Source organism: Abramis brama, assembly GCF_963993115.1.
Source record: "Abramis brama genome assembly, chromosome: 15".
NCBI lineage: Eukaryota > Metazoa > Chordata > Actinopteri > Cypriniformes > Leuciscidae > Abramis > Abramis brama.
The window spans coordinates 37,336,781-37,408,869 of NC_139977.1; the positions used below are offsets into that span (position 1 = coordinate 37,336,781).

General features: G+C 37.4%; 2 protein-coding genes and 3 long non-coding RNA genes across 6 annotated transcripts in view; 4 read left to right on the forward strand and 1 right to left on the reverse strand.

Moving 5' to 3' along the window:
* LOC311097324 overlaps window positions 1–2,671 on the forward strand; it is a 3,253-nt gene extending 582 nt beyond the window's left edge. Inside the window, exons 2-5 of the long non-coding RNA XR_014609244.1 lie at window positions 1–438; window positions 659–793; window positions 1,288–1,337; window positions 2,326–2,671. The exon at window positions 1–438 is cut by the window's left edge and continues 190 nt beyond it. This is a non-coding gene — a long non-coding RNA (uncharacterized lncRNA). The remainder of the gene's footprint in view (window positions 439–658; window positions 794–1,287; window positions 1,338–2,325) is intronic.
* Window positions 2,672–8,746: 6,075 nt separating this feature from the next.
* Window positions 8,747–9,953, forward strand: LOC311097757. Its single transcript, XR_014609316.1, has 4 exons — window positions 8,747–8,885; window positions 9,043–9,232; window positions 9,367–9,392; window positions 9,477–9,953. It is a non-coding gene; the product is annotated as an uncharacterized lncRNA (long non-coding RNA).
* Window positions 9,954–31,307: 21,354 nt separating this feature from the next.
* LOC311096831 lies at window positions 31,308–42,121 on the forward strand. The gene is made up of 4 exons (XR_014609129.1): window positions 31,308–31,397; window positions 39,264–39,387; window positions 40,798–40,852; window positions 40,948–42,121. It is a non-coding gene; the product is annotated as an uncharacterized lncRNA (long non-coding RNA).
* A 6,181-nt stretch (window positions 42,122–48,302) lies between these two features.
* On the forward strand, window positions 48,303–51,375 carry LOC311097123 (uncharacterized protein). The gene is made up of 4 exons (XM_084136617.1): window positions 48,303–48,519; window positions 49,726–49,920; window positions 50,077–50,153; window positions 50,249–51,375. The coding sequence occupies exons 1-4, from the start codon at window positions 48,490–48,492 to the stop codon at window positions 51,213–51,215; spliced, it is 1,269 nt and encodes a 422-aa protein (XP_083992743.1). The 5' UTR covers window positions 48,303–48,489; the 3' UTR covers window positions 51,216–51,375.
* Window positions 51,376–51,408: 33 nt separating this feature from the next.
* Window positions 51,409–55,229, reverse strand: LOC311097121 (uncharacterized protein). 2 transcript variants are annotated; one of them, XM_084136615.1, is made up of 5 exons: window positions 54,797–55,229; window positions 54,413–54,577; window positions 53,167–54,232; window positions 52,945–53,080; window positions 51,409–52,344 (listed from the first exon to the last, which is right to left on the reverse strand). In XM_084136615.1, exons 3-5 carry the CDS (start codon window positions 53,760–53,762, stop codon window positions 51,592–51,594), a joined length of 1,485 nt encoding a protein of 494 aa, XP_083992741.1. In that variant the 5' UTR covers window positions 53,763–54,232; window positions 54,413–54,577; window positions 54,797–55,229; the 3' UTR covers window positions 51,409–51,591. The 2 variants fall into 2 exon arrangements, with proteins under 2 accessions (XP_083992741.1, XP_083992740.1); XM_084136614.1 differs by having other exon boundaries at window positions 51,508–52,344; window positions 54,413–55,229.
* Between the last annotated feature and the right edge of the window lie 16,860 nt (window positions 55,230–72,089).

Genomic DNA, 72,089 nt, shown 5'->3' on the forward strand with positions numbered 1-72,089 from the left:
AAGTTTCCTGTTGCCAGTACAGAGTGAAAGGCTGGTGTCTTTTCTTTTTATTTTATTTCACCAGCAGTTTTGTTCATGTGTCATTGTTCACCTCATCCTTAGAGGATTATTTCACTCTCGATGAAACTGTAAATATCAGTATCCACACAGACACAGAATCTGGTGAAAACAGATGAATGCACCAGTTGTGGGTGTGGCCATGTGATCATGTGATCATGAAACACCACTGACAGGGTCTGGTTTCTGACCTAGTAACGCCCATCATGTCCTGCCCATAAAACCAAGCAATCCCAAAGTTTCACTGAATGAACACACAAGTCCAGAGTCTGAAGGAAACTTCTCCTCAAACATTCACTGCGGATCCTCATGTGTGACTTTATCATATTCAGTGATTATGAACATGAACGCTGGATAATCCTGTATTTCCTCTCATCACAGGTGATATATTTGAACATCATTTTAAAATATTAATATGTGTTTTTAGGGCAGAAATTTCTTTAATTTTAAGTACTTTACTGAAGTACTTTACTATTTTAAGGAACTTTGTAATCAAACATTTTCATATGGATTATGGATTTGATCACTGGATTATTTGATCTTTTAATGAAATACTTTAATTGATGTCATTTGTGATTTATTATTTGCTGTTCTGCTACAGTGTCACTCCAGAGATTAATGAATGAATAATAAATGGGTAAACGCATGAAGACAGGAGAGAGAGAGATGAAAACACACACCAGTGATAATGTAAACCTCGTCAGATGGAGCAGCTTGAATGATTTAAGACCGAACTGTGAGTAAAACAATATCAGCCGGTCACAATCCAAACAGCGGATCTTCTGATCATCAACAATAATCAACACTAATACTCTAATGAGAGTCAGCTGACATGTAGTTGCAAAGTTATAGTAGAATGTCTAAAGTAGACTATCAAAATAAAGTGTTACCGTAAATTGCTTAAGGTTGTGATTAACCCTTTCATTCCTGGTGTCCTTCTGTGAGGACACAGATCCACTACACTCGTTCAACATCATTCATGATATTCTGAATAATTAAACCCATCTAAAACCAATATTGATCTTTTATTATTAGCTTATGAAAGGCTTTATCAACTGCACAGTAAAAACAGTAGCATATCTCCTGGAAAGACATCAGACTTGTTCTTACTGTGCATTACACAGTTATTTCCTTGTTCTAATGTTGGCTGTGGATGTGCTGGATTTGTAGAATGAATTAATCTTCTGTATTTAACTATGAAGATAACCAGATGTGTGTGTTTATCCTCAGTCTCCACTGTAAAGTGTCCTTCTGGTGTGTCAGAGAAGACCAAATATCAGGTGAGATATTGATACATCATAAGCAGAGAGGAAACAAAGTTACATTGCTGCAAAAAATGATAATCTTTCTTTAGTATTTTTGTCTTGTTTTATAAAACAAGATTATTCTTAAATCAAGATACATTTACTAGAGAAGCAAAATTACTGAAAATGTTAAGTCTTGTTTCTAATGGATTAAAACAAGAACAAATATATGCCAATGGGGTCAGAAATATAATCCTGTTTTCCCTTCTTTTTTTCTTTTCTTTTTTTCTGCCCACTTTGGCAGATATTTGTTCTTGTTTTAATCATAAACTCACTTCATTTGAATGAATGTTTAGATATTTGTACTGGAAAACAAGTCAAAAATACTGAGCAAGAACATAGTTTTTGTAGTGGAAATCATTAATTGTAGTAATATATCAAAAGTAATATTTATTTGATCATGTATGAACATTTTTTCTGGACAAAGAAAAACGACATATTTCGGTAACACTTTACAATATTCATTAGTTAACATTAGTTTATGTATTAACTAACATGAACTAACAATGAGCGACACATTTGTTACAGTATTTATTCATCTTTGTTAATGTTAGTTACAGCTTTTCATTGTTTGTTCATGTTAGTTTACAGTGCATTAACTAATGTTAACAAATTCAACCTTTGATTTTAATAACGTATTAGTAAACGTTGAAATTAATATTAACCAAGATTCAATCTTAAGATTAAGAAACAAGTGCTATATAAATAAAGGAGACTTGACTAATAAATGCTGTAGAAGTATTGTTCATTTTTAGTTTTTGTTAACTAATGAACCTTATTGTAAAGTGTTACCCATAATTTTAACATGTAGTAGGCTAATATTTAAAAATGATTCAATAATATTTAAGATGATGAATGTGATTTGAGTATTAAGCATAATTTCATACGGGCATCTATGATGCTTCAGTTGCTACAGTTTTTCAGTTATGACTTTATTATTAATGGATCTTGTTATTATTTTCAGAAACAGCCACTAAAGTCTCGTCTGGACTCTCAGGCTCCTGACGGCATCTTCACTCGTGATGTCAAAGGATAAAAACAGGGACTCATCCTTTGCTTTTCCGTTCTTTCCACGTTTACTGAGCCTTCGTGGCCCCATTGCTGCTTGCATATTGTTGTTGTATTATATTTTTCTTCTAAATCTAAAGTGTTATTTAAATTCATATTTTGCATTACATTACTTCCATTCATTTCAAATTGTTACAAAAAGCAATCTGCCTTTTTCATGTTAAAAAAAGTATTTTTCATGATGAACTGAGAAGCATGTTGTTGCTGCTGTTTTCTGTAATTAAAAAAAAATGTTTTCTATAATGATTTTATGTGTTTTTCGCATGTGTATGATATGCACTTTATTGTGTATAATACACCCTCACCCCACACCACTGCTAAACCCACACATGCGTATCATATGCACGTAAAAACTCATTTTCGCGTATAAATTGCACAATAAACACAATGCGTGCTGTAGAGACGCATTTAGTGTGACCGGTTCAGAATTATACACACCATATAGACCCTTTTTGTTACACTTCCAGGTTTCTCAGAGGCATAAGTCGTCATAGTTGGGTAAACTTCTGTAAATACTATTTAATTTATATTTTTGTGTTCCGATTTGCTCCAATAGCAAAAAAAAAAAAATCCACAATAGTGTTTTCACAACTGTCAGAAATAGAATTAAAATAAAAAGAGAGAGATTGATAAAGCCAGTCAGTAGAAAGAAATACCCTCCCAACGTTAACTATAATTTGATGCAAATTTAATATAATACAAAGTATAGTAATATACTAAATGTACATACATGTTTTAAAAATGAAAAGGATTTATGATTCTGATGACCGTTAAACTGTTTAAATGTTCTGTTTCCTCACAGTTTCCATTAAAACTGCATCCTGGAGAAGCAGAAACAAATAAATAAAATCATTATTCAAATAAGTTATTCAAATAAAATCTATGAAACAATTCTCAGATGTGTCTCTGTGTTGATGTGCAACTAAACACACTCTCACACTCAACACAGCAGAGGCTTTAGAGTGAAAATGAAAATGAGTTGAAAGGTCGATACACTGATGTTGATCAGAAGAACTACAGGAATCTGAGCCGCTGCACATATATAAAATCATGATATACATGTAATTATGAATGATCATATCTCTGATCCTAGAGCTGAATGCAGACTCTCTTATAGCGGATCAATGGTGTGTGAGGACTGATCTGTGATCAGTGTTCGTCTGAATCTTTATCCATCTAATCCTTTTCACTAAAATACATAACAGAAATATATCTTCAACAGTCAATGATCAGCAACAATAACAACAAAAAACACTGATTTTTATTAGAAAGCCTGCAATTTTGATATGACACACACACACACACACACACACACACACATATCATTGATAAAGTAAAAGAAGAAAAGATAAAGAGACAGGGAAGAAAAGAATCACAGGTTAAACAAGTAACTTCAGTAGAGCAACAGCTGAAGCGGACACACACACACTTTGAGGTGTAAGTTACTGTAAAGGAATGAACTGTTAACTTGTATATCCTTGTAAACAGAGAGTGTAACTGAACACTCACTTGAGTCATATTATTATTATCAGTTTGGAAGAGAAACAGGTTTATGACGGTATAAAGTACCTTGACGAAAGCTGCTTATCTGCCAAAACTGGTAATGAAACTATGAAACGGCTGGAATTCATGCACGGTTTCTCATAAGTACAGTATTTCTGTTCTAAAATCAATACAATTTTATATTTTAATTTTTTTTTCTACAAAATCATTTATGTTTGTATTATTGATCTTTAATACAAACATTGAAGTTTGGATCATAATGAAACTATTGAAAATCTGTATTGCACAACATCCATTAATAATTCTCAAAGAGAAATTCTTGCAAGGCAGAATGACATACCACACTTAAAATATATTTAAATAAATAAATATAATTATAAATAAATATATAAATATAAATATAAATATAAATACACACACACACACACATACACACACACACTTAAACACTTAAATACTTGTTTGAGTTTATTTTCATGTTGCATTTCAGAGACAGGTCAGAGTGACATCAGGGCTAAATTTCAGCAGCACATAACACACACACACACTCCTATATGAATCTGTTATGACTGACATGAGCTCTCTGATGATATTGAGAGAGATTATAGAAGACATTTTACTGGGTTTTTCTGAAAAGTCACAGTCACTAAAGATTAGCGTTTCATTACCATATTCACTTACTGTCTCTACATCTGAAAACATGACTCTTCTGGCAGAAAACAATGAAAAAAATGTCTGACATTTAAAAGACAATCTTTGACATTTTAATGAAATATGTGTTTATTTATGGAAAAATTAGAAAATTTCTCTCTGAAACTCCCAAGCATTTGCACTAAAGTCCAGCGTGTCTCTATAGTCTTTAAACTGTGAAAAATCTCAGACAAACTCTCTTCCACAAATGTCCTGTACGGAAGAAGAGGATGATATCTGAGATATTATGAGAGATGACGCATCTGAGCTCTGACTGAACACATGAAGACAGGAGAAGTGGAGCTTTAGAGGTTCAGTGGATCAGTGTCTCTCTCTACTGGAGATATTCAGTATTACAGCAACATATGATCTTCATATCACACTTTACAGTTTACTTCACTGCAACTTTTACATATAGCGAGTTCCCGGACTAACTTTACATTCTGATCAGCCTCAATATTGTGATGAAATTAAAACATTACTAAAAATGTCCTTAGATTAAATATTAGCGCTAATAAAGAGATGAAGAGATGTGGTTTAATTATCAGAGAAATTAATTTCACATATTATTAACTAAAGCATAGACATATGTTGCTTTTTTTCATATAGATAGTCAATGACTCCGTATACTGGTTAATATTAATGTAGCATCATATGTGTATCAAATATAGTTATGTTATGAAAAACAAGAAATGTAAGTTTGCAACTGAAACAATGACTAGTTTGTGAGTGAATTTCAAAAAAACTCCCAAGAACATGTCCAAGTTATAATTTACCCCAAAACTAAAGAAATAATAAAAGATCAATATTTTGCATTATAAAATGAAGCCTGTAAAGATAAAGGGTTTTTCTTGCATTTACTTTTTTTTTTGAACACATAAAAATATATAAAACATAATTTATTTTTACATTTTAAAACATTTTTACAATATACTGATATTTATTGTACTATCTTTATTTAGAAAAAAACATGCATTATTTTTTTTGTTCACTGTGAAAATGTATTTCAATGAGACTCAAATAAAAATCACCAATTGAAAAAAAAAAAAAAAACTAACAAATAAAATATCCAGACACATTAGAGTAATATGAATATGCACATACACTTTAATTATCATAGGAATATTAATAAAATAACAATGGTACCAAAAATATGCTTAATTTTCATGCAGAGGAAACTTCTTAACATTTCTGACATTGAATCATAAGTGATGTTTTAAGCTGCTTACATTGAAGTATACAAATTATTTCTGAGTTTCCTCTGTTGTGCAGATGGTGATGAACTGAAATATGATTATCTGTGTAAGTTTCATTATTGTTTTGAAAGTATTTGATTTTTTAGATTCAGAATATCTTTCATTACAATATTACTGTAAAAAACATGGCAAATTTCTGTCTTATGCATTATGTTATTAAGAATGTAATTTGAATGATTTTGTGCCAAAGCAAAGATAAATGATCCTCAGTTTAGCTTACAGAGACTGACGACCAAAGTACTGAGAAATGTGTTCAAGCAATTGTAAAAAATAACTAAAAACTGTAATTCGAGACATGGAAGATTAAAGTGTGTTACCGTGTTTGACCACTGGATGCTGCAACTAGATTTTCACTGCAAACTCAAAAGCTTCAGTTCAGATCAGAGACAGAGGAGAAATATAGATAAGATATGAAGATGAGGAATCTAGTGAATGTAGGAGGCCGGGGAAACACCTTGAACTCTTCATCATGTTGCTGATCCGTGTGTGTTGTGTGTGTGTGTGTGTGTGTGTGTGTGTGTGTGTGTGTGTGTGTGTGTGTGGCGCTTTATCTTGCTATAAGATCCACTTCACCTGTGAACACGATGCTGTTGCTCCGGCCTCTGAATACCTCAGATCACAGTCTAACTGAGCTTCTGTAAGAAGTGCTGGACATCATGATCCACAGCTCCACCTCACGACCTGAAGCTCTGAGGATCTGGAGGATCTGAGGATCTGAGGATCTGCTGCTCACGTCACGGTGACGTCAGTAACCGAATATTCTCCACTGGGAAAATGATTTTTAATGATAACTTATAAACCTTTAAACACAGTCCTACTGTGAGCTACGAGCTTGTTAATCGTCGACAGTATTTGCTTCTGTTGAAGCTGTTAGCCTGCATTATTTCAATTTAGTTTTTAAATAATTGATGCAGAAACCGCCTGTTCATTGACCCTGATTTATGAAATACTGTCCAAAGAATGAAAACATCCTTCTCATAATGTTTCTATTTAATTTGTTTTAGGGTTTCAAAAGTTTTTCAATTAAGTTTCTAAAGCAAGACAATTATGAAAGCGTGAAAAACATAACAGATCAAAACATTTCTGACCTTTCAACAATTGTTTGGCTGAGATTGATATTAATAATTCTATATTATGACAAAAATATATAAGCTCATGATCCATAACATTATCTGAGTGTTTCATAGAAATCATCCAAAAATATTTTGCTATTATTTTTTAGAAAGCATTATGAAAGTCAAGTCCTGCTGCTTCAGCCCAGCAGCTGCTTTCATATTTATTAAAGATTTTAATATTTTATGAAAGGTTTGAACATCCTAACATATAGTTTTGGTTTTGTGTACTCATGGGTGTGTAGCTTTTATTGCAAGTCAATTCAACTTTGTAAACCCTGCTTTTTTCTAATGCATTTCATTGTGTTTGATACATTTAGAAACGAAACAGTGTAAAATTTGAAGTGCATAAGTTCTTACCAGAGGCCCAGAAATCTGTCATGTTTCTTCAGTTAGCTGATGTCTCATATGAAGCAAATCTCCACGATCTCCTAAGAAAATAGATACTTGCATTTATGACTTTATGTTCCATGAATCGTGTTTTCCTTACCATGAAATATGCAGCATGTCATGGCCTGTTCTCTGCATCTGTTCATTGTTCGTGGAAAATGTTGTGAATTTGGCCCTTTTCTTTAATTTTATTTCTTTTTTCCCCCCATATATATATGTACTACATATCCCACAATTCCAAGTAAACTACACAACTAAATCTAGTGCCCTACATTACCCATACACCCCCTGGTTAAGGTCACTTCCTTCCTTTGTTTCTTTTGCATTGGTGAGGTGTGGGTGTTGGAATGGAGAGCCAACCATGTCCTTTGAGTCCTTTCCTTAAGATGCGTTAATGACTTAAAACCATCTTGTACATCCAATCCATCCTGTCCATCTGTTAACATCTGTGCATTTACAACGTGTGAATCTGCTCCATGTGAATCCATGAACTTCATGTGAATTACCCAAGACTTAATCATCTTGAACTGAAAATAAAAGAGAGCAAAGGACTGGTATTTGTCTCGTGTTTTAATCAGACACGCCATCAAGTTTCTACAACTCCGATGAACTTTGGATATATTTAACATCTGATATCCAACAGACAGTGTTGATTTTATTCTGCATTTTATATCTCAAACACATCCATCCATGAACAATTAAATGAAAACTTTCTAAAGAGCAATAATGATGGTTAGCAGTGGTGTAGTCTACGTGATACGCAGGTATGCTGTTTAGTAAAGTGTATACCCACTAGGAAAGGCCAAGGATTTCCGCATACCCACTTAAAAAAGCGTGCGGATACATAACAACTAGGGATGCACCGATACCAATACTGAGCTCATGTACTCGTACTCATACTCGTAAAAATGCTCTGATACCAACAACTGATACCAGGGAGCGTTTACACTTGTGTCCAGACAAAGAAACATGGAGAATTATACAGAAAGTATAATTTGAATAAAAAAGAAGGCTGTCTATGAAGTAAATGTATCTTATTAGTGGAATATTAAATGAAATATAGAAACAGCTGTGGTGGTGCGCGAGCTGATAAGAGAAAAACGAGCAGTGGATTGAGGGCGCATGAATCAAAATAATAAAATACTGACAATATAAAAACGAGATTGTAGTGTAAAAAGTGACTGTTTATGAAACAATTAATGAAATTTGGCCATTCACAATATAGACAATGTCAGTATGTACTTAGGGAACAATACACATTTTTGTGAATTTTTAATTTTTTATAAAAGCATTGTGCAAACAGGCACCAGTCTGTCCAGACCTCAAACTCCGTGACAAAAGAGGCGTGAGCTTCTGCACGTCACGGTTTGTTTAAAATGTTATGAATGTAAAGCATGTTGGTCATATTCAGCACCAACAGTGAAGTGTGGACTATAAATATCACACATCTCAACCTCCAGAGTCACAGTAAGCAGTGGAGATTCTCTCTTTCAGCTCATCTCAAGGTAATTACACACGTCTATCTAATTTTGAGCTGTGATGTTAGTGACTGTATACAGTATTAAGAATTATAGTGAAACTGAAAGATAAATCTGTATTGTATAAGAATGATCACCAAGAAATGTAACATTTCACTCAGATTATCTATATTGTTTTCAATAGATATTTGGAAAAACAAACACATTTAATGCATGGCAGGAATATATCCAGACCATCACAAACTGCAAAAGAAGGACAAAACAAGAAAAAAAGTGAAAAATGTTAAGCAAAGAGAATATGATACAACCGAATCAACCAAAGATTAAAGAGACACTAGTGAGACGGAAAAGCATTAATAGTGGGATACCCAATTGTGAGTATATATGATGTTCAATATAAAATATGTATTTCATCATCATCAGTTTCATATTCTGTGTGAATGTCTAAAGTTAATTTAAAACTCATTTTATATGACTTCAATCAGATATTCGTGTTTGTCTTTCTCAGTTTCTAATGATGAGGGCAGATTTGAGGTAAGAGATGGTCTATAAAGAGATTAAATAGAAACTGTGTAGAAATGATGCACAAATCTCATGTTTTTTCTTTTTCTTTTTTAGAACGCAGCAGTTCATTTCATCAAACTAGCAACATATTATTTATCACTTTTAGCCACTGATTATACAATGAATGTATTATATCTCTTAACTATATCTTCTATGTATATATTTATAATATTACTAAATTATCTAAGAATTTAAAAAATATCATGGTAGTGTTACAGTAAATCAAGAACTGAATCACCAAATTTAAATATTACAACAACAAAAATTCCATTTCAAAAATTTAATTTCTCTTCTGTATAACTTTGAACAATTGTTTTGTGTGTGTGTGTGTGTGTGTGTGTGTGTGTGTGTTTTAAGAGATATAAATTATAAAATAAGATCAATGACTTTGTTTACAGTTATACAGTAATCACTGTGTAATCATTGTTTTACTGATATACTGCTGTAATGTTAGTATGATTGTATAGAATCATTATATAATTATGTAATATATCCTTGTATGTTTGTACAATGACAATAAAGAATCTAATCAAATTATTTCTGAACTAATATATATATCCTATTTTCCTCTTCATAAATGTTCTATATTTTTGATATTTTCCTCCTATTTACACAAGATTAACAGCTGTATCCATATTTGACACCAGAAGACAAAACTAGATTTTCTCAAACTCAAAAGCCTTTAGTTTCAGGATCAGAGACAGTGAAGCTCTGAAGCTCAATGAGGATGATTATGCATATCATGAAGCATAAACACATTTGATGTGACTGAATCTGCGGTTCTATATGACCAGTGTTGCTTTACTTTTACAATCTTGTGTCTCATGAGGAAAACATTTCAGAGGAAAAATGCAAATTTGTGCTTTTTTTTGGTCATGCAAACTAGGATGACACACATGCCAACACTATACCCCTAAAGGTACAATTATGTACTTTATTTTCTGTGAGTGTATTTGGCCTATACTTATACTCAATCTTTTGATCAAGATACTTAAAAGTGTAATTTAGTACTATACTTGGCTTGTAGTTGGTACTTTGTAATAGTGTTTGGACTGCCTTTTATAGAAATTCGCAGAATCGCAGAAAAAACCCCCCGAGAAATGTCTGGATGCTGCTGTGCATTGACTGCTTTTACTGTCAGCTTGCTTTCTGACTGGGTATTGTTTTGTGATAAGTTTTAAGTAATTAATTTAGTTACTGGGAATAAGTCATTTCAAATTATTTCACAGCAACATAGAATCATCATTTAAAGAGTTTGAAAATGTATAAAAATATTAGTTCAACTGGGAGAAGAGCACTTTAATAAATACTAAATTATAGGGTCTCAAGTGATTATAGTTCATTGAACAGCTTTAATCCACTCATCAACATATTACCTATAAACGAGTATATACAGTCCTAATTTTATCTTATTAAGGTGGTTGAGGTTGGAAAAAGAAACATAATCAGAATATCAGCTTGCCTAATAATTCTTCATGTGTTGTATGACAACTCAAGTCTTAGGGCCTTATCATACACCTGGTGCTGATGTGTTTTACTAGTTTCAGTCCGACAGTTTCATCACGTTGTTTAAATAGCAATGCATTTTCGCCATCTGTTCTCCATGGGCTGCTGGTCTGAGACACCAGGTGTGTGTTCAGCCTCGTTGGAGCGTTGCTATTTTGAGGCAACAGAAATAGACTGAGCCACTGACCAACTCAAACCTGGTCTAAAGTCAATGGCGCAATATTTGTTTTGTTATTTAAAGAGCGCGTTAGTAATGTGCGCCTATAGGTCGGGTCCACAACGTGTGTCCACTCTGCTTATTACACACACTCTGCTTATTACACACACTCTGCTTATTACACACACAGGCACACGCCAAAACACACCCATTACTCATTAAGAGAATAGAGACAAAACACACCTATTACTCATTAAGAGACACAACACTTTTAGACCAGCGCTGGGAGCGCCGACCATTGTCCCGCTGTTAAACTAACAAAAGTGGATTCTGGCACGACCTGAGTGCACTTGCGCTTTAGACCATGAGCTTAGATCGTTAAAATAGGGCCCAGAATGCATTACCTTTAATGAACAATGCAGGAGAAAGGAGTCACCCATTCGTTATCCACATATTTGCATGAAAATAAAAAACAAACAAATTCTATTTGTTTAAAGTATGATGTTTATAGTTAATTGAACACAGCTGTATGAATGGAAGCTTGTTTCTGCCATTGAATTAAAAAACAAAGGTATACTGACTTTTATCTAAAAATTCTGATTTATCACAATTGTGAGCTTATATCTAACAATTCAAACTTTTTTGTTGGGATTCTGAGTTTACATCTCACAGTTCTGTTTTGTTTCCTTTTCCACCACAGATTTAGAAAAATGGAAAAGGTAATTGTGTCTATTTACATCACAACTGTTTACATTACAATGTTTATTTCTCACAATTTCAAGTTTATATCTCACAATTCAAACTATTCTTCTCAGAAGTTCATATCTTTAGTTTATAAAGTGTCACAATTACCTCTTTAACTTATTATTCTGTGTCAGAAATTAGATTCAATATGCATGTTTTTATGTCACATTGTCATAGCATTTCATAGCTTTTGACTTTTGTGCCCCTTTCTTTTTTCAGCTCATTTTACCTGTAGAAGTAAACCCATAATGCCTAATAATTATGCACATCTAAATATAAGGCTTTTTTTCTTTTTCTTTTTTACTTTAATCTACCCATCAACGCTTACATATTACCTATAAATGAGTATATACAGTCCTAATTGTATAAAGATGGGTGAGTTTGAAAAAAAAAACATGATCACATATGATTGACTATTAAAGTGCACATTAACACCTGGCCACTCTTGTGGGTTTGCTGCTGTTACAAATTAAAACCGTAGAAGGGTAAAACATGCCAGCTACAACTAATAAAATTGATAATTGGTGTGTTTCGTAGTCTGCGACTAATCAAGCATTGACAATAGTCAATCCTATTGGCGGCACCATGGGCCCCCACATACAATTCTGCTCAGGGCCCCGTAAAGGCTTGGGCCGGCCCTGGTTGACATGAGGCTAGTTTAAAACATTTCTAACATGAAGCTAGGTTAAAACTTGTAAAGATTGCTCCACTTAGGAATTAATAACCGGACCACACAACATGTGCAGAGATGTGGAATAAAAGATCATTTTACTCATCTTAGATGTTGATTCCAGATGTATTCTGAAAGCACGTTTCAAACTGTTAGCAAACAATGTGTAACACAGGTTAAATAAAGTTAATATTTAATTTACACAATTTAGTTATATGATTTTCCCTTAATAAAAGTCGATAAGAGATTATTAAGATTAAGAATATTAAGTAAAATATGTGAATATATTCTAAAATAAATTCTCAGCGATCAACCAATGAGAGCTCTCTTGTCATTAACGTCATGAGTGTCGACGAGCATGCGCGATGACAGAAGAGACGAGCTTGATTGAGAAGAGCAGACGTAATCCCATCGTTGCAATCCATTTTATGTATCTGAGGTTAAAAATCTTCGAAAAAAGTATTGAGAAGTTGAGATATAGTTAATTTGATGCATTCTGAACAAGAAGCCGACTGAATAGAGGAATAAATTATTATTGGCGAGTCAGTATCACATAATTAATGATAATACAAGACTAATACTTCATAATAGGATAGAATTACTGCTACTAAACATTAAATTAGTTGCTGTGGACTGATTATTTTCTTTAAAAATTGTATTTTGATCCGAGTGGTAACAAATGTCTAAAGTGAACCGCATGGTCATTGTACATTGCAGTTCACTGACGCCATTTAACGATCACGCACGAGGTGCACCTGAGTGAGAGCGCATGGCCATTGCACATTGCAGTTCATCGACGCCATTTTACGATCACACACGAGGTGCGCCCGAGTGAGAGCAAAAAGAATAAAATCGATCATAAAGGTACATTATGTGGCAAAGTGGGCGTGGTTTGACTCAAATTGATGTAATTTCCGACTACGCCACCTGGGGAATTTCACCCCAAGAATTTAATATAATCTCTAAGCTAAGGCACGCACAGGTCCCAATCACCGTTGGAGTCAGAGACATAAGTAATCGTACAAAAGTATTTTATTTAAGCAACAGTCATCATTTAAAAGAGGCATTGACCAGCAATCACACTCATCTCAATTGTAAGTTCAATCATTAGTGGCAAAGGAACCCAGGCTTACCAACGGGGGCAGTCTCAGAATATCACCCTTAATGGAAATCACTCAAATCACAGTGCCCACACACACACACACTAGCACACACACAGCGACCAAGGTCAGAGAAGACCACGACAAACAGTGAAGGATGCCACCACCAAAAGGTCACTCGTCTGCCCCCGGGTGCCCAGGTCCTGGCAACAACCAGAAAGAAAAAAAACGTTAAGAGAGTAGAGATATGCATAAACAAAATAACAAAGTACTCAATGCAGTTCCGGGAAGGAACCAACTTCTCAGTTCCAATCGGATCGTCACAAATTAAGATCAAAAATAACAAAAGGAAACATACTCAATTTAAATAAATTATTAAATAAATTGGCAATATAGGTCAACTGTAAAAAATGGTTAGATACAACCAATATTCAATAATCACAATAAATGAATTGAAACCAAAATACAAATTCAAAAATACCCAACCATTAAAATCAAAGTAGTAAACAAAAATAAAGAAAACAAAAACAACTCAAAACATATGACTTAGACACAGCTTAGGAAGCACAAAAGAGATGAAAATCCGTTAAGAACATCTCAGTCTCGTGAAAATCTCTATGATGTGAGACGGAGCGTCGAAGCGAACAGCAACTCTATGATGAAGCACGGAACATTGGAGTGAACAGCAACTCTATGATGAAGCACGGAGCGTCGGAGCGACCAGCATCTCTGTGATGAGGCACAGAGCTTATAACAATTAACCAGAACGCCACCATTGCTCTTGTCCCGCGCCTATAAGCAAAACAGAAAGTGTTACACTGCCATTCATTCTCCCTATGGCTTCCGGCTCGAGCAAACATACTCACAATAACAGATGCTGCACTGGGATTAATATCCCGAATTCCTAGCGATGCATGGAGCCAGATCTCATCGGCAGAAAGCGCGGATGAACTTTAGACTACATAAAGCATACAGATTAGTACCCACTCGATTAAAACCCACAGGAATCTCGTTACACAAATGTCATCATACATGTTTTCCTTACCGCATCAAATGTTTACATTTGATCCTCCAGCACAAGCAGCAGGGCGCGTAGGTGACGTCACGGCCCCGAAAAGTGACGCACGCCTACGACTGGCAGCCCGTGGTCTTATACACCCATGGTCCCAGCCCATTGGCCGAACCTCAAATTAAAAAATTAGGAGGGGTAACAACCCATCCTGCCACAATCAGTTAAGCAGTTCTGTGAAGAAAAAAATATTTGTATGTACTAGTCAGTAATTACTTAAGTTTGAGCGGTCATAGTGAACCGCATGGTTATTATTTGTTCATTTCAGAGTTCAGCGTCACCATTGTTGGCTACGTGTCTGTATGAAAGAGAACTAGTGATTTAGAGGTAAACGAATGTGATTATATTAGTTCATGAAGAAATTTTAATTGTGTATTAGATGTTATTCTAGATCTTAGATGTGGAACTTATTTTGAAATGTACTTAATGAATGTTCTGGTCTGTGATCAGGCCAGGTTTTTTTTCTCTCCTTTGTTTTTTTCTTTTTTTTCTTTTCTTTCTTCCTTCTTGATTCGTGAAGATCTGCACGACCTCCTGTAACATCCTGTAGACTGCGAGTTTGATGGCGAGCCAATCCAGTTTGTAGAAAAGGAGACATCGCGTGGTGGAGAGGAGGCTCGATATCCTTTCCTTGAGTTTCCACTGAAACTCATTGAAGCACGACAAATTCGACTTAAAGAACTGTTTCTTTTTTCTTTTTCTTTTCTTCTTGAGGGTGTATGGTCAACTATCACCCAGAATTGAGAGACATTTAACTTTTCATGAGAGACACTTGAAATCCCTTTGAGAGAGAGATTATACTCTTTTGTGATATCTTTCTATTTTATTTATTTATTTTTCCTGAATGTTGAACTGACTATGTGGGTACATATTTGAAAACACCGACAAGAGTGCACTCGAGGTGGAAATCTGCACAGTCAGTTTTATTGTTTATTGTGTTTCTGTAATTTCTTTTATTTTATTGACTTTCTACTTTTCTTCCAAATCAAATTGAAACAATTATATTTCTAAATTAATCTTGTTTCTGTCTGTTACTTCTTATGCTAACCCGCCGTCTCCATAGCGATCCCTAGTTCTTCTGACAGGATTCAAATATTATTCGTATTATAATAATAAAGTAAAAAGCTACTTTATTACTGCTGATAATCCAAACGAGTGCTACAAATGCTAATTGTTTTAATGTTTGAGCAGCGAGCTCATTGGCCACTGATGCAACAGCAACCAATCAGCTGTGCTAAGAAGATAACAACAGGGCTGCGTTCAGCCCCGACAAAACATTGCACAGCGTTTTTTAAACAGAAACGGTGATGCGTTGAACACACTGTTCTGATGACGCAAGAGTTGCCACTATGGCAGCTGAGAAGGCCATTCTTTGTGTTCTTTGTGAAGAATTTTCAGAGCCTGATGAAATCGGTATAAATATGTGTTTAATACTACAAAATATGCCCGATGTTACAGTTACTGCACTTGCCGCCCAGAACAAAAGAGAACATCCCAATCGAGTGAAGGGATTGCTGAAACTGAAATGGAAGCACACATCTTACCTAATTCAGACTAAAACACATCTATTTAGCCTCACATACTGACTTTATTTGTAGTTCATACTGTTTTAATACCCTGTATTTTCTTTCTCATTTTTAGGAAAAGCACTTAATTACCATTGTTTATTTCTATACCAAATGTCATACACTTGCAATGAAGCTAAAAATATAAACAACTACATCATCATTATGTTGATATCCTATATTTTTACAATAAAACTTACGACAAACATGTCTTCTAATATCCTCAGTTGTTGCGTATACCGAGCTGCATCGAACACATTTGTAAATGACTTGGTAACACTTTAGAATACTGTATCTTACTTACTGCATAACTTATAAGGAATTATTGAAGTACTAATAGGTAATTCTTCATTAACTACTTCTTCACTATTGTTAACTACTAAGGAAGTTGTGTTAACTAATCAGTATGTAATATAATTTTATTGTTGTGTTAAGTAACAGTTAGTTAATCAATAACTAATGAATTCTGTCATACCTCCCTATGAGCTATTATTAATTATCTACTAATTAAGGTTCAAGAAAAATAACTAAGTAACTAACATACAATGCCGATATAGTGCATTTCTTCAGCGAAATAAAGTTTTGTGTACGTTTTAATGAATCTATAAAATCATTACTGTGCTGTAAATCATGTTATTTTATGCAAGGCAACATACAAGGACACAATGTCAGTTAGCTAGCTAACGAGTCTGTCTTTTTTGCGTGATGGAAACGCCTGATTTCTAAAGATCCTAAAACATCAGATGTTAAAATATGTTCTTATAGCTGTGCACTGTTTGTTTATGGGCAGGTTATGGAGTCAGTAACAGCATATTTTGGCTATGAGTGAAACGTAGGGCGGCGGTCTGGTAATTCTTTATTAATTACTAATGAGTTCCCTATATTTTCACTTTAGAATACGGCTTCAGGTTAAAAGTAGCCTAATTCCTGGATAATTATTTGATAGTTCTTTATTAATTACTAATCAGGTTATAAGTAATTCCTGCAGAATTATTTGACAATTATTTATGAATTACTAATAAGCTCCCTTTCAGTTTCCCTCAGTCGTTGCCTCAAATACATGAATTTACTCAATGGCATATGCTGAGGAAAACAGACACACACAGTACTTTACAGGTATATTAAATATAAAAAACTAATCTGAGGTAAGTTGAGTGGGGTTCCTTTCTGAAGTTGATTTTTTACAGAACACACTCAAAAAACCAGACGGGTAAAACCCTCTTTAACATTGTATGCATTTGTTAAAATTGTATTTTCATAATACTACTTCTATTAATAACATTAGTAAATAAGGAAGGTCACAACTCAATGTAGTTTGTATGTTCATTAGTTACTTCTTAATTATTCTTCTTGAACCTTAATTAGTAGATAATTAATAGTAGTTCTTCAGGCGGTATGACAGAATTAATTAGTTATTGATTAACTAACTGTTACTTAACACAATCATAAAATTATTTTACATACTGATTAGTTAACACTTCTTCCTTAGTAGTTAACAGTAGTGAATAACTAGTTAATGAAGAATTACCTATTAGTTCTTCAATAATTCCTTATAAGTTATGCAGTAAGTAAGATACAGTATTCTAAAGTGTTACCAATGACTTTCCTTGAAGCCATTGTGCGAGTTCACTTTAATACCGCGTGCTTTATATACATGTTGCTGCTGATTGGACTGCAGTTCTGACACACCCACCAAACAAGAGAAAACGTATCTCAAACCCCGTTGCACACCGTTTCCAGGAAACATGACGTTCAACCCGGAAACCGTAGCAAAACGTTGCGCACCGTTTTGAACTTGAACGTGCCCCTGGATTGCTAATAAGCTAAAGACCAATCAGCCTGCACCATTCAGAGTTTCATGCCAGAACTGTGTAATAGTCTAATCAGCCGCTGATCATTACAATAATAACACACGTGTGATTCAGTGTGTTCAGAAGAGCTTTGGTGGATTTGAGAATGTTGGGATTTAAAGCAGAGAAATATGAAGAATATGAGAGCAAATCTGTTCAGCTTGAATCAGTTATTTTAGCAGAACACACCCCCCATAATCACTGGTTTAGAGTTGAGAGAGGTCAAGGAACTGTTGACGGACCATTTATTTGGCGACACACAGTGAACTTCCTGTTTCTTGTTTCCTGCATGGCAATTGGTCAACAGATAAGAGACTGTTTGTCTGAAAAGCATCATGTGATTCAAAGAGATAATCTGAAAAACACAGTTTCACACAGAGAGCCAGTTTTTGTCCAAAAGTGAGAACATATTTTATAACTTTTATTAAAATGATTTTGATGGTACTATTATGAATGCCATTTAAAACAATTCTTGATCTTCTTTGAACTATGAATATGAGCAGATGTGTGTTTATCTGCAGTCTCTCTTCATCAAAATAAGCAAGGCCGCATTAATGCACGGGCTTATGGGCTGAAGCCCAGGGGCCACCCAAGTTCAGGTTCATGATGAGCTGAAAAGTTTATTGTTTTGTAACTTTTCAGATTGTGTCGCTGTATGCCGCTAGTCTCTATACTGTGAAGTCGCTTGTGGGCGTTGGTAGTGCTGTCGCTCTAATGTTATTGGTAGACTGCTCGTCTGGCCACATCTATACAAAACACCATCACAAGTGATACAACTATATATTATTGGTAATAACAATATTAAAATGAAAAACAATAATAAAATACTCACTGTTGTAGGTCTCGAAAGAAACTAATGCATTTTGTGATGTAGATTACTTAGATATTACTTTTTTTTAAATGAGACTCTATAAATGTAGGGCCTACAAAACCTCTCAGCCCCGGGGCCTAACATTAGGTTAAGTAAGTCTTGAAAATAAGTCTCTGAAAATAAGTCTGACTTCTTCCCACTCCGTTTCGAGCAGTTGATTGATTTATGTTGTTAAAGTGAGGTGAATTTACCTTGTTGTATAGATCGAATCAAATGCTTCTTTATTGCCTTTGTTATATGTCACTATATTGCTCGAAATAAAATACAATTTCACTTTCAAAATTTCAGTTTCAATAACAAACAGGCAGATTTGTGATCCTGATCAGAAGATATGTTAGTGTGTTAGTAAATAATAAAAACACTAATTAAACACTATATGGTTTGACATTCTTGATCTAAACTTTATACAATATTTCAGAACTCTTTGAACTTGATCTAAATATTATTTTTACAACTTATATAACACCTTCTTGACTCTGGTTGTTTGATCAGAATGCAGAATTCTATAAACAAAATCAGATTAAAAATGCAAAATATTTTTATATTTCGGGCGGGGGGGGCGAGCAGCGGGGGGCAGAATATGTTTTATCGCCTCAGTCTGCCAGTCCTCGACCGCGCCGGCCTGGGATATGGGAGTGTTGAGGAAACGGGTTCGCTCGGCATCTCTCATATCAGCCAGGTTTAGCCAGAGGTGTCTCTCCTGGACCACGGCATCACCTGGCCCAGGGAGCGTGCGGTCACCTTCGTCGCCCAGAGAGCGAGGTCAGTGACGGCACGCAGCTCATCGAAGAGCCCTGGGTCAGTCCTGCACTCGTGCATGACCCTGAGCATCTGGACCTGGTAGATCTGCAAGATGGCCATTCTGTGCATGTAACGAGAGGCTGCTGGTGATTGGAGGAAGAGATCCAGACCATAAATGTCCCAGAATTCCTTCAGCTCTCTGACTCTTTGATTGCTCTTGATTGTTGTTGTTGTGCTGCTGTGTGTTAGACAGTGATTTCTCAGAGTGCTGTTAGTCACTTTTGCTACAGTTTGATCTTTATATGATAACATCAGTGCCCTATAGGGGTGTAGGCCTAAAAATTAATCGTTTCTACGATGACGAGGACGAGGACGATTCGGTATCGGTTCAGTAACAGACCATAACTGATTATAATGTACTGACGCTTTTCTGACGTCATTTGTCGCGTACGTGCTTTGTCGCGGCAGCATACAATGGCAGAGGGAGGCGAGACGCGAGTGCGAGAAAATTAAAAATGCTCCAACTACTTTTAAAGCCGACATCTAGGCACATTTCGGCTTTGATGAACAACCTGGTAAGCACGACCTGCAGAAGACACGCGCTGTGTGCGCTCATGTCACGCACAAGGAGGTAATAATAAACCACTAACTTGATAAACCACGTTAGCCGTTTTCACCCCGAGCTGTTAACGCCTGCAGAGTCTGACTGCTTTAGAGATGCGTGATTGAGCTCCAACGCCGAATCCGCAGCCAAAAATAAATCATCCACCCGCCCCAATAGTTTTCTCTGATTTAAGTATCTGCACCCGATGGTCAAATTACAATTATTCTGTGTTGTTACGCGTGATTATAAGTGGATGATCGTAACCTTCAACAGCAGATTCGGAGACGGTTGATGCGTGCACTGTTTCTGTCACTGCGACTTCCTGAACAGGCGAGCACACACACACATGCGCGCACACATCACTTTTGAAGTAAAATTTTAAATTGAGGATGCGGTGCATCGTGATATCGAATTGAACTGAATCGATGACATGATAATCGTAATCGAACTGAACCGTGAGACTGGTTCACACCCCTAGTGCCCTATTCATCCTGTCATCACTTCTTCATTATTTGAGAAGAGTGCTTTGTTCCTTTTTGTAGGCCAAAAGGCCACTGCTTTTTTTGTTTTGGTTCTCTTTTTGTTTATTCACGGGGAAGTTTCATCATCAACAGTGTTTCATCTTCTCCAGTGTCTGAATGTGCAAAATTAATTCTATTATAGGAAAAGCATCATTTACACTTGCAGTTATGGTCATAAGTTTAGATATAACCTAGTTATTTTGTCTGGTGAACTATATGTAAACATCTGTTATTATGCGAAATTCAGTTCAAGTCTGTTGTGCTTATTCTTATTCTTATTTGTTAAAATATGCTCATTTTGCAGATTCTGTGTGTGTAGATTTATATCCACGACTGGACAGATGCTTTCATTCAAAGATTCATGAATTGATTCATTCAAATGAATCCATTATACTTTCTGCTGTTTGAGCTACATGAATGCTATAATCAGATGTTTATGTTTTTTATTCCCAGTTTCTCATGTTGCTGATTTTAATTCTGGTGTTTCAGCGAGTCGGAGAAGAGGAGAGACACTCACACATCAAATACAGAGACTTAAAACTGTGTAGAACAAACACGATCTAATGAAAGTGTGTATCTACAGACACGGCCTTACATATGTTTCACCCGTTTCAATTGAAACAGGCCCCGTCCCAACAGACCAGCAAAATCCCATTCATTTTCTCCGTAGGATATTGATTTTCAGCCATAATGTCTAAACCATCCAAGGTAGATTGACCACGAGCTACGAGGTTGTGAAACGAAAGCTTCTGCTCCTATAAAAGCCACAAGGTATAAAAATCAACCTTGTTATTTGAGATCTTCTGGATAAATACTACACTACCCACAATTCTAAGCAAAACACTGACGTCTCTGATTGGTCGAACTCGCGCCGTGGTTACCATGGCGACGTTTACTGCCCCCCGAATGGCTTAAGCGATCTGAAGTATAATATCGATAGTTTATGACACATTGTGTTTATACCTTTGCCTTTTTTGCCGTTAGGTTAAAATGTTACTTTGAGCAGGAAAATAATTTTAAGAGGAAATGAAACGTACATATGCCAGTGGTGCTGAAAAACGAAAGATATCGGACAACAAAAGAAAAGCTTTATTCCGTCTACCAAAAGTGACCTCTTTCTTTGGTCCAGCTTCTGTAACCCTAACCCTACCGGCGACAGCAGCGGCCGAACCCGACTCAGGATGCTAGCCAAAATACAGATTATCCGTCTTCAACTCAAACTGCTGGCAATAATGATGACCAAGCATTGTTAGTAGAACAAGAACATGATGATGAAGTTCCTACCGCTGAGACAGGAGAGGGAGATGCCAGGGAGAAAGCCCCTTTACTCAGTTAAGCAGTGAAGTTGCCCTGTGTGAAAGGGCGAGGCTTATTCCAATGTAAAACACTGTATAATTGTATATAGTTTTAATCAAATAAGGTTGGATTATTTCTATGTTGAGCTGCGTGTTCATGAAGCTGAAAGTGCACGTAATCAAATAAAATACCATTGATGCAAACCAACAGGAATCCTTGCTTTTTCTGCTCTATTATGTGTATGTTTATGTGGGTAGGGCCCCATATTAGTTATTGAAACGGGCCCCCAGATGCTTAAGGCCGCCCCTGCATATCTATACCACAATTTTTTTTCTTTCTTTTATTTCTTATTTCTTTTATTCCATTTATACGGCAAAAATGTTTTTAGAAGATGGATGTGTATGAATGGCTTTTATAGTCAAGTCGTCACCTTTATTTCTACAGCACTTTTTACAATAGTTTTTTTTTTACATCAGCTTTACAGTGATAAAGTTTGTTTCTGCTGTACAGCAGATCTAGAAGAAAATAGTGTCATAGTCCAGCTGAAGTAAGTTCAGTGATGATTCATTTAATTACTTATTAATTTAGTTCATTTATATATACAGCCGCTCTAGAGTAAACCGTGAAGTCATCGTCAGCTCAGTTCAGTTCTCATATAATGCTGTTAATGCAGGAGATCAATAATATTGCTGAATATTAAATTAAATGTCCCTCACTAAGCAAGACAAAAGCCAAAGGCGACAGGAAACGAAACTCCATCAGTGACAGAATGGAGAAATAAACCTTGTGAGAAACCAGACTCAGTCGCCCAGTTCTCTTCTGGCCAACGAACAAACAGTGTATGATTATGATTATGATTATGATTGTGATTCAGGCATTACAGGTCAGAAATCAGATTCAGAACATCCAAATTATTTAATTCAGTTCCATCTGGTTGAAAATCGGATTCATCACGATTTCATGAATACAGTGAATTCTGAATCTGTGTTTTACAGTAATCAATGACGTAATCATGTGTTTTTGCTTTATATACAGTATAGCTACTTAATAAAATGTTTTGGAATGAAAAAACTTTACTGTAACAAATCTGTACAACTGAATAAACCTATTCTAAACTTCTTGTTTAAATTTTTTTTTAAAAACTTTTTATTGTACCTTATTGTACTTTTTCTGACTGAACAATACTGTGTGTATCTGTCATGACTCAGGAAATTACCTGGCCAGTTTTATGATCTTTATTTCCATAAGATTTCTAGGGATTTCCTTCTTTCATAGAAGAGCCATTTTTAAATAAAATAAGAGTAACAAGACAGAAGATTTGAGCCTTTCTCAGTCCCAGCACCTCATACACAAAGTAAAAGAAACATGTTTACAATAAGCAAGAGATGATGTGTTCAGTGAAAAAATGACTATACATAAATTGTGTTTGGTAGCAGGTAAGGTCAAAACAACACAAAAGATCTCTACCTGTGTTAGGAAGTCTAATTAACCTGGCAGAAAGGAATGAATAAACAACAGAACTCTTAATTCCTAACTAGCAAACAGTGGATAAAAAATATAGTTGTAAGCAGCAATTAAGAGGCCAAACACAAAAAAAAGTAATTATGAGTTAAGCATGACTGTGAATATCAGACCAACTGCAACAATGAGTAAAAACATTCAGATTATTTTAGTCTAGCCTTCTGGTGCTCTTCGTTTCGGAGTCACACGTGCTATCTTCCCGGTCAGAAGTGACCGGACACCTAAAAATGAAACTTCCTCCACCCCAGTAAAACCAATGCAATTTTTTTTCTTTTTAATTTTGTATTTTGAGATAATTTGATGTTACTTATTAATATTTATGCAATATTTATGGTCCATTTTTGCCATAGAAATTAATATATATTTTTTTCAATTTAAAAAAAAAAAATCTTCAATTATTGCAGTATTTCTGATTAATATAGAGACTAGACCTTTTAAATTCATTAGCGCCATCTGTTGATAAAAAAATGTTATTGCATGGATTTACCACTAGATACCTGTATAGCTCTCTGTGGAGAGGCTTGTGAATTCTCTAGTTGTTTTTGGACCAAATTACTTACTTTTAAGATGTGGATTTGAATGTATTTTTTTTTAGAAATTTTCAAATAAAACTTTTTGCCAAGGTTTATAATTTTTTTTAAATAAATTCGATGTGAAGTGTACACATTTTTGCATTATTACTAGTCAAACCTGAATACAGAGAAAGCATTTTGTTACAGGTAACATTACAAAAATTTTTTTTACAAAAATAAACAGTAATGCTTTATCACAGCTTATTATTATTTATATTATTATTATTATTTTTAAACATTATATTAATTATTTTAAAACATTATATTAATTATTTTAATATTTTTACTTTTTTACTAAGCGATCTGAACTTTTTACTACAAGTGCCGATTTGTAGAGATTTTTTGTGTTTTTGTCAATTTTCCATTCATCTCCTATGGTCAGTCACTTTTGACCAAAGAGCAGTTTCGTAACATTCAGATAAAGCTGTGATTTTTAAAAATTCAAAACAGATTTATTTTTAATCAAAATTCATTGGTGTGTATGTGTATAAAAGTGTGCTTTTATGTGTGTGTGTGTGTGTGTGTGGGTGGGTGGTTGTGTCTGTTTTGCACTATTGATGTTTTAGAGTGTCACCCCTTCATTGTTCAGCACTTTTTACTGCATCGTGGCCGATTTGTAGATTGTACACACACAAATTCTCAGAATTTTTGTGTTTTTGTGAATTTCCCATTCATTTCCTATGGTCATTTTTGACCGAAGAGCACAAGTGTGACTATTTTTTTTTTACAACCACTTAGCATGCTTGGATCATGACCTAATTTTTTTGTGTGTGTTCATAGGCCATAAAAGTTACCAAGTCTGGAACATTCTGATGAAGCTGTGATTTTTAATAATTCAAAACAGAAAATTTTTCGGTCAAGAATGACCGAAGAGCACCTGAAGAATCTGAAAAATCACAAATAGCCTACAATAATCTGTAATATGATTTAATTGTTTATCACTTTTGACCAATAGGTGGCGCTGTTACCAAATTGATGTAGTGCGGTCAGTGTGAGACACTAGCCACGTTTCCATTACAGATTTGTGCAAAACTTTTGCGATATTTTCTAAATGTCCCTAAAAAAAAAAATTCTGAAATGACAACGTTTCCATTAACCGATTAACCTTCTCATGCACATTAATAAACAAATCTTGCAAAGTTATTTCATATTTTTATTTTTGTTTTCGTTGCACTTTGTTTTATTCTGCCAAATGGTAAAAGTATAAAACCAGAATGGAATAAAACGCCCCTTTCCACTGATTGGTCAACCGAAGATCAAGCCGTGCTGTCATCAAATCTTATTCTTATTCTTATTATAACAGAGTTTATTACAACTACATTAAATCTATTTCTCATCAAACAGCCAGACTAATAAATGTCTCGACACAAACCGTACCAGGACACAGCCTAGACAGAGCTTTCTTCTGTGTACACAGAAACGCGTGCCATGAAATACTAATTCATCATAATAAATAATAATTAACATGGCATCTGCTCTCACAACTTCCCCTATTCTACATATTTGGCACACCGCCTGTTTATTGATCTGACCAACTCTCAGAATATGAGTGCCGAAGCTTCGCGATGCACTGGACAGCGTGGAGAGAATGAGCAAATGGTGTAATGAAAAATCACATAGGCCTAATTTACTGGAGTATTGAACATTATATTTAGAAGGTGAAAAGACAAGTTTGATACGAGTAATAGTGAAAAACAGAAAGTCTTTATTGTCATTGATTGTATTGTGTGATTTCTCTGCACACACACACACACACACCATTTTGCTAATGACATATATGCTTATTAAATACACAAATAAACCTTACAATGAACAATACATGTGAATGGCACAGTTGGTGTAGGAACATTATTGAGCACCAGATGGCGAAGTAGAGCACTGGGTCAAAAGCTTTGAATCACCAACACAGTTTGTGTTGTAAAAGCATCAGACTGTTTGAGAAACCTCGTTCAGCTCATCCCTAACTTGACCAAGGCAAACATGAGGGCTTAAATATACAAGGACTACTAATGACAAGACAAGGGACACCTGTGCACAATAATCAAGACCCAACGACAACAGAGGACACATGACAAGGGGAGCACATGGCAGGATTGCATGACTTAAGGGGGTCGCACACCGGACGCGCAGCTCAGCGCCGCGCCGCGCCACGTCTAACTCTCACCTTAAAATCCGATAACATCAGCAATTTTCTGATTTCTGTAAATAAATATAAAACTAAATGTATATTTTAGCACAGGGTGAAGTCCGTATATAGGCTACATTAACTACGATTTGAGACACATAAATGTAAATTTAATATACAACTATGTAAATGGCGCTCTGTGGCGCGGCAGGATTTTGAACACGGTCCTGAGCCGTTGCTGGGCGCCGCGGACAGACGCCGCCGGTGTGTGTACTCTCATAGAGAATAATGTGTTCGAATTTAAAAGACGTGGCGCTGCGCATCCGGTGTGCGACCCCCTTTACAAGACATGAACATGACACAAAACCACAACGACATCTGCAGTGTGAAGAAACTTTTTTACACCTGCATGAGAGAACCACAGCGGAACAGGAAAACATATGACATGTGTTGATGGACAAGATAAACCAAAGTAGGCTACTGCAAAACATGAAACACACAGCATCTCACTCACACATCACATGTACATAAGCAAAACAAGATATAGGGGAGCGCGGGGCACAACCTAACGCGGGGTTAGTTGTAACACGCTTGTTTTAAATACTTCCGCACATGCTTGGATGACGAAACTTTGTTTATTTACTAGTTGCCATATCAACACTATATAGAAAAAAAAAAATCCGCCAAATTTTTTTTATTTTTTTTTGGAAGATATCCATAGACATTTATTAAACCATAGCAAAAGTAAATTTCTTACTTAAGTTAATTTTTCATCTCTATTTTTTGTGTTTATTTAAAATAAGACAAATCTGATATTATTTTAATCTCCAAGATGTTATTTAACAGTTGAGATAGTTATTTAATGCTTCGCTAACTAGCAGAAGACACTAGCAGTGCAAGCGGGGGCATGTTGTCACACTGCGTTACAATGTGCCCCTATTAGAAATATGCTATTATATTCTATACTTTTATTAATTTTATTGAGAAAACGTGAGAAAAAGGTGAATAAAGACTGAGAGTCAATGTTCAGAAATTACTAATTATTTATTTGTTTTGAACTATGTTGTATAGCTGTGTTTTCATGTGTTTGTAGTCAAAACTCAAAAATTAGTTTATATTTAATTATTAAAAATTGCCATTATTTTATATGAAAAAGTTTTTTAATTGTATTTTATTTAGTAAATATTTTAGTTTGTTTTGTATATTTTTTTTATTAGATCAGATAACATTTTAAAATGTCATATGGTCATGTTACAATGTGCCCCTGCACATGTTACAATGTACCCCACCTATGGGGCATGTTGTCACATTTCACTTCCATTCTTTCGGAGTATGTCAAGAAAAAAGTATATACTGTATTAATAAAACAAAACCACATAATTGTAGTAGACATGTGGGAAATTAATGTGGGAAAAAATAAATACTCTGAACTAGAACTAGATTTACACAAACTGAGAAAGTCAAAAAGCATTACTTTGTGCCCCGCTCTCCCCTACGTCCCAGGAGATGCAACAGATTATTAAATGCTGTAGAAGTATTGATAGTTCATGTTAATGAATGGAACCATAGAGTGTTACCCATTATTCTTATTTAAAAATCTACTGAAAGATGTTAAAATATAATCATCTCTGTGCAGAAGATATGTTAATGTTAATGTTGAATGTTCAATCTTAGAAAAACATTTTCTGTCTGTGATCTTGATCTGAATCAGGGCCGTTTCCTCAGAAGAGGCAAGAGAGGCAATGCCTCCTCAAAAAACTGGAGAAAATACAAAAATAAAAAAGCTCAAATATTTCAAAATATATTTTGAAGTTTTTTCTGAAGGAACACTGTCCAGGTAAAGTTACAGCGGGAGTCTTGCCTCCTCTGAGCACATTGACTTTAACAGAACCCTAAAGTGTGCGGAGGGTTTAGTGATTATTTATTTATGTCATTATTCTTTTACAGTCATTTTTATGATTAATCATTTCAAATATTATTCTTGTATTGATCCATTTATGCTTTTTGTCTATTGTATATTTTATTATCATATAATCATAGTTATACTCATATTATTGTGTTATATTCAGACCAGACATTTAGTTTATTTCTACACTGAGAATGTACGTCTATTTTGGGCTAGGCATGCTGTTAGTTTCTTCCGTTTTCTGTTGAGTGTGGTATCCTGTCTAATATGTGTGGTATCTTGTTAATAATTTCACATGAGATGGTTATCTTGCCTGGAGCTAAGGCTATATTTAAATAAGGTTTAGACATGATGGAAACACGTATTCGGCCATTTCGGCTTATTAAAGGGTTAGTTTCAGTAAAAATAACAATTCTGTCATTAATTACTGATCATCATGTTGTTCCAAACCCGTAAGACCTTCGTTCATCTTCGAAACACAAATGAAGATCTTTTTGATGAAATCAGATGGCCGTTCCGTTGACAGCTATTTAAAGGAGTAATTCACTTTAAAATGAAAATTAGCCCATGATTTACTCACCCTCAAGCCATCCTAGGTGTATATGACATTCTTCTGTCAGACGCTTCCAAGCTTTATAATGGCAGTGGATTGCAACATCAGACTGAAGCTCATAAAAGTGCATCCTTCCATTATATAAGTGCTCCACACTGCTCTGGGGGGTTATTAAAGGCCTGCTGAAGCAAAGTGGTGAGTCTGTGTAAGAAAAATATTCATATTTAATATGCTACAAAGTAAAATTATAGCTTCCGGCCAAACGAACATACGCAGCTTACTTGCGTATAAAGTGCAACTTACGCAACTTCTGACGTCAGAAGTAGCGAAGTGCATCATGGCGTAGCCTAAATATCAGCAGTACGTCGCATTACTCGCATAAGTTGCGCCGTGGAATCCCTATGTTCGTTTGGAAACAAATTCTGTCAGGACAACTATCGTCAAATACAAATGACAATTAGCATACAGTTTGGATTGGCGGTAAGGTTCTGTTCTGGGCGAGAACTCCCTGCGCATAGCAGCAATAACCCCCCAAAACATAACCATATGCCAATATCCCCCAAACATTTTTTTTTTAATGCAGTGACCTGAGTGAGCTAAGGCAACAGCATGTACCTGAAAAGCTTGAGCAACAACATGTTGCCAATACCTGAAAAGCTTGAGCAACAACATGTTGCAAACAATATCAGAAAGCCTTAAGCAACAAGCATGTTGCCCTTACCCAGATGGCCTAAACGAGTATGTTGCCAATACCGAATGCTTAAGCAGTATACATGCATATTTTAATGTGATTAATGTATCCTGATATTAGCGGCAAATGTTGAGCACTATAGATCCAAGCTGGAGCAAGCAAGGACATGTTTGCAACAAGTGTGTAGCCAATTTAACAATCATATGGGATGTATTTGGGGAAGCTTACACCCCTAGCGGCAACAAAATCTGATACAACTAGCATGTTGCATTATCACACAACTAGTGCTAATTTAGTACTACTAAAACTAGTGTAGTTTAGCAGGGGAAGCATACACCCTACAGCAATAGCTCTGACTAGTGGCAACAAAAATGATACAACAAGCATGTTTGTATAACCATAGGACTCAGCGCCGCCGCTCCCACCACGCGCATCACGCGCTGTGCGTAGGGCACCGAGTGCTGAGGGGGCACCAAAATAGCCTAATGAAAAAAAAAAAGATAATGCCGATATTATTTCATTAGCCTATAGAAATATTATTAGGCACATTTTAGCCATGTATATGTAACAACAAAGGGGGAACAAGATAATTTAATTGCTCTAGTCGGTTGTTCGCGCGGGCGCCTGACGAAGTTTGACAGACAGACAGTAGGCAGCTTTTTTGGAAATGGCCCCGAAAAGACATCAGAAGTCAGGATCTGAGAAAAGAAAGAAGAAGAAACTGCGAGATGATGCCCGTGCATCACTTGCAGGTAAGTCCATGTTTAATCATTCTTAAATACGGGAAATGTGCTGCATGTGCTGCTGCTAATCGTAACACGCCTCGAACTTGCTGACGTTAATGTTAGCAAACTATGTTATTATAACTTATAACTTCGGTGCAAGCTAAATTGAGATTTTACTGTTAAACATTACCTATTTTACAAATAACTGACGCCAGCTAGCTGTTACTTTCTTTACTATCTTTCTTTAGATATTGAGCAGTAGTTTATGGTTTATTTTGACGTGACGGTGGTTAATACTTTCTCAGTAACAGTTAACGTTAGCAGTCAGTGCAGTGCACATGGTAGGCTAACAATTCCTGTTAAATATATATATAAAAAATATAAAATGTCATTATGAATGATATAAAGCAAACATTACTGTTGAATTGTGTGCATTATTGCACCTCATTCTATTATGCTTTTGTATTATGTTAGATTAGATTTATCAAATAGTTGATAAATAAGGAATAAAGGGGGAGAACTCCTTGGCTGCCATGCTTTCAGTTTTAAATGTTTATAATTTTTTCCGGTATGAGATTCTTTGTTTGAATATTTTGTCTAATAAATGTAATTTATTCAAAGTGACATTGAATTTGGGAAAAATATGTCTGGATTATTTTGATATTTTTTTTAGTTTGCACTTTCAAATGTGTAGTGTGTGTTGGCTATTCTACATATGTTTACAAAGTCAGCAAAGCACAGATATGAATAAATTAAATGACGAAATACTAAATAAAAATACAGCACAAAATACTGCAAATATACTGTACTGTACATTTATTAATTTTTGCAAATGCTTTTATCCACTTACAAATAAGGAATATCATAAGCAATTTGCCACAAAGCCACAATATTTATAGAATATAATATCAGGTTTATTAGAAAGCTAGATTAGGAGACAAACAAGAGCAGAGGAGAAATATAGAGATTTATTTGTTGATGTTTAAGTGCTTTTTTGGTTTAATGTTGTGTTGTTCAGTAACGAGCGTTAGCTTGAATAACTGTGACTGTGTGAGTTTAGTGATCCTGCATCGGCCTATAGCAGCGACAGAGGAGGAGTTTAACCTTCACACTGTATGAAAGCTGATCTTGAGCGGTCTGATCTCTCAGCGCTGCGCTGGATGTGTCCTCTCTTCTGCTCAGCACCAGGTGACTAAAACACTTCATCTCTAATGCTTTTGTTAAGAGATTTTTTTAAATTATTTAAATCAAGACATTAGACAAATGATGATTTATGAATTGTGATTTGATTATCAATCCTAATTTTATAGTTTTCTGTTTTCTTTTCTGTTTTGTACGATATCTATAGAGTTTTTCCATAACAGTTTACAGTGATGTAGTGGGAATAAAACTGTTGACTTTTCATTTTTTCTGTCGATTTCTATAACATATGAATATTATTTTCCAAATATCAATGAAGGTGAATCAGAAACTGCTGATTTTCCATAAGGCTTATGGATTGATAATATCTATAGAGTAGTATTTTCCAGTATTTTAATAAATTCTGGTTATGGAATTCTTTGACAAAGTATCATATATATATATATATATATATATATATATATATATATAATATGTACACACACACGCGCGCGTACACACACATATACACTGGTCAAACATTTGGACACAATACTATTTTTTGATATTTTAGAAAAAAGTCTCTTGGGCTCATCAAGCCTGCATTTATTTAATCAAAAATAAAGAAAAAACTGTAATATTGTGAAATATTATTACAATGTAAAGCCGCTGTTTTCTATGTGAAACCTTAGAAACATTGCTAAGCTACGTAATATGCTATCAGTTTCTGATGCAAAAAAGTTAGTTCATGCATTCATGACCTCGAGACTAGATTACTGTAATGCTTTATTAGCCGGTTGTCCTGCATCCTCAATAAACAAGCTACAGTTAGTCCAAAATGCCGCTGCTAGAGTTCTTACTAGATCAAGAAAATATGATCATATAACACCGATTTTATCATCACTTCATTGGCTACCTATAAAGTTCCGTATTAATTATAAGGTATTGCTACTGACTTATAAAGCCCTAAACGGCTTAGCTCCAGTCTATTTAACGGATCTTCTATCGCCCTATAATCCATCGCGCTCTTTAAGATCAATAAATTCGAGGCTTTTGGTCATACCTAGGATATCCAGATCCACCAAAGGAGGGAGAGCATTTTCACATTTGGCTCCGAAACTCTGGAATAGTCTTCCTGATACTGTTCGTTACTCGGACTCACTCTCCCAGTTTAAAACTAGATTAAAGACGCATCTTTTCAGCCAGGCATTCATATAATATTGTTAATCTCACAGTTTCAAACTACAATCCGGCCTCTAGTTCATAAATGCCAGAGGAGAACTGGCCCCCGACTGAGCCTGGGTTCTCCCAAGGTTTTTTTTTCTCCATTAGGTCACCTGATGGAGTTTTAGGACACCATTAGGTCACTTGATGGAGTTTTTCGGTTCCTTGCCACTGTTGCCTTTGGCTTGCTCAGTTGGGGATATTTTGGGGATATTTAATTTTATTCTATCAATCAATAAATTCCACTAGAAACAAACTTTGTTGTATTATTTTATTTTAATACTGTGAAGCTGCTTTGATACAATCTGTATTGTGAAAAGCGCTATACAAATATACTTGATTTGATTTGATTTGAATATATAGTAAAGTGTAATTTATTCCTGTGATCAAAGCTGAATTTTCAGCATCATTACTCCAGTCTTCAGTGTCACATGATCCTTCAGAAATCATTATAATATGATGATTTATTATCAATGTAGAAACAGTTGTGCTGCTTAATTTTTTATTATTTTTTTGGAACCTGTGATGCTTTTTTCAGGATTTATTGATGAATAAAATGTTTAAAAAAGAACTGCATTTATTCAAAATAGTAATAATAATAATAATAATAATATAAATCTTTATTATCACTTATTTGTATTAGCAATTGTAGACCCCAAACCTTTGAACGGTAGTGTATATTGTTGCATAAGATCTTAATCTTCTAATTGAAGAAGAAAAAAAAAATGAGTCTTACCTCTGTTTAATGTAATGTTACTTTAGTGTACGTGGGAAACAATGGCATGACCAAACTAAAGCTACTATATCAGAGAAGTATACTGGTCGGCTTATATCTGTAATAGTGGCCATGACCTCTGTCTAAAGAAATGCAGTGAAAAGACGTGCATACAACCAAGGGGGCTATACAAAAATATCCTAGAAAAACTGATGAGTTTGTGATCGTGGGCCCACATAAGATTAATGGCCGGTGTGGGGACCCTGTTAGACTTTGGCACCTGAGTGAACGAAGATAATACAAGTTAAGAGTTAATAGAATAATCAAATGTGCTGCTAAACTGTTATATAAATGAGCAATAACTAATGGGCATTCTAACCTAAATTCGAGGTTGTGATAAAATGGAGTCAGGTAAAAGCTTAATTGGAATCAAATTACTTTGCCACACGGACAGTAACGAGCAGTAAACCTTCACCCGCTTAGGAAACTGACGTTGGACCGATTGGGCAGGCCTTACAACTGTAAGCATGTTCATGTCTGCTCATGTTAACATTACATTAGTTCTCTCATCTCCAGATACAAATACTACAATAAAACCATGTGAAAATATGACAGCCAAACAAAATACAGCCTTCCTTATAATGTTTAGAAACAACTTCTCAAATCAAAAGTAAAAAATAAATAAAATAAAAAAAGAGAAATGAAGGGCACACACAATAAATCATTAATCTCTCTATAAAATAAATGTTCCACTAAATATAATTTAACAAAGATATTCAAGAAAGCGCTTGCTAGTTCAGTAACTCTCTTAACAACACACATTTTCACAACAGTTATATCTCAACAACACTGTTCAGTGTGACATTCACCAGCAAGACAGAACTTAGCTCTCTGTCTCTGCAGTGTGAAGAAACATGTGCCTTTTTACAGGCCTATACCCTACATGAGTAAACCACATCAGATAAACAGCAAAACATCCTGTTGCACGTGTTGATGCACAAGGTTGATGCAGGCTCGGCTCCACGGGGGTCCAGGGCCCCTCAACCAGCCATAGAGAGAAAGAGTTGCGACACTCTTTGATGTCGCCGCTATGGCTGTCGATACGCTGGCTGTCATGTCATTTGGAGGGAAAAGCATAGTGTTCATGTTCGCATGGGTAGCACTGGCTTTAGCGGCTCTAACTTAACTTTTCCATATCATTCATCTGATGATGGACGTCTCATGATATTTATTTTAGCACAACTGGGCTGTATTAGGCTATTGATTCCCGTGATTTTGCTTATAATTTTTGATTCAGCCATTAGCCTACCTTCGTGATCACGCAAAGAGGTCTGCCGTGGCGGTCCGTTCAGAAATCTCTTAGAAGCTAGCTCACTTCTTCTGATGAAAGTGGCCACCCCCAGCACCACAACGTGAAACATGATCATGTTAAGACTAAGAATATAATTTTAATATTAAGCCATACACATTATCAAAACTATAACAGATTAAAAACTAATTTAAGCATGGCTGATACAAATGAAGGTTTTCAAATAAAATATTTTTTATTAAACAATGACAGACAACAAAAATGTGTGCTTGTGTGAGTGTGTGTGAACAAGAAAAACAAAACCCAGGGGCAGGTGATCCATGAAACAGACAGGACTGGTGATGGCCATAACAATCCTAGAGGTCCAGCATTGTTCTCACAAGCCGCTTCATTTAAGACAATAAAACATAATGAAAAGTTAGCATATCCCAAAAAATTAAATTAAATAAAAGTTGCTATAAAGGTGGTAGCGATTCATTACCGAACTCTTACTGTCACAGCTGACGAAGTCGCGCTAGCTAACTAGCTAGCGCAGTGCTTGAAAATTGGTTCAAACAACCAACATAAAATATAAATAATTACGCTGTGCATGTACAAATGAAGACCAGTATAAGCATCGCAAAGGGCCTCTGATACAATATAGACAGTTGACAATTCAAAAGAGGTCGATATTTCAACAACTTAACTCTGGAACAACTCGACGCGCAGCAATGTAAGTGAATGGTGTCCAACGCCAAAATGACTGTGTTTGGAACTATTCCGATCTTCATATCCCGGAAGTAGGCGGTTAAAAGCGCCGCCATTTTTTACAACGGAGGTCTATGGGAGTGTCGCAACTCTTTCTCTCTATGGCTCTGCCCCCAATCTTTGCCCATCCAATCAGAAGCTTGGCCCACCCTGGCCCCACACCACATAACAGCCAATCACAAAATTGGCGCGATATTCAAATTCAGTTATTTTCTGTTGTCTTCCCAACCCAGTCTTTTTTTCCCTCCGAGACAGACTTAGCTCATTCACTTCGCTACCTCTGAGGTAAACAGACGAGCTGAATTATGAAGCAATTTAACGACAGTAACAGCCAATGAACTTTATTAGAACTATTAGTGAACTTGATTGCCATATTCTAGTAGCCTAATAAAACACAACATGCACAGATTTCTTGTTCTGAAAGGAAATGTGCTTTTAGCTCATGAAAAAGCAATAATACATGAACTGGACATGGATGAGTTTGTAACAGAATTCTCTAAAATGAGTAGAAAGCTAAAGCTAAGAAAGCTGTAAATATTATAGTGATATAAGTAGATCTTTTTCAAAACCTGCCCCTTTTCCTCAAATCTGAAGTTAATAAACTGATCTGTTGTGTGGTTAAAAATAAATAAATAAATAAATAATAATAATAATTATATATATAAGAATGTAAAAATAAAAATGTAAAAAATAACAATGGCCAAAAATCTGTAATGTTATACTATATTAACAGACGTGAGAACAATTCTTTAGAAAAACAGCATTTCAGATAAAATTTACATTTTTGTAACAGTTTTCTAAAATGAGAAAAAAAGCTGATGTTGTAAATGGTATAGTGATGTAAATAGTTATTTTATTTTTACTAATTTATCCAAAGACAACTACAACATAGATGCAACTTTCCTCAAAAAATATCCTCAAATTATCATTCAGCCTTTGACCCACATTATAAATGTCTCGATTAAAACTGGAATATTTCCATATGCGTGGAAAAAGGCACTGGTTAAACCCATCTTTAAGTCCGGGAATACCACAGACGTTAGTAACTATCGACCAATAAGTCTAGTTCCGGTAATGTCAAAAATACTAGAAAAAATTGTTTCAGAACAGCTAACTCAATATTTAGAAATACATCAGTATATACACCCTCAACAGTATGGTTTCAGACAGAACCATTCTACTGAATCAGCCATCTGCGCATTATTGGAAAATATTGTGCAGCCGCTTGATAGAGGAAACATCGTGGGTGCAGTATTCCTAGACTTAAAGAGGGCATTCGATACAGTAAACCACAGCCGTCTTATTTCAAATCTGTCATCTTATAATATGTCACACCAGGCATTATCATGGTTCGAGTCATACTTACAGGGCCGAGAACAATGTGTAGTCATTGATCATGTAAAATCTGCCCCATGTAAAATTAAGACCGGAATCCCTCAGGGAACCATACTGGGGCCTGTTCTCTTCAGCCTGTATGTGAATGAGCTGCCTGAAGTGTGTCCTGAAGTTGGCCTTCAGATGTATGCCGATGACACTGTGGTTTATGTGTCTGGCAAAAGCCCTGTTGTTATCGGCAGTACTCTGACCAAAAGTCTTGAGAAAGTGTCTAATTGGCTAAATAAATCATGTCTAACACTTAATCTGAGGAAAACTAAATCAATGTGTTTTTCTATAAAAAGAACGAGGATAATAAATGACCTTAACGTTAAAATGAATGGTGAACTCATCGATCAGGTAGAACAAGAAAAATATTTAGGAGTGATTTTAGATTCTCAGTTAAATTTTAAAAGTCATATTAAAAATATCTCAAGAAAAATGAAGGCCAGTATGAACTGTTTCAGAATGATCAGGAGCAGTCTAACATTTGAATGTGCTCATGTCTTCCTGAACACTATGATCCTGTCCCACCTGTCGTACTGCACCACTGTTTGGTCCCAGACTAGCCAAACTACCCTAAAGCCTATTGAGAGGCTTTATAACCGTGCCTTAAAAATTTTAGATAAAAAGCCCATTCGATTCCATCACTGTTACATTTTATGTAAGCATAAAATCTTAAATTTTGTTAATTTTGTTAATCTTAGACACATTAAGTTGTTTTTTAAATGTTTGACTGGACTTGCACCTGAGACACTTTGTAGATTTGTGAACCGGCTGGATACCTCCAGATCAACAAGAGCGGCTACATGTGGAGACTGTAAAGTTCCATTTTGTAAAACATCTTTTGCCCAAAATGTTTTTTCTGTGAAAGGAGCCAATTTGTGGAACTGGCTTCCTACAAATATAAAGACTTTAACTAAACTGTCCACCTTTAAAAAACTAACAAAAGCCTGGTTCATACAGCAGCAGCAGTGTGATCATGCCATATGAGATGTGTAGCTGGGTGTATGTGAGGTGTGCATCTGTGTGAGTTCGAGTGAATGTGTTTATTTATTATACTTATCTTTATTGGTGCTAACTGGTTTCTGGATATTTCATTGTATTTGCTGTAATTTTTTTATTTTTATTTTCAATTCTTCATTATCTTGACTGTTAAAAACTCTTCTAGGGACAGGTGTTGTGAATTAGCCATGGCTATAAACACTGTGATGCATGCATCGGATTGTTCTTTATGTAATAATCTATGTTTATTTTGTATCTGTCCCTATTCAAATAAACAACAAATAAATAAAAAAATAAATAAAAGACCCCCCCCCCCCCCCCATGTCACACCACATGTACATAACCATAATAACAACAAGATATACGTCCCAGGAGATGCAACAGATGTCTTCATGTTAACTAATAACTTTTTTTTTTTTTTTTTTTTGCCCAGCCACCACCCCCCCGTCTTCGGAGGTCAACTTTATTTTTATTCATATAACAAAATAAAAAAATAATAAAGAGTGACAAGCCGTAGCAGGGAGACAGGGAGGTACACAGACAGACGGTCAGACAGACACACGGCCAGACAGACAGACAGACAGACAGACAGATAGACAGACAGATAGACAGACAAGCAGAGTTATAAGTGTGGGATTGGTATGTCTGTAAGTGTGTGACTGTTAGGTGTTGTTAAGGCAGATATATTGGTGGCGGGGGTAAAGATGATTGGAGTGGAGGGGAGGGGTGGAGATGGGGTGAGTGGGAAAGCACGTGGTTTACATTAGCTGTTGAATTTTTAGAAAGGTTATGAGAGGATTCCAGGTTTCTTTAAAGGCAGATATATTGTTCTTTTTATGAGCTATAATTTCTTCTGTCAAAATGAATTCTGTAATTAGGTTAGTCCAATGGGTGAAATTACAGGATGATTTTGATTTCCAGTTTTGAAAGATTATCTTTTTAGCGATTGCTAGAGAGACAAGAACTGGGGTTTTGTATTTGGAGGGGATGGAGGTTTCTGAAGTATCTCCTAGGAGACAGAGTGCAGGAGACAGTGGAACTCTGCAGTCCAGGATTGAAGATAGTGTGTTGGTTAATGTGATCCAAAGGGAGTGAACAGGCTGGCAGAGCCAGGTTGCGTGGAGATAGGTATCTGTGCTCCCAGAGGTGCACTGTGAACAGGTGTCTGTGTCAGATAATTTCATTTTAAATAGTTTACTCTGAGTGATGTGGATTCTGTGGATGGTTTTATATTGTATGAGTTGTAAATTGGTATTGGTGGTCATAGTAAAAGTGTTCCTGCAGATCTGTGTCCAGAAATCCGGGTCGGAAGATAGCATGAGGTCACTTTCCCACTTCCCCTTGGGCAGGGTTATTGTGGGGTTAGATGAAGCGATGATGGTGTAGAGTTTAGATATAAGTTTGTTAACTAATGTTAACTAATAACTAATGTTGATGAATGGAACCTTATTGTAAAGTGTTACCCATTTTTATAGTGCAACTGAAATGTAAACCTGTATTGCTCAACAATCATTAATTTTAAACTTCACTCTGAACTGAACCACTGTATTCTTTTAAACAGATATTACCAAAGTCATTTGGACAGAGGAAAATGGCAAACAAAAAGGACAAACATGTACAATCTAATGAGCCGGAAATGGAGCTGATGTTCAGACACAACAGCATGAATGGCGGCAAACCAAACTGTGAGTATTTATGATGTTTAAGATCAAACACTGTTATTCATCTTTATTAATGAACATATCTTCTCTGGTGTCTGAATGTGTAAAATCAGTTAGTTCAACTTGAGCGGCCGAAAGAGAACATCTCGGTTACGTATGTAACCCTCGTTCCCTGAAGGAGGGAATGGAGACGTAGTCCCATCGCCACTATTGCTGGACCACCGCTGACTCCGGGCTCCACTCGGCTCCTCAGTGAAAAACAACTGGTGTGTGCGTCCACTTCCGTATTTATACCCGCGCTGCGAGGCGGAGCTTGTGATGCAATTCACGCACGGCAATGTGCATTGGCTCGTTTTAACAATACTCAAAGATGACAGGCTCCCTAAGCGTGATCCCAATCAGTCGATACGTCGACTAGAAACCAAGCGGGAAGGAAGTCGACCGGAAGTTGAAGCCGGCCGTGTGCCGCCATCTTGTAGCAGAACTTCACCTGCTGTTAGCATCCCATTGACTCCCATTCATTTTGGCGTCACTTTGACAGCGAATAACTTTACATCTGAGGCGTTTGAAGACTCCATTTGTCCATTATTTATTTCTAAAGAAACACGACAATGTATAAAATGCTCCATTACCTTGTAGCTCATGTTATGGCCCCGTAGAAGCAGTTTTTGTAAAAGTAGGCTAACGATTGCGTCATAACCACACGACTCTCTGTCACACAGTAGAGAGATTACCGTATGGACAGGAGAAGCTCGCGCGCAATCGGGGGGACGTGGAGGCAAAATGACAAAATAATTATCAGAATACTTAGCAAAAGTGTCTCCTGCTCCAAGCTCATGGACAGCTCCTACTCACACTCTCCGTCTCTGCAAGTTTCGGAAGGGAATGATTCAGATTTCTCTTGGCACAGCTACTAGAAGACAGACGGGTTGCTCACGTCACATCTACGTCGTCAAGCTCAGTTTGAGTCGGTTTGAGTCTGCGCGTCAGGAACGGAAGTCCTAAAAAATCGCTAAAAATGGGCTTCACTTGTCTCAATTGAGTTCCAATGAGATGGCTCTATCCACTTCTTATACTGTCTATGCTAGAAACGGGTTTCAGACGTAACCGAGACGTTCTACACTATAACTTTTCACTCTATATACAGGAAAAGCATCATTCACACTTAAAGTTATGGTCATAAATATATAGTTATTTTATCTGGTGAACTTTATGAAAATATGTTATTATGTGAAATTCAGTTCAAGTGCTTATTCTTCTTTTTTTTTTTAATAATTACATTCTGTAGATTCTGCAAGTTGTATGTAAATTTATCACTACAACTGTAAGCATTTGGCAGATGCTTTCATTCGAAGTCTGATTTATTAATTGTCGCTCTGCTGTTTGACCCACTGGAATATCTATTATCTGATGTTCTGTGTTTTTCATTCGCAGTTTCTCGTGTTTCACAGATTTATTCTGATGGTGTCAGGTGGAGTCACAGGAAAAGGTGAGACACAAATACAGAGATATAGAGTGAAAACTGAAGCAGAAATCTGATGTTATATTGATCTTTGTGTTATATTTCTGTATTTCTCCTTTCAGAAAGCAGCAGTGTGATTCATCTAACCTGATAAATATTCTCCATCATGTTCCTTTCTCAACAAATATTAAGTTGTGTATAATAAGAATGTGTACAAATGGATTTTAATGGATTTCCACAGATATTAAATATAACCTTTTATATCTTCTTATGCTTGAACGGATCATAAATATACACAAAATTATGCCACAATATCCTCTCAAACGCAGTCAGTTTTGTCCAAAGTAAATGTGAACAGTTGGAAAAAAAGAAAACACACACACGTGTCATTATATTAGATGCGTTTATTTGATTTTGACTTCCTCATTTAAGTGTTCTGTAGGCTGTTGATTTTTGTTAATTGTTTTAAGCTGCAACAGAATGTTTTGCAATAAGACACATTATAAATGTTTGATATCTACATCTAATATATACCTTATTAAAATCAAAACTGGGAATCAATAAGAATGGTAATTTGTAAAAGCAGAATCACTATAATTGAAACGATACCCAACCCACTTATAGTAAGTGTCATACAGTAAAAAAAGAACTGAACTACTAGATGTTATAAATAACAAACATTTATTGAAAACAAAATATTCAACTCTTGAAAAGGCATTAGCTACCTGTAAGTATTTAACCTGTAAAAAAAAAAAAAGACATTATATAACCCTCAACAAACGCTTCACTCCTTAAAAGCTGTATTTATAGGCCACTATATTTAGAATGATCAGAAAACTGAACAACCAGAAACAACAAAAATATCAATCACACTTCATTCCTTAAATGCCATATTTATATTTAGCAGAAGTTGATTTTCAAAGTTTGTACAGTCAATCGCTCGCTTGGCAGTGAACAGTTGCCCAGCACAACTGAACAAACGTTCACAGGCTGCCGAAGCAGGACGTCCTTATTCAAACGTAGAGACAATTTCTTTATACATGGGAACATATGAAGAAGCTCCATGTTTTCAGAAGTGCATGCCAGTGTAGCAGATTGGGGATTCTCTTTCCCTGTTAGTGTCTTTTGACGACCCAAGTGCTGTCCGTAGTGTTTAAATATTTATTTTTCTTTATTTTAAGTACCTTTTTCTTGTATGTGTCGGTAATGTAAAAGGTAAATGTATTGAAGGTACTTATTAGTGACTGTCATGTGCATTATATTTTAATAAAATAAAAATTGTTTTAATTGGCAAAATTGTCTCAGTCCTCTCTGGAAGGAACGAACCTGGGGTTTAGATTTGAGTACTAGTATATCCTGGGGTGAAAGTCCCTAGGTGGCGTAGTTGGCTACAGTTAAGACTTTGAGTATCTTCACGTGAGCTTTTGCTTACCTTAGTTATCATCTTGCGCTCCGCCTCACCATCGCGCCACACCAGGTATCCCTGCAGTTCACCTGTGGCATCTGGAGGGCTTGCCTTCATTGATGAAACGAAGTCCTCTTCATCCGACATCTCACATTTCTGGGGCTGGGATTCTTGGTTTGGGAATGTTCTCAGATGTTTCCGGATGTAATCTAACCCTATAATAATGGGGGGTGTATGTAAATTCAGGTTTAGTGCAAGAGAAAGACTGTGACGCTCACTGATGTGTACTGTAGACTAACTGCGGGACCATGAAAAAGATAAGCAAAAGTTACAGATAACCCCATAAAAATATATTATACATAAACCATATTAACTACAAAAGTAACCTGTACAAATTTACATTTTTTTTTTGTTCTTCATAAAGATTAAGACTGTAGGACAGGGAGCGCTGCTGTCAGGCTTCATCACTGCTACATACTCAGAGAGAAAGGCAATCTCAGTTGGATTCAACCTAAAATATGTTTATTGGCAAATCAAGCTTCAGTAATATCCTTGATTTATAAAGGCAAATTATTCAGTAAAATAACTAAGAGAACACTTACATGTTTCTTTTGAAGGCCCCACACACATTACGAATCGCCTCCTCATCTTGGTCTTTAATTATACGGACCACCCTTTCGACAGCCAGGTATAGTGAACACCATCTGGTTTGATTTGGTCTTATAAACTACAGGTGGCATTCAGCATCCACAACCTCAGAAGCGTCTCGGCCTCACACTCCAACAGTCTGTTGTTGTTGATCGTGACATTGCACCGTTGGTCGTGACATCAAAGTTGCACTGCGGTGAAGAGTGTTAATCAGGGTCTTGAAGGCAGGTTGTTCAACTACTGAGAATGGCTGAAGGCCTTCACAAATAAAGTTGATGACCAACTTATCTAGTGTGGCTTGAGAAACTTGTTTCGCTCCCCTTGATAATGAAATCACCTGATCAATTCTGCATTGCTTGCTTAAAGGGACATTGTGTAGGAATTTCTCCCATCTAGTGGTGAAATTGTATTTTGCATTCAAACAATAGTGCTCTCCAGTGCCTCACTTTTTCAAATGCGTGTTGCATCTACGGTAGCTGTTATGTACCATAAAGCTATGACAAGGAGGTCTTCTAATAGCACTTCATCGAGTTCTACTGTCTGTTTATATAATAAAGTACACAACCAAGCCAGCTTGTAATTAACCCTTGTTTTTTGTAATCTCCGGTCACGTTTCCTTTTACGGTCTATTTTGGACTTTTTCGACGACGAGGACTCCTTATCCTGTGACTCAGCATATGTATGGTCCTCCATTATAAATAACCGTGCAGTGCAGCCGTTTAAACTTGCCGGGGCAGTGACAAGCAACTCTCACGGCTCCGCTTCTGCTGGCTTCAGTCACGTGACGCTGGCTCTGAACGAAAACGCGTTGTGGAAACGCATTGGCCTAGTACTTTTTGTCCCTCTCTGCTATTATAGTTTTTCAAGATGGCAGAACTACATGGAAGCCTCCGTGGACCTACCTGTCCCTTGTATATAAAGATAATAAATTCTTCGTTTACGAGGATTAGTCTGATCATTGGCAGAGGTAATTACACCATTGAGGACATATTTAAGAATAAAAATATTGATTTTAGATAATAAAATACCTAAAAAGATACACATTGTCCCTTTAAACTAGATGATTACGTCTCCTTTTTTTCTTTTACTTCGCTGAGCAATGCAATCTTCATAATCTTGCAGTTTCTGTGGGTGCTTTCTCTGTAATCATAAATATGATAACTTCATTAAATGTTATGTACAATTATAGCATTTTCACAATTAAAGCTAATAATTTACAGAGTAACATACATCTAAAATCTAGCCTACTTGCTGACAGTTTTTTATTTCACTAATTGCTAACAGGTAAAATTTGTAGCAGTAAAATTTGCTAAGTCATTCACTGTAGCGGCCAAAGCCGTTTTAAACAACTGGTGTTCATCCAGAGCCATCTTGCAATGTTTACTAATGACTTCGACGTCACAGCACTGTCGTCATCTCGCCTCTGGCCCGCTTTTATCAGATAACCCGCTGTGATTGGTGCAGCTCGGATCGAGGGGCGTATTTAATGAGCATCATTACTCGACGCCAGAGTAACTCACTGAGCAAACTCAACTTGTGCTCTCGAGAACTCTGGATTTCAGGGTAGCCAAGCTTTTCTTACATACTATGATTTTTACACATAGAGTATTGTTTTACAAATTGGTCATTGACTAACATATCTACTCTTAAAAGCATTGAATCTCTATTTAAGAAGCCATAAAAACTTTTGATAAAAAGGCATTGTCATTTCACCATTGCGATATTTTACAGAGACATACATTTTTAAGCTTTGACAATTTCAAACATTTCAAGTATGCTCGTTTGGCATATAAAGCGTTACATAATCTTGTCAATGTATACAATATTGTTTTGTTATAGTGAATGAATGTATGATTGTTGGCTGTCTTTATGTTAGTGTTGTGTTACCGGCCGAGGGACTGCAGATGAAAAGTAGTTATTTTTACTAATTCTGGCATATTTACATGGTGTATTTTTATACAACAATGTTCATGAATATGCTATCAAATAAATAAATAAATAAATCAACTCAACTCAAATCTTTTTACTTTTCCACTGTTACTCCTTCACCTCAGGCAAACATTACATCTGGCATATAACAACAGTGTATAACTATACATAATAAAACTCTTTAATGGTTTTACATTGACTTGCAGCCGTTATTCTGTTCACACTCATCTGATATGAATCAGTTTATATTGTGAAATGTAATGATCTCTGATGAATGTGATGAATCTGATTATGCGACTGATCCTGTAATATAATCTGATCAGATGAGAGTCTCTTTCTGCTTCATATGAGACACATGATGATCCTCATTGAGCTTCAGATCAGATTCTCTGATTTCTCTTCACTGTCTCTGATCCTGAAACTAAAGGCCTTTGAGTAGTGATGGGCGGATCGATCCTGAAGTATCGATACTTCGATACTGACGTGGTATCAAAAAGGATCGATCCTCACATAAAAATATCGATCCAAATGGGTGTTTTTTTACTAGTAATTTTTTATTAATTTAGCACGCAATTCAGTGCGTAAAATAAGCTTCTAAGTGGAAAAATAAGCGAATGTTAGCGGATAATTGTGTAGGATAGAACTTGTTCTCCTAGTCATCTGGATACAAGACGAAACCAATCAATCACAGAGAGCGTTCGATGCTGGTACTTCACTGAGCTCACAGGCCCAGTGCGTTTGGGAAACGAAGCCTTGCTTAGATGACACAGAGAAACAATCGGGAGTTATTTCGCAATAAACAAACCAAAAGTGTGCATAATGGTTCAAAATGCTGACGTCAGTAAGTTTTTTTTTTTTTATGAAATTAATATTTTTATTCAACAAGGATCGATGCATTAAATTGATCAAAAGTGACAGTCAAGGGTTTTACACTGTTAAAAAAAATCTACTTCATATAAATTGTTCTTTCAACTTTGTTCATCAAATAATTCTGCATAAAATGTATCATGGTTTCCACAAAAATATGAAACTGTTTTCAACATTGATAATAATAAGAAATGTTTCCTGAGCAGCAAATCAGCATATTAAAATGAAATATCATCATGACTGGAGTAATAATGCCGAAAATTCAGCTTTGAATGGCATAGAAAACAGATAGCCTATGTTAAATTGTAATATTACAGTTTTTACTGTATTTTTGATCAAATAAATGCAGAAGAGAATTAAAAATCTTACAGACCCCAAATTTTTGAACAGTAGGCTAGTACTTGTAGGCTAGTACTGTAATTAGGGTCGTTTTGTAAAAGTCACTGACTAATTACAGGCGAGTTGAGAGCACAAATCACAAAATATTTAGGCCTAGTAGTCATGAAAACGTATTCAGATTTATCATATTAATGATGCATTCACCTCATAAATCATGACACACTGCTCTAGCACAGGAAAGTGCATACAAGTTAAAGTGCATGCTTTCAAAATGAAAAAGTATTGGTATCGGTATCGATATCGGCGATACTGGCCCTGTATTTACTTGGTATCGGATCGGTACCGAAATTTGCAGTATCGCCCATCACTACCTTTGAGTTTCACCTCAAATCTACTTCTGACATCTAGTGGACAAAGATGAAAACTGCAGATCATATTCTGTGTGTTAGGAGGAATAGAAAACACACACTCATACAGATTTATTTACAATGCCTTCATTTCTATTTTAAACAAGTGACATTCTCTCAGTTTAATTCACTGAATATCATTCATTATCAACTCACAAATAATAATGTGATTTTACATTTTGTGTGAATGACTGAACTTATAGCAACTTCTGCTTTAAAGCTACACTGTGTAGGATTTTCTCCCATCTAGCGGTGAAATTGTATGTGACTACCAGCTGAATATTACTGTCTAGCCCCTCCCATTCCCAGGGCGTTTTAACTCCTACGGTGGCCGTATTATTCCAAATCTGCCGGCAGGCGCGAGTAATCTCCCTCTCGTATTCGTCACGGCGCCACTGAGTGTAAAAACGCGAAATCTGATAATAATCTGTATTCTGTTATATCTTACAATTAATTGTAAAAGACACCATTGAGAGAGTCATAAATGTCTCTCTGTAAAATGTTACATCAGGTCAAGAATTATTACATTATATGAAAAAAATAGATGTTTTGAAGGCTCTTAGAGACATATATTTAAAATAAAAACAGATATATGTCCTGTCTGTTGTCTAATGAAGCTTTGAGACGGTTCTTGTGATCGGCCAATCAGTGATGACATGATGTCATTTCCCTGCAGCTCTAGAGTCAGTCATGTGACATTTCCAGCTCAGGTGATTGGCTCAAATTAGTGCAGCAGCAGAACTCTTTACAATATGCATTAAAGACAACATCCACATTCCACACAGAACTACTGTATTTAAAGGTTATTCACATCGGCATGTTAAAACTAAAGGATTTATATTTCATTAATTTGATACACTTCTCCACAAGGAAGAACAGACATGCCAACTGATCCAGACACATATCTGAAGCGACTGATATCAGCTCGATCTGGAGTTTACTCACGATAACGTGAAAATAACTGATCTGATTCACACTGGGATATTGTGAGGAGAATAATACTGGAGAGACTCAGACAATCTCTGTCCCGCTTAGTATAATAATAAACTTTATTCATATAACAATTTCAGGCAAATAATGCAGTTTAAAGTGCTTTACATAAAAATGATATAATCAATTATCAACAGCAACGTCACATTCAATAAAAACGTGCATCAGTGTGAATCAGGAAGAGTAACAGCCTTTCTTTGAGTTTTGCAAATATGTCAATTTTAGAGATTAATAAATACAGTATATGTTGAAATCATTGTCCTCCAGTGGTCCTTGCATACATTTACAATAGGGTGTAATAGATGCATATAAAATAAATGGTATGGAGTCAAAACATATAGAGAGAAATATCCACCTTATGATGCAACGTTTTTCTGTGAATGTGCGAGACCTCAGATTCTTTAGCCGCTATAGTAAATAATTAGAAGAATAAAGTGCATTTAAATGGTCAAACTATTTGTGCTACAAACCAGTGTTCCAGCCACCAGATGCTTCTAATTTTATTGGAAATTAAATACATTGTCTATTTTACCCTTAAATACTAAACTAATTGCAATTGAAGTAATACAAATATTAGAAAACAATATTTCAAATAATCATAAATCATAATCAGGATCATAATTATTGCACAAATATTATTTAGTATCATAAAATACAACATATTACATATATACTTATATAAATACTCTTCTGATATGAGGAACACACATTGATTTGCTTTGTCCGATGTAGACACGTTGTTATATGGAACAGTTTTAAGCCATGAATAGTCTAGATTTATTAATAGCCTGCATATACTCTTTTCTCTTCATTCACTCTTTTCTCTTCATTCACTCTTGTTTTGTTTAGACTCAAGCATCAATGTGTAATTAATCTACAGTGCTTAACTCAATAGGCTCCTTGCACGTAACTACTTCCTTACCGGAAATGCGGCCTCGTCTTTTCCGGTCTAAACATGGCGCTATTCTACACTAGATGTTTACAAGAGTTGCCGAAACTTACAATAACGGACGTACATCGCCTTTGTAAGTCCTCCTCCAAATCACCTACCAGCAAGTTAGAGAAGGGCTTTAAAATGTATGCCTCTTCATATATCCACGGATATGAAGGTAAGTCTATATATCTCAAACTTTATGGCTTACGTTAGCTTGCTAGCTTACATTAGGCTAGGCTTATAAACAATCCCGGTCTGACAGAATATGCGTGTTATAATGTTGTACTGTTTTCTAGTCTTAGGCGGAAAATGTCTACGTTGTGTCTGTACGCCTGCATGCATGTTCCTAACTTCTTATTGTGTTAATATGTGATTGGCATTAGTGTCAAACAAAGACAGGGCCACAAGTGAAGTCGCTGTAAAGGCTTTCTGCTTCAGATCCATGAAGAAGCACGAAAAACCTCATTGTGTAAATGTAGGGCTGCACTTGTAATTTGTGTCAGAGTTCCGAGTTCCGAGTTCAGCAGTTCCAAAAGGTTTGAGTTCAAGTTGTGTGTTGTGCTTAACATGGTCACGTTACATTTTGACCTTCTTTATCTCTTTGTATGTGCTCAACTTCCAAAAACTGCTCAAGCTGTTCAAGCTGTTCACTGTTGCTGGCTTGCATGTGCTTAACTTTTCCAAAAGCTACTCAAGTTGTTCAAGTCTCTGTTACTGTTTTCTGTGCGTTTTATTATGATGTGTTTGAATGGGATTGTGTTTACAGTGTGCAGCTTTGGATGCCAAATATCATTATTTATGACTTAATATAATGCCATACTTGCTGCACACCACTTCTCATAATTCCATTTAAAGACATCTATTTCTGTGTTAAAGGTTGTATCAAAATCCCTTTTTTCTGGCCCAAAAGAAGGGATTTTCACAAAAAAATAAATATATTATATAAATATATAATATAATATTATATTATTATTATATTATATATATATTATATATTTATAGAAAACATAAATTATCACATTCATCTAATCTTTCCTAACAATCCGCTAGCAGCCTAGGCTCCGAGATCTGTACACAAAAACACTTGTTATCAACAAGTGTTCACCACCCACTCAAAAGCAAAACTAAGTGTTCCAACCAATAACCAACGAGATGCACATTTAGGAAAGTTTCAATTGCACGGAAGGGAGGGGGAGGGAGTAGCGAGCTAGTTCTCTGTTTTATTTGAACATCAACAGAGTGACGTAGCAATTGATGATTGTGATGATTTATTTTTGGGCCAGAAATCAGTGATACAACCTTTTAAGAAGGATACATTCATGCCAACAGTTCACAAGTCCAACATGACAATATAGAGTAATTACGACTGATCTATCGACAGATGGTCCTCAGGGACACAGATCCTGTAATTATGGTGCGGTGCAGATGCTCATGTGTGGCGGGGACAGCTCTATGCAACCACACAGTTGCCCTATTATTCCAGACAGCTCACTTCTCCCAGCTGAGTGTGCCAGTGGTTCCTCCTGTACACAGCTGTACAGAATCCGAGCAACAATGGCACAAACCCCGAACAGCAGTAAGTTTCATAGCAAAGCATGGTTCATATGGGATAGTTTGCATAGATGTATGTCATGCAATAGTATGTACCAGTAGCTGCAAAATAGAACCTCTGTTTAATAAATTCTCAAAATTATGAGTGTATTTTAACATGTATTTTATCACAATTTCACAGGGTGTAAAACCAGGTCCAGTTGGGAAGATGGTGGTTGTTAAGCCTGTGCAGGGTCGGATGGGTAAAGGAGGATTACGGTAAATAAATATTAACTTAACAATTATTTTAATGAGTTGTTTCCCCCATTGTTATATCAAATTAAGTACCTCTTTATGATATTTTTTATTAAAAGGAGCACCCTCTACAGAGGAATGACTGGCCCTCTTCCTGACCTGTCGGTACTTCGTGTGGCCGAGGTGTACAGCGGCCTAGATCCACTGGATATGCCCCTGGTGACAACAATGGGGATGAGCATTGACAAGCCCCTTGTGGATTCTGAATTTGGACTGGTACAGAGGGGTAGTGTGATCTCCTATCAGCAGCCGAAACTTCAAACACAATGCACAGAGCTGCATAAGAATGCCCCGGGTCCTCCATGTCTTCCCCTTATTACTCATCAGCTGTCACCAACAGAATGTGTGTGGGTATGCACAGAGGAAGAACATTTGCATATACAAAGTTTGCAGCTATCTATTGAGATGGCTCACAAAATTGAATTGTCGACACGGGGTCAGAGCAAAGATCCAGAGTGGCACGTGCTGCGGCGAATGAGGATAACCTCCTCAAGGTTTAGGGAAGTTTCTCATCTTGCAGAGCGAATTATCAGGGGCACCAGACAAACTGCGGAAATGAGGAGAGGTTCAGAAATGGAGTTTCAGGCAGCAAAAGAATATGCCCAGTACAACAATGTCAATTACTCACCTTGTGGACTTGTGGTTCACCCACAGGCTCCATGGCTAGGGGCCTCACCGGATGGCCTTGTTTATGATCCCAATGCAACACCCGCTTACGGTTTGGTTGAAATTAAATGTCCAAATGCTAAAAGTTACATTGACTGCAAGTACTTGCACATGTCAAATGGTGCTTTTAAACTAAAGAAAAGCCATGCCTATTTTTGGCAAATACAAGGCCAGCTTTTAATTACTGGACTTCAGTGGTGTGACCTTTTTGTCTGGGCAGAGGAAGATTTCTTTGTGCAGCGACTGCACTCAGACAAAGAAGTTCAAGAAACAATCAGGCAGAAGTGTGATCATTTCTACTTCAGCATTTACATGCCAAAGTATCTCTCAATGAGACGATCACAACTGATTGGCAGGTAAAGAAATCATAATCTGATTCATTATGTATTTTATTAGTACTATGAATTTGACTTCTAATTTACATTACATTTCCCACTCGTACCTACAGTGTATATATATTTCGCCTGGAACTGATTGATACATGATGTGATCTGAGATAAAACGTGTCTTCAAGCTTGTTGCTTTAAAAAAAACAAAAACAAACAGTTGAATAAGTAAAGTCAGATTTATTCATGGACTTTATACAATATGGCATCATTTTACAATAAAAATCATTGTTTATAATGTTGTGTGAGATCGCATCTGTTGTCACTGTATGAGAATTTATTCAGAGATAAATAATGATTAATAATTACATTTAAAAGTTGTAGGTTTCTGTAATTTAAACTTGTCAGCACTACTTGGCCCATGCTGTGACAAGATGTTTATTTTGATAATTGCTAAGCAGGCAAGCAACGGCAAAAATTTCATTGATGCTTCCAGCTATTGACAAAGGAATAACCGAATCAAAAAGTTTATTCTCCTTTACCCTTCGGATGACTCGCTCAACGTGCACTCTTACACGAGCAATTTTCTGTGTTTGGAGGACACTGGGTGCTGGCATCTGGCTTTTTTTGTTGAGAAAAGGTGGACAGTACACTTTACATTTCACACAGTCAGTGATCAGGAAACCTTTATCAACCATCACGGCCATGTCATCAGTTAAAAGGTCAGCCAACCCTGACCGTCTAAAGAGTTCTTTATCACTTATTGACCCCTCATAGAGTGAAGAGATGAAGGTCACTGGACCATGAGGGGCGATCCCGATAAGTCCTTTCATTGTACAGTGAGATTTGTACTTAGAAAACATCTCACTTTGGAGGAGAGGCGAGGATGGCGTCTGGCACTTGAGCTCTGTACAGTCAACAATTATCTGAGTATCGGAGAAGTCTTTGAAATCATCAGGAAGGCGAGCTTTAACGTCTTCAGGCTCAATCCAGATAGCCACCGAGCCCAAGAGTGTGTACAGGTAGTTGGTCCACGAACAGATAATGCGGCTTACAGTAGAGATGTGAATGTTGAAACGGTTTGCCAAGTCCTGCTCCTTTAAACCAACGGACAAGTACATTAGGAAAAGGACTAGCTCATCGATGGGTTGCAATGATTGTCTCTGGTGAGAAAACACACACACACACACACACAAACATCATTAAACCTAATGTAACCTCTCTAGTCTAATAGATAAAAGGATGTGCAATTATCATTACTGCTGTTGGTCTATAATTAAAAATACAACAGCAATAATACTCTACATCAAATCAAAATCAAATCAAGTATATTTGTATAGCGCTTTTCACAATACAGATTGTATCAAAGCAGCTTCACAGTATAATAAAATAATACAACAAAGTTTGTTTCTAGTGGAATTTATTGATTGATAGAATAAAATTAAATATCCCCAAAATATCCCCACATGTTATATCCCTACATGTTACTGGAAATTCCAAATGTGGGACTGTGACTGCAATAGGCTACTCAGGCACCTTACTTATTTATTGATTTATTGAATCTAATATCAGAATGTTGAGGTAAATGCAGTCAGATGTCATTTTCATCTCTCACATTAATTTGAAGGTTTGCTTTGAAAAACCACCATAATAAATCAAATAAACTAAAGCATATTTATATTCGCAGAAACATTAATTATTAATGATTATCATTAATGACAACTGCAACAACATTATTATTAATGACAACTGCAAAAACCAACCGTGTGTGTGGGACGGACAGATGTTACTGCTTCATTCAATTTTTCAGCAGTTTTGGCCCTCGACGCACGAACCATTTTATGCACCGATGGTTCAACCAATCTCCAAAACAGCATAAGGTTATGGTAACTGGGAAATCTATGGGAACGGAACAGAAAGAGTACACAACGTTACAATATGGTCACGTATGGTCCAAGGTCAGGGGTATCTTGTTCGCATCTTACCGTGTATAGAATCGAATGTCGTCGTCAGAGTGGGCGAATCTGTGTAATCCAAATTTACAGCTAATTTTCATCTCCTGTATCTCTTTCTTTAATGAGTCATTTTCTTCTTTTAAATTCCTGTTTTCGTCGATTACCGAGTCAATGAAAGCGGGTTCTGGGACAGATGAATAGTCATGATCAGCAGCAGGAGTGCAGTCCATATGTTGCCCATCTTCTGCTGATGCCAGCTCAGGCTGAAGTTTGCTTACTCTGTCCCAAACGCTCAGTCTTGGTGATGGGATGGAGTAATCATTCCACTGGAACAATACCGGGAAAGCTCCTTTCTTTAGTTGCCTTTTCCCCTCCGGTGTTTTCGGCTGAATGATCTGCTCCGGTGTGAAGTGCAAACTACAGACTTTGCTGTGTCCTGTGACAATGAACTCATCACGACGAATATTCACCAGCCACCGCTTTCTGAGTTCAACATCGCTGGGAAATCCGTGGTAACTTAAAACGCCGTTGAACTTAGATGATGACGTGCATGTGGGAACACAACAATGTTCATGATATTTTCTCTGTTGCCTCTGGAAAAAAACTCTATCTTTTTTAAGGCTCATTTTCCGCTGTTTACACCGCCGCCGCCGCCATATTTCGCCAAACAGGAAGAGAGCGGGCCGTATTTACCCGTTGCGGATATGACGTCAGGTTGCTATGTGCAAGGAGCCCATTAAACTATCTTAAAATTCCCGTTATGAGTGAAACACATGTAATCTCTGTTTGTGGAGTGACGTCAAACATGCACTCCAGACCAGTAGTATAGTATTCAGGATCTGTTTTCATTTGTCCTTGTCTACAGAAAAACCTTTTTTTGCAGCTGTGGGACATTTTAAATGTAGCCTAAAAAAACACGACCTGCGGCTGTGTAATATTTCCTATAAACGTATTTTCCAAAAAGCCCAATTGTGCAGGAAAACTGCGACTCCGGAAACGCTGTTGATGGACGTCAATGATGAAGGGTTTGATGAGAATTTCTCCTCAGTTTTGACATCAGTGTCAAACTTTACAGGCCCGTCTGGATCACAGGAGACTAGAAATCACAAATATATTGAATTTATGAGATGTTGTTCTCAATCAAAATCACCCTGTCAATTACATAATAACACATCTGTGAAATAAGTGTAGAAAGTCTGAAGTCAATCTGATGAATCTGAATAGTACATAATAATACTGTATGTTATTTAAAGTTCATTAATGATCAAACACTCACAGTCTAGATTTAGCTTCCCCATACTCTGACATCTATCAAGTCTCTGTCCTCTTTCCTCTGGAGATTCCCTGGTTTGTGCCTCATTTCTGTCCTCCATTTTTCTGTCTTCTTGTTTTCTGCTGATCTGTGATTTCTGCTGATTTTCTTTCTCCTCTTCATTTGAATCTGTTCAATCACACAGACAGAGTTTCATTAAAGCGATATAACATCATATCACGAGACATCAGATCAACTCCTGATCAACATCTGCATGAGCTCAGTGTTATTACAGCATCTCAGATTAACTCTACAATATTCACAATAATCAATGATGATGACAAATGACAAATATAGAAATGTGAGTTTATGTGTGAGTCCTGATAATAAACATCTTTCTCTTCTCACCTCATGTTTGATCATATTTGATTCATCAGAACGACACTTTACAGCTCCGACTGGATCAACAGAAAACAACAACAACTGGTTATCATCATAACTTAAATACAGTCCCTTGACTATCTATTTCCATCTATACACAATGAAACAAGTAATATACAGACAAATTAATTTACAAGCTGCAGAAATTAAAACATTTCTGACTAAAGTAGCAAATAATCCAGTCATCCACATGAACAAATACTCCTCTGTAGAGTATAAGCAATAATGAGTGTTTATTTAAAGGTGCAGTCTGTAAGAATGACAACTAGTGGTTGAAATAAGTACTGCGGTCCAATTCAGAATATCATAGATCGTCGTTTCTCCCGCCTCCTCAGACTCAACACTCACATACCTGTCTACTCTCCCATTTTTCCTGGGATTCTCCCATATTTTACCTTGCTATCCCGCTATCATCGTTTAAATATCTTCCCGTACATTTAATCTTTCTATAAAAAATAAATTAAAAAAATCCCACTGGGCGCAAACCAGTTAAGCGTAAATCCCGCCCTGCAGTAATTTCATTGGTTAAGGTCACAATGACGGGTAGGTTTAGGGATCAGTGTTTGTGTAGGCAATCAGTACTGCGATTCACATGACCAATAACAACTTTAGAATCGGCTAAAGATTCTTAGCCCAATCCAGCCCAGGTATGCACTCACACGGGTCGCCAGTTTGAGACACACAACAGGAACGAGCGCAGTGGACAATGAAAACTGGAAACGTGCAAAATCACAGACCAAAACAATAACAAACATTCAAGCCTGGAAACACACATTTCAGAGTAAAGTAACTGGCTGTAGAAGTGTTTTTCAGAGATCTTAGCATGGTTCCTCAATGCAAACATATTATGGTATTTTTGCGCTTTAGTAGAGTTAAAAAGTTACATACTGAACCTTTAAGATGTCTAGAGGTAATAGAGTGTGTAACACATGTTGCCAATTAACCCTTGGGCTGCATTATATATTTGACACTGTTGAGTGCGTTAAGGGACAAAAATGTCCACTCTAAACACTGCCATAAAACTATTACCCTCAATTTTATAAGAGGAAAAAACACAAAAATCTAATTATTTTCCATATAGTAAATGCAAATTGAAAACCTTGGCTTTGGATTATCACAGTCTTGAATATGTAAAAGATTAGCAGCAAAAACATTTTTGGTGCATTTTTATTTTTTTGTGCTACATCAGATTAAAATAAAAAAAAAACATTCAGTGCATTAAGGGACAAAAATGTCCACTCTAAACACTGCCATAAAACTATTATATATTATTATTTTTTTCCACTTTGACTGAGTTCAATATTTTAACCAGCATCAGTCCTCATCATACATACCACATATTTATTCAATTTCAGGATTTTAACCCTTTAAATTCCAGTTTTGGTGACGGTACCTGTACAGATATGCGACTGACACATTAGCTGGTAAGTATTCAACTGCCTTTATTAAGCATTTCGTGACGTTACAGTCCCCTGCTACGGTGGCCTCTTAGGACCCTAATAGTGTCTCACAGGATATCCTTACATCTCCCTTATTCTTTAAACAAAAACAGATTCACTGTGCATTCTTTAAGCATAAAAATAAATTAATAATTTGGTGCCAGAGGTTGCCAGTACTTAGCACACCGTAGGAGGACGGTCTTTACCACCGCCTCATTCAAGACAGATTGTGTCACGATTACTTTAGCCTAACCTGAGCATGAAACATGACTCAACCATAAGGCTATACATTACCTGATGAACTCATGACCAGATACTAAGGCTCAACACATTTAACTGTTACACATTTAACTGCTCAACAAATTATTTTTTTTTATTTTTTTAAACAATAAACTTGTTATATCTCAACTGTGTAATAATGAGCTTAAAGCCGTCTGCTATAAATCAAGTCTGTCAGGGGCTTTTCTAATGCGCTCTGACCGTCTCTCTGGAGCTGTCTCTGGCTCCGTCATGACAGGTGCATTCTCCTCTAAAACCCCTGGCTGATTGTCTGTTGCTGTTCCATGCTGTGCACATTTGTCCCTGTACTCCTCTACTGAAGGAACTGCATTGTTGGCCTGTGTTTTAAGTAGCTGCAACCTGTTTCGTCTGACCACAGCCCCGGTGTCCGTCTGGACTGCATAGGACCTCGGAGCCACTTCATTCAGCACTGTTCCAGCGCGCTGCCAGTCCTGTCTTTCTGTGTTGAAAACTCTGACTCTATCACCCGTCTGCAGAGGTTGCATTGCTTTTGCTGTGCGATCAAAGTATCTCTTTTGTTTTTCCTTTAATTTTTTCATGGCCTCCAGCACAGGTGTGTGGACTTGTTTCACTGTTGGGATCTGTGTCTGTAGTCGTCTGCCCATGAGCAGTTCAGCCGGAGACTTCCCACTCGCCAGAGGTGCTGCTCTATAAGCCAGCAGAGCCAAATAAGGATCCTCACCATTCTCTGTTGCCTTTGTCAGAAGACTTTTCACTATTTGAACACCCTTTTCAGCCTTGCCATTTGCCTGTGGGAAGTGTGGGCTTACTGTGATGTGTTCAAATCCATACTCTCTGGCAAACTGCTTGAACTCCTGACTGGCATACTGAGGCCCATTGTCCGAGACGACCGTTCCTGGAATGCCATGTCGTGCAAAGCTGGACTTCATATGCTTAACTATTCCTGTTGCTGTTGTGCTCGTGAGCATAGCCATCTCAGGATAGTTGGAGTAGTAGTCGATCATCAGTAGATACTCTCTGCCTCTGAAGTGGAACAGGTCCGTCCCAATTTTTTCCCAGGGGTGCTCCGTCCTCATGTCTGTGAGCAGCGGTTCTCTTTGCTGTCTGTTATGGTAAGTAAGGCAAGTGGCACAGTCATTGATCATCTCTGCTATGTCACGATTCATGCCTGGCCAGTAAACAGTCTGTCTGGCTAGTCTCCTTGTTTTCTCTATGCCCAAGTGCCCTCTATGCAGTATTCGGAGAACCTCCTTCCGCAGCTTTGTTGGGATGACTATTTGGTCACCTTTCAGCAACAGGCCATCAGCTACCGCCAACACATCCTGGAATGAGTAGTACTGAGGGCACGCTTGCTTTGGCCACTCATTTCGCATGTGCCATATCACTTTCTGGAGCTGGCGGTCCACTACCGTCTCCATTACTATTTTCTCTTTCAGGGTAGAGCTCACAGGTAGAGCCTCCACCACAGCATCCACGTGGCCTCTTATGGCTTCATATTCCTCTGTGCCGTCTGTGTTCAGTCCTTGTGCTGGTCTGGCCCTTGACAGAGCATCAGCCACTACCAGGTATTTCCCCGGCTTGTATGACAGTTCATAGGTATACTTCTGTAGACGCATCATCATACGCTGAATGCGTGGTGTCATCTCATTCAAGTGCTTTTTGCTGATAGTTATGAGTGGCTTGTGGTCAGTCTCAAGTTCAATGTGTGGCAAGCCAAAGACATAAGAGTGGAACTTGTCACAGCCAAAGACGAGCCCCAGACACTCTTTTTCTATCTGCGCGTATCTTTGTTCTGTTTCTGTCATGGATCGTGCAGCATAAGCCACTGGTTTTCAAGCCCCATCATGATACTGCAGCAAGACGGCCCCTAGTCCCTCTTTTGAGGCATCTGTGGAGATTCGTGTCTTCTTACTCGGATCAAAAAAAACCAACACTGGCTCTGTGCTTAAAATGTCCTTGATTTCTTTCCACTCTTTGTCATGTGTCTGGTGCCAGGACCACTCTGTGTTTGACTGCAGGAGCTGGCGGAGAGCAACAGTCTTTGCGGCAAGATTAGGCACAAATCTTCCCATGTAGTTCACCATCCCTAATGCTCTTTGTACCGCCTTCTTGTCTGTTGGCTGGGGCATGTCAGTCACTGCTTTGATTTTGTTCATGTCCGGCTGTACTCCTGCCGGTGTCAGTCGATCCCCAAGAAACGTGACTTCTTGGGTGCTGAACTGACATTTCTCCTTGTTCAATCTGAGTCCGTACTTGTGGACTCTCTGAAGTGCACTGTGCACTCTGCTGTTGAGCTGTTCTTGGGTCTCCGCCCATATTATGACATCATCAATGTAAACCCTGACCCCCTCCAGTCCTTCAAACACATTCTCCATTGCACAGTGAAAAATTTCTGGTGCTGAGGAAATTCCAAAGGGGAGTCTCTGATAACTGTAGCGCCCAAATGGCGTGTTGAATGTGCATAGGTCTGCGCTTGCACTGTCAATTTGCAGCTGCCAAAATCCATGTGACGCGTCAAGTTTTGTGAACCACTGTGCCCCAGCCATCTCACTCAGGATCTCTTCTCTTTTGGGAATTTGATATTGTTCTCTGAGGATGTTTTCATTGAGGTCTTTTGGGTCCATGCATATCCTGAGAGCTCCATTTGGCTTTCTTACGCAGACCATTGAGTTGACCCACTCCGTGGCTCCCTTGGTGGGTTGAATGACATTTAATGACACCATTCTGTCCAGTTCTTTGCGAAGATCTTGTCTCAGTGGAACAGGAATTCGACGTGGAGCATGCACCACAGGTCTAGCATTATCCTTCAGTTTAATGCTGTATGTGAACGGCAGCACCCCTATGCCATCAAAAATATTGGGATACTGCACTTCCCAGTTGTCTGCTTGTGATGTGGTGACTCCTGCATTTTTTAGCTGCGGTGACTGTAGGCCTACTTTTCTCTCTGTCTTAGCAATGTTTAGAACACGTTTAACAAGTCCCATTTCCTCACAAGCTTGATCTCCCAGTAGGGAGTCCTTCCCTTTCGGCACTATCACAAATAGTAGATGTCTCTTAATGTGCTTGTTCTGGACTTGTAATCTGCAGACACCCTGTGTTTCAATCATTTGTCCATTGTAAGCTCTTAATCCCACTTTTTTGTTTTCTATAACTGGCTTGTGGCGCAGAGCTTTGAAGTCTTTTAATGTGATAAGATTTGCCATAGCTCCTGTGTCAAGTTTCATGTGAATCTCTGTGCCATTTACTTTAAGTGGCACAATCCACCTGTCTACATTTATTGTGTTCACACTAACTTCCAGCGTTGAAGTGCCCTTATTTTCCACAGTGACAGTGTCTGTATAGAATATGTAATCCTCATCTTGCTCGCTCTCTTCCATCATATTGATTTGTTTCTTTTCTCTGGCAGAAAGGCACACTTTTGCAAAATGATTTTTTTTTCTGCACTTCGAGCAAACTTTCCCATATGCGGGGCATTGCCTGAAGCGATGTTTCCCACCGCAGCACCGACAGTTCATGACGTAGTCTGATCCTGTTTCACGTGCATTATTAGAGCGTTCCCCCTCTGAGCGAGGTGCGCTAGCTCTGACCACCCTGTCTACACCCCCTGGTGCTTCAGTAGTAACGGATGGCTTCTCAAAAATCTTTATCTGCTTCTCAGTCTGTTCGCTAGCTCTGCACATTCTGATTGCATCTTCTAATTTCAGACTGTCCTCCCTTAGCAGGCGTTCCCGCACCTTTTTATTGTGTATTCCAAAGACTATCTGATCACGTAGTATGGAGGACTGCATGTCGCCATAGTTACAGGATTGCACTTTCAGCCTTAGATCAGTCACATATGAGTCAAACGATTCATCTTGCTGCTGTACGCGGCAACGAAAAACATGTCTCTCGTATACTTCATTCTTTTTCGGACTACAGTATGCATCGAACTGCTCCAGAACCTTGTTCAGTTTGTTTTTATCTCCCGCCTCTGTGAACTCAAACGTATTGTATATTTCTATCGCTTGTGTCCCTGCTATCGTCAGTAACAATGCCACTTTTCTCTCACCGCTCTTGTCGTTGGCGCCAGTTGCAGTCAAATAAAGTTGAAACGCCTGTTTAAACTGTTTCCACGCATAATCAATATTTCCTGTGAGCTTCAATGGTTCTGGTGGTTTTATGACGTCCATCCCGTCTTTCTCACACAGACATTAACTATTTAATACTTTTACTCCTGGTACCATGTACAGATATGCGACTGACACATTAGCTGGTAAGTATTCAACTGCCTTTATTAAGCATTTCGTGACGTTACAGTCCCCTGCTACGGTGGCCTCTTAGGACCCTAATAGTGTCTCACAGGATATCCTTACAGTACCCTCAATTTTATTAGAGGAAAAAACACAATGGAATCCGAAGTCAGCTGAAACTCCAACTCATCCTCTGACGAACTCTCTGTTTCACTGCTATCATCCGACTCCGACTCGCTGTCTGCTGTGGTAAGGTAGTCCACTGCTTCACTGAGTGTACAGCTTTTCCTCATCTTGTCGAGTGTGAAATGGCCGCACCAAAGGCACAGCTTTATAACTTTTGCATCAACCGCACTTGTATAAACACCGATTTCTCACTTAGACTATTGCAAAACAAAGGTAGACTTTGTTTTGGATCCCTCGCAGATAGATCTTTGTGTTGCCGCAAGATGAAAGTTGTTATGTCTAAGGACTGACTGCATGGCTGTGCTTGTGCCTACGTTGTCCTATGTGAGAAATTATTAGTTACCTTTGAAACATAGACTGCTAAAAAATGAAGCCGTGTCAAAGGTTCATGTCTGTGCGTAAATTACGCATGAATCAAACCGAAAGAAAACAATGCCGTGAGAAGCGCTTTCTCTCTCTCGTGCGCGCGCACGCGCGCGCTCACACACACACACAGAGAGAGAGAGAGAGAGAGAGAGAGAGAGTAAAACATGACTTTCAGGATATTGTGATTTTTGTCACTCGCCTAAACACCATGCATTACGGCCCTACACACACACACAATTTTTGTCAACGCAGACACACATCGCTCTCAGACATCCACACATACTCGGAAACATAATTTTTAGATCTTTGAACCATTCAAATCCTTCATGCAGTCAAGTGCCCCTATAGTGGAAACCAGGAAAATAGCGTGCATTTCCCCCTATAGGGAATACACATGTAGTGACGTCATCTGGTAAAATACACTATATAATGCAAATATAATGCCTTTGCTTCAAAATGAAAGAATGTTTCAACATAAATCATGATTTATGTATTAATGACGGCCCCGGCTTTAAACGACGTTTTAATGGGTGTCAATGGGACATTTTTGTCCCTTATGGCACTGAATGGTGCTATTTGTTCTACACCGTGTGTGTTATAGGCTACATATTTTAAATTTTTTTTTTTTTTTCAAAATTTGTAAATTTATGCAAAAAGTCACAACTTTGCCAAATTACATACCATTGGCATTAAAACAGCCAAAATGGGCAAAGAAATAAAAATGAAAAGGACAAAAATGTCCCTAATGCAGCCTAAGGGTTAAAGTTTTTTTTTTTTCGTTTTATCGATGATTGACGTGATAAACAACCAATCGTGAAACCTTAGAATTGTGATAGTCGAGAAAGGGGAAAAAGAAAACAAACAAAATAGGATGCAGACGTAACATGAGAAATGAAATTATGTGTTTAGAAACCTGTATCTCACCTGTGAGAAGAAGAGAGATGTAGAACAATCCAGAGTGTTTGTAAAATCACACTGAAGATATAAAGATAAAGTTTTGCTGAAATAAAGAGGTGAGAATCCTACAGTCAGTCGTCGCTGGAGAGAGTTCAGTTTAATCTTAAAGTCTGTGGTTTAACTCGTGTGCTGTTTGATACTGGATTGTGTTCAGGGCGTCACTAGTGCAAGGGGTGGAGCGAGTAGTTTTGCTATGTATTTCCCTACTTTTATGAATAGAGTTCAACATAAGTCTATAGTCTAGTTACTTTCAGTTCAATTTCAAGTTCAGTGAGGAAGTGCTGTTTGTCTTATCCGTGGTGCTACTTCCACTTTTTATAAGAAATTGAGAAATTGAGTTTGCCATTTCAACCATTCAGCTATTTTGAGTTTTTAAGAAGATAAGGTTCCCGATTCTTAAACAAAATAGAAAATACTTAGGCTAATTCCTCCTATATGCAAAAACAATGATGCTAATATACACTCACAATTGTGAAAAGAAAAGTCACTATTCCCTTTATTTTATTCAGTTGCGTAAACAAGTTTCCATAGTAATGTTTATATATTAAAGGGCACCTATTATGTCCCTTTTTACAAGATGTAATATTGGTCTTGGGTGTCCCCAGAATGCATTTGTGAAGTTTCAGCACAAAATACCCCACAGTTAATTTATTATAACCATTTGAAAATGTCATTTTTGGGGCCTGTTTTAAAAAGAGCTGTTTTGGGGGTGTATCACCTTAAATGTAAATGAGCTGCATATCCCCGCCCTGCTGGACCCAGATGATGAAGAGACACGAATGAGAATGGACTAAACATCTCGGAATGGTTATTTGATACATTTATGTACTTGCAAAGTTTTAATCGCGTCCCCTTTGCAATGATGGATGTGCAACACACACACACACAGGGCCGTGCACAGACATTTTAAGGGGCAGTGGCCTAAACCAAAAAAGGGGCACTATTTTGTTTTTTTGGGGGGGGGTTGGCACACTAGTGTGGCAAAATTTTGTTATTTGTATTAGATCTGATCAAGAGTACAATAATTTGATTAGACAAGCAGCTAATTCTAAGAACGTGTATATGTTGTGCACAGGGCTGGACTGAAAAAAAAAAAAAAAAAAAAAAAAAAATCGGCCCTGGCATTTTGGCCCACACTGGCCCACTATATGATCATAAACAGCACCCATCTTTGCACGCCCTTAAATATATGCATACCAACTCCAATTCCTTAAAACCACTAATGCCATGTAATGAGTGAGTATATGAACGAGTGAGAGTTAACAGATGAAATAAGTACAAATTTGACATTTATTAATACAGTGATGAATCCTAAAACAAGCTATAAGCTGCACTGGCATAGCAATACCAGTGTTTCTCACAGGATTTTTGGTAAAACTGTGGTGGGACCTCTGTCCTTCTAGGGGGGGTTGGGGTATGCCCCCCCGTAAGAAAATTTTGTGCATTTTAATGTTAAATTCATCAATCTGGTGCACTTTGAGAGTTCAAAATTAAAAGCTCCAACCCATATTCAGTGTGCAAATTAAACAAAGAAATATTCAAACCTCTTTTAGTTACAGTGTCTACATTACACCTACTACATAATAATAGTTATAATATTAATTAAATGACAGTAATAGCCATATTTTGTAAAACAATAAAGGAAACTTTCATAATTAGTTTTGTACCAATTTCTATACTTGAAAGAGATAAGCACATGATATTTTATTTTGACGCAAACTGCATCAAGCTTTTATTTTGGCGGAAAACATGGTTTACAAACGCCTCTCATTAAATTTCTAGTGAATTGCGGTAATCGTCAACTATGCAGATGTGCTAAATAATCTGTAACTGGGTTATGGGTTCCTACACTCATGACATAGTGTTTTGAAAGTAGTTCTGTTACCACAGGCTCTACACTCTCTCATCTCTCTCCTGATCCTCCTCACTATCATCATCTGCCACTGGAGCTGATGAAGGTCAGAAAATATACACTACCGTTCAAAAGTTTGGGGTCAGTAAGATTTTTAATGTTTTTAAAAGAATTATCTTCTGCTCACCAAGGCTGCATTTATTTGATTAAAAATGCAAACAAAAACAGTAATATTCTGAAATATTATTCCAATTTAATACAGCTGTTTTCTATGTGAATATACAGTAATTCTTTTGAACTTTCTATTTATCAAAGAATTTTGAAAAAAAAAAATGTACACAACTGTTTTCAACATTGATAATAATAATGAATTTTTCTTGAGCATCAAATCATCATATTAAAATGATTTCTGAAGGATCATGTGACACTGAAGACTGGAGTAATGATGCTGAACATTCAGCTTTGATCACAGGAATAAATTACAATTTAAAATATATTAAAATAGAAAACATTTTAAATTGTCATAATATTTCACAATATTACTGTTTGTTTTTTATCAAATAATGCAGCCTTGGTGAGCAGAAGATAGGCTACTTCTTTTAAAAACATTAAAAAATCTTACTGACCCCAAACTTTTGAACGGTAGTGTATATTTTGACACATTTTACAGTGTCTGCTTCAAGGGCCTGTTTCCATTTTTTCAAGCTGTTTTTCTGCACATTCCTTCACTGTAAAAAAAATCCCGTAGTTTTTACGGAAAAAAACTGGCAGCTGGGGTTACCAGAACAATTCCGTAAAATATACAACAAAACAGTAATTGCTTTTACCGAATAACATGTACATTTTACAGTTTAAACCAGCATATAACACACTGGAGTTCTGTTATATTTACTGGTTTAAACTGTAAAATGTACGTGCTATTCTGAACAACATGTCAATTTTACAGTATAATCCAGTAAATATAACAGTAAATTTCAGTAATATGATATAATGTTAATTTACCATCCTATTGAAGTATTAATATCTGTTTTGTTCACTGATAACCACCAATCACAGCAGTGATGAGAGTCACATGATCAATCAAAGCTCAACTCAAGCAGTTGTTCCACAAGAAAGTTAATACTAATATATATAGAAGCTGCACAGTGTCATTCACACAAACATTAAACACCATCATGGTAACACATGAAATTTTAAAAATGCAATAAACATTAATTTAACAACATTAAATGTAACATAAACCCCTAATGTACATAACTGATTAGAAAAAACGAAGAAAACTATGAAGAAACAAACATAGTTATTTCAACAAAAATACATCAAATGTGAAGTGTCACAGGGAATTGTGGGAATGTCAATTTACGGTTTTTCACTGTAAATTATACAATGAGTTGTTTTTTCACTTTCAAAAACTGTAAATTTAACGGTATGTTACAGTAAAATTACATTAAATGTACCGTTAGATCTATCACAGTTATTTACCGTATATAGTACGGAAACTTTCTGTTAACCAATTAACAGTTTTTCACTGTAGCATTTTTACAGTCTTTTACCGTTAAAATTACGATCATTTTTTACAGTGTTGCGTTTCTTTTCCACCTTGCTGACTATTTTGACAGATACACACTGACACTGCTGCACTCTCGCTCACTCGTTTAAAGATGTGATTGGCCCAGCCCAGTGTCAATCAAGAAAATAACCGCTGATCTACATGTTTCATGGGCTGGTCTGTCAGAAAAAAAAAAAAAACCTAACGCTGACTTTTTCTGACCAATGCATTACACTGGCACAAACCCGGCACCGCCAATTAAGCAAAACAAAACGAATGGGCCGCCGATGTACAAATTTTATAGGCCGTTAAAACGAAAAAGAAAAAATAATAAGCCTAATAATAAAAATAATGTATGAGTATGAGATGTATCGGCCCAAAAAGCACGTCGGCCCACCGGGAAAGTGCGCGGTATGCCCGATGGCCAGTCCAGCCCTGGTTGATATAAATCAAAGAAAGAGCCAGAAGCCAGAAGACCAAGAGCAAAACATTACCGACATAAATACAACAAAAACAAATGACTAATTTCGCAGATTCAACCACTGTCTTGCATAGCCTACCTGTTAATGCGACAGCTTTCGTGAACTGTCGTATACTGTGAGTGATGCTGCGGAGCGAGCGGGAAAACCTGGAGCGGATTAGCGGAATCAGCGGAATGCTTTGAGCGGAGCGGTGGGGATGGGGAAGAGAGGCACCTCAGTCGATGAGGGCAGAGGGGCAGTGGCTCTAGCCACCGGGCCACCCCCCTGTGCACGGCCCTGCACACACACACACGTACTGTGATAACGTTCGCGCAGTTTTTTTTAAACTACACACACACACACACACGCACACACACACACACACAAATACTGTGATAACGTTTGCTAAGTACAAACTTTATTTTTATTTATTTCTTTCTTAAGGGGAGGGAGATATACGTTTATATAGCCTACTGTCTATGGAGATAGAGCAGACCTTAATTTATTTACATTTGTAAATGCTGCAAAAAAAATGCCTACGTGACATAAAACTGTCTGACGTTGTTTGTTGAGACATCCTATGACGACGATAATAAATAGCTTTAGACGCATTTGTTGTTGAACAGGCTGACATCGATTGAAATGACTATTTGCTCATGAATCATAAAATACACTTACTTCTTCTGGAGGTGACGTTGGATCGCGAACAGTAGGCAACGATCCACACTTGATTAACTTTGACCCTCGTTCACTAAACAGTCAGTCAGAAATGATTCTCGTATTTAGGAAGTTTAAGTGGTGCCTTTTCTTCATAAATAAAATCCATCCGCTGCGTTTTCGGTGGCTCTGATGTCAGTGAAGACTAGTATGTCCATTGTTACATCCCACAACAGAACACCTACACTTCTTAGGAGACATGACCGGCTGTCGTTGAAACAATGGAGGAAAAAGAAAAAAAAAAGAAAAGAAAAAACACAAAAACATTAACAACAGCCATTGTCATTACATTACAACCATACTCCAGAGACCCTCAGTCCAGATTAAGTTCCTTCAGTCTTTCAGTCCAGATTAAGTGCCAAGTCCTTAAACACAGCCACTGTTCTTATAGCTTTTAAGTTTTTAGAGAACTCAATAGACTCTAAGTAAATTTTCATTTCATGTTTAAATCTCAAAAAAAGAGGATTACATTTAGAAAATTTACATTTGTGAATGTGAAATTTAGCTAACAGAAAAATAAGGTTTATAAAATAATTATCACTTTTCTTTTCACATTCATGAAAACCAAAAATTACATTTCTATATGTTAATTCAAAGTTAGGATTCACATAACATTTGATAAAATCACAAATGTCACACCAAAATGTCACTGTGAAAGAGCAGTTCCAAAATAAATGTAAAGTAGTCTCAGGTTTCTCTGAACAGAAAGAACAGAGGGTATCAATGTCATTCTTAAGTCTTTTGAGAGAGCACTTATCTGGGTAAAACCTATGAATTAATTTAAAGGTAATTTCTCTAATTTTGTTAGTTATCAGGTAATTGTGTTTTTTAGCAAACAAAAAAAGATCTTTCCTTTTGACACTATCCCTGAGCCCTCTGGCGTTAAAAGATACTAGTGACAATGACATAAAAAATGAACAATATGAAAGAGAAAATAAATCAAACTAAGTAACTGAATGAACCACTTGTTCAACTAACTTTCCTCAAAAAGTGCAAACAACCACAAGAAAAAAAATTGCACACCCGGTACTTAAGTATTCATATTTAAGTTCAGAAAAAAAAAAATTAAATATAAATTTCTGTTTCAAGTAGTAACCATTTCAAAGCATAAAAAAATAAAAATAAATAAATAAATAAAAGTATTAAAAAGCCTTCAATAAAATAATATTTATCTGTGTATAAGGGAGATTGTAGCTATTGATATAAAGTAATCTATTGCTTAAAACCATAAGAAAAAAGCATCCATTCCCCTTAAAAAAAATAAAAAAATAAAATTCTCCTAAGCAGATTGCACATTAATTGAAAGAAACGGTTGCATATGAATAAACGTTACTACTAAGTAGGTTTGTTGGCTAAATCTTTAGCAGACAGTCTTTTACCCTCGATGACAGCGAAGGGACCGTGAAAGCCAGCCCTCTTCCCTTCCCTCCTCGCTTTCTTTACTGTCGGCCACAGAAGAGTCCTTGCATCCTTATCTTTCTGCGAGAGATCCTCGAAGACCTTAATCTTCTTCTCCCTGAGCAAGTCGGAGGTTTTGGCGTCTTTCCAAACTGTGTCCCGCTGGGAACGCGATGAGAAAAGGACAATTATGCGACGGGAGGACTTTTCCGCAGCAGAACGAGGGTCCAGTCGATGAGCGATGTCAATTCCGAGGTGCAAATCAGCCGCGATGCTTGGGGAAACCTGGCTAAAGAGGTCGATGATCATCTGCTTCACGTTCTCTCCTGATTTCTCCGGAATACCAGCGACACGCAGATTCCACCTTCTCTTGTAAGCATCCAAATCGTTACACCTATCACGAAGTTCGACGTTTTCTTTCTCCAGTTTTCCGATTTTCCTTTGCATCTCGTCAGATTTTTCATTTAAACACTTCACCTGTTCACCGTGGAATTCGAGAGAGCTGATTATCTGTTTAATAGAGTTCGAGTTCTCAATCACCGTCTTTTCAACTCCTTGAATTCGGCGCAAAGTTTCTTCGTGCATGGCCTCCATTCTCTGCATGAATCTCATTAGCATAGTATCACTCACCACTGGACTATCACTATTGCTTTTTTTGGCAGGATTGGGTTCAGGTGTATCGGGTAAAGGCACGAAACTGTCAGACTGTCCAGCAACTGTCTCCATATCAGTGCATAGAGTTCTCCTTACATAACTGTGCATAGCGAGACGAGTTTCTTCTTTCTCTTCCATATTCTCAAGTCAGTGCAGTAGCTGTAGCAAAAGCACGTGCGAGCACGTCGATAACTAGGCTATAGCTTGGAGAAAAAAGTGCGTCTGCAAAGATTAATAAAAACATTTACAAAGAAAAAAAGACTGTTAAAGTGCGGCTATTCAAAATTATTTCTGAACATGACCATTTTAAAAGTAAAAACCGGGATTTGAGCAAAACTTTTTAAGAGCTACCTCAAAACCGTCTTGTCACAACGCCATCTTGGCCCCTCTCCGATGTCAATCAAATCACGTCGGTGGGGCTTAGCGCAATTCTACATCACAGTGAGGGAAATCTAGAACAGCTCGTTCTGAGACAGTGCTTATGATTTATTGAGATAGTAAAAAAACGTCTCAGGTTACGTATGTAACCCTGGTTCCCTGAGAGGGAACGAGACGCTGCGTCGAGACGCGGTGGGAACGCCCTGCGTGATTGCGTCGTGAAGCACGTGTATAATCAGTCCAATGGAAAGACGAGACGTCATAGTGACGTCACCTACCAGGAAACTATAAGGCAGCCCCGCTGTCACAGATCGCGTTAGCTTCTAAAAAAGCCTGAAGCAAGTCGGTCAGGGCATGCAGGAAGTATGGCAAGGCGACGCAGCGTCTCGTTCCCTCTCAGGGAACCAGGGTTACATACGTAACCTGAGACGTTCCCTTTCAAGGGAACTCACGCTGCGTCGAGATGCGGTGGGAACCCCATACCCACTATGCCATAATGACGATGTGCCTGTTCTGTATGAAGTACCCTGCACATACTAAGAAGCAAGCACTTTGACCCCAGGAGTGGAGAGGTCCAAGTCATAAAATCTAACAAATGTATGCGGAGAAGACCATCCTGCCGCATTACAAATGTCAAAAAGGGAAACTCCCGAAATTAAAGCCGTAGAGGCAGCCATACTCCTCGTAGAATGGGCCCGAACAGTCAAAGGTGAAGGCTGTCCGGCCGCTTCATATGCAAGTGATATAGCCTCAACTATCCACTTGCTCATTATCTGTTTAGATGCAGGGCACCCTTTCTTAGGAGCACCAAAGCAGACAAATAATTGTTCCGATTTACGCCACAGGGCAGCTCTGTGGACGTAAGCATCCAACGCCCGTACAGGGCACAACAGATTAAGGTTTTCCTGGTCTGGGGTAATAAATGGTGGAGGATGAAAGGCCTGCAGCACTATTGGGCCCCCAACATTAGTAGGGACCTTAGGTATGTAACCTAGTCTAGGGTGAAGAAATGCTTTCACCATACCAGGTGCAAATTCCAGACATGATGGAGCCACCGACAAAGCTTGTAAATCCCCAATTCTCTTGATAGAAGAAATAGCAAGAAGAAATAAAGTTTTTAGAGTGAGGAACTTTTCTGAAACCTCTTCAATGGGTTCGAAGGGAGCCAAGGCCAGACCCTCAAGTACAATGGCCAAATCCCATGCCGGTGCTCTAGAGTGCAATGCAGGTCTCAACCTCAAAGTACCACGGAGAAAACGAACAATTAGAGGATCTCTCCCAACTGAAGTGCCCGCCAGAGGGGTGTGATAAGCAGATATAGCAGCAACATACACCTTTAAGGTGGAAGGAGATAATCCAGCAGAGAAACGGTCTTGTAGAAATTCGAGAACTGTACCAACAGGGCAGTTAACAGGATTCAAATTACGATTTCCACACCAAGTAGAAAACAATTTCCATTTCAAAGCATAAAGTTTCCTCGTGGAGGGAGCTCTGGATTGAAGGATGGTCTCAACGACCTCAGTCGAGAGACCGGATTCTATGAGCTGGGCCCCCTCAGAGGCCAAGCCCACAACTTCCATAACTCTGGGTGAGGGTGAAATATCGTGCCCCTTGCTTGGGACAGCAAGTCCCTCCTGACGGGAATCTCCATCGGAGAGCCGTCCAGAAGAGATACTAGGTCCGAGAATCAGACTCGTGTCGGCCAGTATGGGGCTATTAACAGTAGATGAGCTCCTTCCCGGCGAACCCTCTCCAGAACTCCCGGGAGCATCGATACGGGGGGAAATCCGTACAGGTGTAGCCTCGGCCACACCTGCACCATTGCATCCAGTCCGAGAGGAGCTGGATGTGTGAGAGAGAACCAAAGCGGACAATGGGTCGAATCTGATGATGCGAAAAGGTCTACTTGAGCTCGACCATACATTTTCCATAGGAGCTCCACCACCTCTGGGTGAAGTCTCCACTCCCCGGGCCTCAGCCCCTGTCTTGACAGGATATCTGCTCCTACATTCAGATGCCCTGGAATATATACTGCCCTTAGTGACAGTAATTTTTCTCGGGCCCATAGGAGGATCTGATGAGCCAGATTGCAAAGTATTCGAGACCTCAGACCCCCCTGATGGTTGATGTATGAGACCACCGATGTGTTGTCCGTGCGGACCAACACGTGATGGCCTCTCAGGTCTGACAGGAAGTATTTTATTGCATGAAATACGGCCATCATCTCTAAACGGTTTATGTGCCAAGATAGTTCATGGTCCTGCCAAAGACCTGACACTGAGCGTCCGCTCATGACTGCGCCCCACCCCGTGAGGGAAGCGTCTGTCGAAAGCGTTACGCGTCGACAAGAAGCCCCCAACACTGGGCCCTGGGCGAGGAACCAAGGTTTCTTCCACATGACCAAAGCACGAAGGCATCGCCGCGTGACCTTGATCATGCGAAACGGATTTCCCCTCGGAGAAAACCCCTTGGTCCTGAGCCACCACTGCAGAGGTCTCATGTACAGAAGGCCAAAAGTAATTACGTTGGACGCCGCTGCCATGAGCCCCAACAGTTTTTGAAACTGTTTTACAGTGAGTGACTGGCCTAGTTTTATTCCTCTTACGGCTGTGAGAATCGCTGATATACGTGCAGGAGACAGACGTGCCTGCATTGTTGTTGAATCCCAAATTACGCCTAGAAAAGTGGTCCTCTGAGCTGGGAGGAGCACACTCTTTTTGGCGTTGAGCCGCAACCCCAACTTTTCTATATGAGACAGAACGACACCTCGGTGCCGAACTGCCATCTGCTCTGACTGAGCTAGAATCAACCAA

Bases quoted from the DNA above. Each gene is read 5' to 3' on its own strand.
- LOC311097123 (XM_084136617.1), top strand. From the start codon at position 48,490: ATGCCTCTTCATATATCCACGGATATGAAG. The intron at 48,520-49,725 runs GTAAGTCTATAT...ATCTATCGACAG, and splicing joins ATATATCCACGGATATGAAG to ATGGTCCTCAGGGACACAGA. The intron at 49,921-50,076 runs GTAAGTTTCATA...ACAATTTCACAG, and splicing joins GGCACAAACCCCGAACAGCA to GGTGTAAAACCAGGTCCAGT.
- LOC311097121 (XM_084136615.1), bottom strand. From the start codon at position 53,762: ATGAGCCTTAAAAAAGATAGAGTTTTTTTCCAGAGGCAACAGAGAAAA. The intron at 53,081-53,166 runs GTAAGATGCGAA...CCGTTCCCATAG, and splicing joins GACATTCGATTCTATACACG to ATTTCCCAGTTACCATAACC. The intron at 52,345-52,944 runs GTTGGTTTTTGC...TTTTCTCACCAG, and splicing joins CTGTCCGTCCCACACACACG to AGACAATCATTGCAACCCAT.